The sequence below is a fragment of the Ranitomeya variabilis genome, chromosome 5, assembly GCF_051348905.1.
Source record: "Ranitomeya variabilis isolate aRanVar5 chromosome 5, aRanVar5.hap1, whole genome shotgun sequence".
In the NCBI taxonomy this organism is placed as follows: Eukaryota; Metazoa; Chordata; class Amphibia; order Anura; family Dendrobatidae; genus Ranitomeya; species Ranitomeya variabilis.
The window spans coordinates 674,063,934-674,117,259 of record NC_135236.1 but is presented as its reverse complement, the minus strand read 5'-3'; the positions used below and the strand labels follow the sequence as shown (position 1 = coordinate 674,117,259).

At 46.4% G+C, this 53,326-nt stretch overlaps 2 protein-coding genes across 4 annotated transcripts; both read left to right on the top strand.

Annotated features, from left to right (window-relative positions):
* Window positions 1–5,349: 5,349 nt before the first annotated feature.
* LOC143776976 (rho crystallin-like) lies at window positions 5,350–14,674 on the top strand. 2 transcript variants are annotated; one of them, XM_077266857.1, is made up of 10 exons: window positions 5,350–5,497; window positions 6,606–6,773; window positions 8,107–8,223; window positions 8,335–8,412; window positions 9,251–9,373; window positions 11,857–11,966; window positions 12,034–12,199; window positions 12,771–12,842; window positions 14,386–14,468; window positions 14,575–14,674. In XM_077266857.1, exons 1-10 carry the CDS (start codon window positions 5,411–5,413, stop codon window positions 14,615–14,617), a joined length of 1,047 nt encoding a protein of 348 aa, XP_077122972.1. In that variant the 5' UTR covers window positions 5,350–5,410; the 3' UTR covers window positions 14,618–14,674. The 2 variants fall into 2 exon arrangements, with proteins under 2 accessions (XP_077122972.1, XP_077122973.1); XM_077266858.1 differs by lacking the exon at window positions 12,771–12,842 and having other exon boundaries at window positions 5,351–5,497.
* Window positions 14,675–33,498: 18,824 nt separating this feature from the next.
* On the top strand, window positions 33,499–52,292 carry LOC143776975 (rho crystallin-like). Of its 2 annotated transcripts, XM_077266855.1 has the most exons (9): window positions 33,499–33,646; window positions 39,804–39,971; window positions 40,613–40,729; window positions 40,841–40,918; window positions 48,882–49,004; window positions 49,673–49,782; window positions 49,850–50,015; window positions 51,902–51,984; window positions 52,126–52,292. In XM_077266855.1, the coding sequence occupies exons 1-9, from the start codon at window positions 33,560–33,562 to the stop codon at window positions 52,166–52,168; spliced, it is 975 nt and encodes a 324-aa protein (XP_077122970.1). In that variant the 5' UTR covers window positions 33,499–33,559; the 3' UTR covers window positions 52,169–52,292. The 2 variants fall into 2 exon arrangements, with proteins under 2 accessions (XP_077122970.1, XP_077122971.1); XM_077266856.1 differs by lacking the exon at window positions 51,902–51,984.
* The last annotated feature ends 1,034 nt before the right edge of the window (window positions 52,293–53,326 follow it).

The window sequence follows — 53,326 nt, the reverse complement described above, 5'->3', positions numbered from 1 at the left end:
CTCCATACAGTATTATGGGCACCACATAGTCCTCCATACAGTATTATATGTACCACATAGTCCTCCATACAGTATTATGGGCACCACATAGTCCTCCATACAGTATTATATGTACCACATAGTCCAACATACAGTATTATGGGCACCACATAGTCCTCCATACAGTATTATATGTACCACATAGTCCTCCATACAGTATTATGGGCACCACATAGTCCTCCATACAGTATTATGGGCACCACATAGTCCTCCATACAGTATTATATGTACCACATAATCCTCCATACAGTATTATGGGCACCACATAGTCCACCATACAGTATTATGGGCACCACATAGTCCTCCATACAGTATTACGGGCACCACATAGACCTCCATACAGTATTATGTACCACATAATTCTCCATACAGTATTACGGGCACCACATAGACCTCCATACAGTATTATGTACCACATAGTCCTCCATACAGTATTATGGGCACCACATAGTCCTCCATACAGTATTATATGTACCACATAGTCCTCCATACAGTATTATGGGCACCACATAGTCCTCCATACAGTATTATGGGCACCACATAGTCCTCCATACAGTATTATATGTACCACATAATCCTCCATACAGTATTATGGGCACCACATAGTCCACCATACAGTATTATGGGCACCACATAGTCCTCCATACAGTATTACGGGCACCACATAGACCTCCATACAGTATTATGTACCACATAATTCTCCATACAGTATTACGGGCACAACATGGACCTCCATACAGTATTATGTACCACATAATCCTCCATACAGTATTATGGGCACCACATAGTCCTCCATACAGTATTATGGGCACCACATAGTCCTCCATACAGTATTACGGGCACCACATAGTCCTCCATACAGTATTATATGTACCACATAATCCTCCATACAGTATTATGGGCACCACATAGTCCACCATACAGTATTATGGGCACCACATAGTCCTCCATACAGTATTACGGGCACCACATAGTCCTCCATACAGTATTATATGTACCACATAATCCTCCATACAGTATTATGGGCACCACATAGTCCTCCATACAGTATTATGGGCACCACATAGTCCTCCATACAGTATTATATGTACCACATAATCCTCCATACAGTATTATGGGCACCACATAGTCCTCCATATTAAAAGAAAAAAAAGTTATATCAACTGCAATACAGAAGGTGTTGTCTACCTTATAGAGTGCACAGTTGAAGCGAGTGAGGAGACATCTTTCTGATGCCAGCAGTCAGACTACACACAATATATCTGCGGTATCCAAACATTGTAAAAACACACATGGGGGTAATACCTGTTCCCTTTCAGTTATAGGTATAGAAAAAGTGGTTAAACCATTCAGAGGTGGAGACATGAGAAGAAAACTATTAAATAGGGAGTCGTACCGGATATTCAAATTACAGACAAGGATTCCGCAAGGTCTGAACGTGCGACAAGTTCTCGTACTTCAGTACGATCTATAAGATGTCTTATTTATTTTATTTATTCCGTGTTTGATTTCTTATCAGTCTGGATGAGACTCTGTCTCATTCATGGTATTAATTATTTTATGTTTGCATTGTGTCTTTTCATGATTCATTGTTTTTATTTTATAGGGTACATGCATGTTGTTGAAGAGCTTCCACAAAGGGTTAAATTGTGATTTAATTAATGATTAGCTCTGACTTTTTCACCTCTTTGCCCCATGAAAAGTCTTTAAGCCTCCAGTCTGACAACTTATACTAACCATGACCCCCTGACGAAGGGCGCAGTCTGAAACGCGCGTCGGGGTTACGTGCCGCGCCAGTGCAGCTGTCCACCAGGTAAAGATGTATACCTTTGTATGACCCTTTTCCTTCGTTTGCTCCATCTCTTTACACATCTATGACATGTATGTGCACATATACATCATCTATAGGGACTAGATGTAATTATTTAGCATCAGTTGATGTATATATTGCGTTGGTTTGGTTTGTTCTGATATCTGACCATGATTAAGACCGGAGTGTCGAAACGCGTCGGTTGGTTGGTAGCTCTCTGGGATCTATATGTTGACCCCATTGTGCCTGTCTTTATGAATTTTTTTCCATTAAAGGCATAGTTTTTTATTTTTCGACGTTGAACTACCTTTTTTCCTTTATTCTTTGGAACTTGCAGGCGGATCCGTGCGTGGAACTAATTCTTGGAAAGAGACTGCAGTTGGTGAGCTGACGTCTCCTTTTGATATATTTTAAAGAGAACACCACTCTTTAATAAGGAAAATACCAGCGTCTGCTAAAATCCTCTGTGCTGCTGGAGGCTTCGCACTTGTCTCAACTCGTAAACTCAAAATCAGATTGTCACAAAGCCCTGTCCTCACACGGGCAAAAGTCAAAATCAGCGCACGTCTCTCCTGAAATCCTCTGTGCTGCAGGGAGAAATGAATATTTCTGCTCAATCTGCGCCCTCCATTCGCCTCCTCCTGATTCTAGTAGTTAGTGCAGTGAGATCAGCACGTGTCTTATCTCTGGTCACATAAAAGGAAACTACAAGACAAGGATAAAGGATTTCAGACCTTGACTCGTAAATCAGCAAAATATAAGTGTGGAAGAGACATGAGTGATTCCGCACCAGTGAGATTAGGTCTGTATACGGGGTGTATATGTACAGGAGAGAACCCCCACTATACTACCGTCCTCACAGCACACACCACCATCTCATACAGGACCTCACTAATCTAATCCGAAAAACACACTTTATTATACTCCAGAGCTGCACTCACAATTCTGCTGGTGGAATCACTGTGAAGCAGAAGAGTGAGTGCAGCTCTGGGGTATAATACAGGATGTAACTCAGGATCAGTAATGTAATGTATGTACACAGTGATTGCACCAGCAGAATAGTGAGTGCAGCTCTGGGGTATAATACAGGAGGTAACTCAGGATCAGTAATGTAATGTATGTACACAGTGACTGCACCAGCACAATAGTGAGTGCAGCTCTGGAGTATAATACAGGATGTAGCTCAGGATCAGTAATGTAATGTATGTACACAGTGACTGCACCAGCAGAATAGTGAGTGCAGCTCTGGGGTATAATACAGGATGTAACTCAGGATCAGTAATGTAATGTATGTACACAGTGACTGCACCAGCAGAATAGTGAGTGCAGCTCTGGAGTATAATACAGGATGTAATTCAGGATCAGTAATGTAATGTATGTACACAGTGACTGCACCAGCAGAATAGTGAGTGCAGCTCTGGAGTATAGTACAGGATGTAACTCAGGATCAGTAATGTAATGTATGTACACAGTGACTGCATCAGCAGAATAGTGAGTGCAGCTCTGGAGTATCCCTTTATATAGAGAGATACACCTAGTGGTGGCTGCAGACAGAATCGTATCATGTATCTATGAATACAGGGAGCTCCCCCTAGTGGTGACTGCAGACAGGCTCTTGTCATGTATCTCTGTATACAGGGAGCTCCCCCTAGTGGTGGCTGCAGACAGGATCTTATCATGTATCTCTGTATACAGGGAGCTCCCCCTAGTGGTGACTGCAGACAGGCTCTTGTCATGTATCTCTGTATACAGGGAGCTCCCCCTAGTGGTGGCTGCAGACAGGATCTTATCATGTATCTCTGTATACAGGGAGCTCCCCCTAGTGGTGGCTGCAGACAGGCTCTTGTCATGTATCTCTGTATACAGGGAGCTCCCCCTAGTGGTGGCTGCAGACAGGATCTTATTATGTATCTGTGTATACAGGGAGCTCCCCTTAGTGGTGGCTGCAGACAGGATCTTATCATGTATCTCTGTTTACAGGGAACTCCCCCTAGTGGTGGCTGCAGACAGGATCTTATCATGTATCTCTGTTTACAGGGAGCTCCCCCTAGTGGTGGTTGCAGACAGGATCTTATCATGTATCTCTGTATACAGGGAGCTCCCCCTAGTGGTGGCTGCAGACAGGATCTTATCATGTATCTCTGTTTACAGGGAGCTCCCCCTAGTGGTGGCTGCAGACAGGATCTTATCATGTATCTCTGTATACAGGGAGCTCCCCCTAGTGGTGGCTGCAGACAGGATCTTATCATGTATCTCTGTATACAGGGAACTCCCCCTAGTGGTGGCTGCAGACAGGATCTTATCATGTATCTCTGTTTACAGGGAGCTCCCCCTAGTGGTGGTTGCAGACAAGATCTTATCATGTATCTCTGTATACAGGGAGCTCCCCCTAGTGGTGGCTGCAGACAGGATCTTATCATGTATCTCTGTTTACAGGGAGCTCCCCCTAGTGGTGGCTGCAGACAGGATCTTATCATGTATCTCTGTATACAGGGAGCTCCCCCTAGTGCTGGCTGCAGACAGGATCTTATTATGTATCTCTGTATACAGGGAGCTCCCCCTAGTGGTGGCTGCAGACAGGATCTTATCATGTATCTCTGTATACAGGGAGCTCCCCCTAGTGGTGGCTGCAGACAGGATCTTATCATGTGTCTCTGTATACAGGGAGCTCCCCCTAGTGGTGGCTGCAGACAGAATCTTATCATGTATCTCTGTATACAGGGAGCTCCCCCTAGTGGTGGCTGCAGACAGGATCTTATCATGTATCTCTGTATACAGGGAGCTCCCCCTAGTGGTGGCTGCAGACAGGATCTTATCATGTATCTCTGTATACAGGGAGCTCCCCCTAGTGGTGGCTGCAGACAGGATCTTATCATGTATCTCTGTATACAGGGAGCTCCCCCTAGTGGTGGCTGCAGACAGGATCTTATCATGTATCTCTGTATACAGGGAGCTCCCCCTAGTGCTGGCTGCAGACAGGATCTTATCATGTATCTCTGTATACAGGGAGCTCCCCCTAGTGGTGGCTGCAGACAGGATCTTATCATGTATCTCTGTATACAGGGAGCTCCCCCTAGTGGTGGCTGCAGACAGGATCTTATCATGTATCTCTGTATACAGGGAGCTCCCCCTAGTGGTGGCTGCAGACAGAATCTTATCATGTATCTCTGTATACAGGGAGCTCCCCCTAGTGGTGGCTGCAGACAGGATCTTATCATGTATCTCTGTATACAGGGAGCTCCCCCTAGTGGTGGTTGTAGGTAAATACAATTGTAATTATATTATGAAGCTGTAGGTATGACATTGATAATTTGTATGTTATTGAATCAGTCTGATTGGCGGGTGGATAATACGAGTCTTATTCCGGCTCTGATGCTCATTTTATGGCGCCTGCATTCTCCTCTTTTCCTATGTACTTCTTGTTGATTTTGCAGCTTCAGTACATTTTTTTCTCGGTCAGGCAGGGTCCAGAGTATCATATATAATCCCCTCCCACAGCTGACAGTGCTCACAGCCGTTCCTATATATCCAGGTGAGGCGAGGCTTCCCGTCACTGACAGCATGGCCCTGACACAGGACACCCGCGTCCCCCTGAACGATGGGAACACCATGCCTATCATGGGACTGGGCACCTACGCCTCCCCTGATGTAAGTCACTGTGTGTCTGATCGTAGGGGGCAGCTGTATGTGTGTTACGGTTTGGCAGCATATTTTATGGAAAAACAAAATAAATTTAAGGTACCGTTACACTAAATGACTTACCAACGATCACAATCAGCGATACGACCTGGCCGTGATCGTTGGTAAGTCGTTGTGTGGTCGCTGGGGAGCTGTCACACAGACCGCTCTCTCCAGCGACCAACGATCAGGGGAACGACTTCGGCATCGTTGAAACTGTCTTCAACGATGCCGAAGTCCCCCTGCAGCACCCGGGTAACCAGGGTAAACATCGGGTTACTAAGTGCAGGGCCGCGCTTAGTAACCCGATATTTACCCTGGTTACCATTGTAAAAGTAAAAAAAAACACTACATACTCACCTTCTGATGTCTGTCACGTCCCCCGCCGGCGGCTTCCCTGCACTGAATGTGTCAGCGCCGGCAGCAGCGGTGACGTCACCGCTGTGCTCTGCTTTACGGCCGGCCGGCGCTGACACATTCACTGCAGGTTAGCCGCCGGCGGGGGACGTGACAGACATCAGAAGGTAAGTATGTAGTGTTTTTTTTTACTTTTACAATGGTAACCAGGGTAAATATTGGGTTACCAAGCGCGGCCCTGCACTTAGTAACCCGATATTTACCCTGGTTACAAGTGAACACATCGCTGAATCAGCGTCACACACGCCGATCCAGCGATGACAGCGGGTGATCAGCGACAGAATAAAGTTCTGGACTTCTAGCTCCGACCAGCGATATCACAGCGGGATCCAGATCGCTGCTGCGTGTCAAACACAACGAGATCGCTATCCAGGACGCTGCAACGTCACGGTTCGCTGTCGTTCTCGCTGCAAAGTCGCTTAGAGTGAAGGTACCTTTAAGGGGAAGTTAATAAAAGCAATCTGATCTCATATGTATCAGAAGGTGACAAGTCTGGGATCTCATATATTTAGATATTTGTTTTCTGAGTCTTTGTTTATTTCTTTATCTTTTTACTTATTTTATATGATTTTATTGTCCAATTTTTATTTAGTTATTTATTTATTTTTTTTATCTTTTTTTCTCTTCATTTTATTTTTTCATGTTTTTATGTTTTGTTTAGGTCCCAAAAATTCTCGGAGAAGAGGCAACAAAAACGGCCATCGATCTTGGCTACCGGCACATTGACTGCGCTTACATCTACGGAAATGAAGTTCAGATCGGGAACGCCATCCGCGCCAAGATATCTGACGGCGTCGTCAGGAGGGAGGACGTGTTCTATACGGGGAAGGTGAAGGGAAGAGCTGATGCCTCTCTATATGAATGGGGCTTTCTATACTTTCTGCATTGATTTCTGTATTGAATTATTTGCTTTATTCAATTTCTTTATTGAATTATTTAATTTAAGTTTTTTTAGTAAATTATTTTCACTTTTTTTAGTAAATTATTTTCACTTTTTTTTTTCTTTTTTCCAATAAATTATCTCTACTTTTTGTTTTATTCTTTTATTCATGAAATCGCTCATTTATCTTTTATCTTGTATCAACTTATCATTGGTCTTGGAATTAAATCCCTCATTCATTGACTTTTACTTTTACCATTTTTACGTGAACTTTTTTTGTCTTTTATTTTCTCTGTTTTTCTTTGTTCCAATTCAAGTAATCGTTCATTCATATTTCAATTAAATCATTTATTTGAATGAATTATTTTTGCATTCTATTTGTTCATATTTATTTTTCAATTTTAGTCATACATATAACTATACGCTAATGTATTGATTCATTCATTCATTTACTCATTCATTTATTCTTTCGGTTATTCATTCAGCAATTTACTATTTTTCCTTCGTTTTTATTTAATTCACCATTCATTTTTAAAGTCACGTATTCATTCATTAATTCGTTCATTTACTCATTCATTCATGCCTTCATTCATGATGTCTTTTCCTATTTTTTTTTTTTATTTTCGTTTATTTTTAATTTTATTTTACATTATTGTTTTATTCTATTTTTATCTTTACTTTATTCTTTAGCTTTACTTTAGTATTTTATATATATATATATATATATATATATATATATATATATATATATATATATATACACACATATATTACCGTACTTTATTTTTTACTTTATTTTTTTACTATGCTCAAATATTCATATCAATCAATCATTTATGTAATTCACTCTTTCATTCCTAGTCTTTTCCTTTTTCCTTTTTTACCTTATTTTTTATTTATTTTTATTATTTTTCCTTTTACTTTATTTTTTATTTTATTTGTTTTTTTTTGTTTTTTTAATTTTTTACTTTCACTTCATTTTTAGTATGCATTTTATTTTTGTTTGATGTTATTTTTTACTTTTTTTGTTACTGTGCTCAAATATTCATGTAATAAATCATTCGGCTTTTAATTCAATTATTCATTCGATCATTCATGCATTTATACGTTCGTTTATTTATTACAGAATTATTTAGACTTTTTTTGAATTTCTGTATTTTTTAATATTTATTTTATGCATTTATGTTGCATTTTTCGTCTTTAATTCATTAGTGTTTTTTATTCTTATATTAATGTAATAAATTAATAAGAATTATTATTATTATAAATTTTTTTTTTTTAGCTCTGGTGTACTTTTTTTGCTCCAGAACTAGTCCGCAAGGGTCTAGAAAAATCTCTACAAGATCTCCAGCTGGATTACCTGGACCTGTTTCTCATGCACTGGCCTTTCTCTCTGAAGGTAGGGGACAAATTCCCATTTATTGACAGAATTGATAACACTGACACCTACAGGTTATAAGTGGAAAAACAGGTAAGATCAAGGAAATGATTGGACGTTTCTGCTCTTCAGCCCACAGGAGCCGAGGAACCCAGCAACCCGGATAATCCTTTTGTCTATGATGACGTGGACTTCTGGGCTACTTGGGAGGTTCGTTAATGATTGAAGCCTTTTATATCACTTATTATTTAGAACAGCGCCACCGGTGCCTGTATGGTTGAGTCGGGTATTGCAGTATAATATGATTCCGACATATGGTGAAAGAGCTCATAAGTGAGTTACTACGTGTGAGGAGAAATGTCAAGGGTCGCTTACGTTAAATTGATCAATTATTAAAGCTGAAGCACAAAGCGTTTGATATACATGAGAAGATAACAAGTAAGATTCCTTATTAACTCTTAGATTATCAAAGTTCTCTGCTCACTAGAGCTCCTAAGATAAGAGTGAGAGGGAGGGACAAACAAACAAAAGGTGCTCCTGCTTTCTAGTAAGTGTTTCATCTCACTTCAGCTGGATTCACAGCTACACTGCTCAGTACTGATGTATACCGCTGTGTGTGTGTGCTAGATAGACACAGGACAGCAGATATATCTTATGCCTGCATGTGTGCTGTATGCAACAATATAATATATATTTTTTCAACTGGCTAACCTAGTACCAAACCCCTTTTTTTTCTTTTTGCTGTATGTGAGAGACATCACAGCAGTTAGTCTCCACCCACCAGCTCAGAGACAACTGAAAACTGGAGATGGAGCCTTCAGAGATGAAAACTGATGAAAAATAGTGAAAAACAGTGATACTCCTGATGTATACACCCATGACAGCTTATTCTGAACAGTCGCTGTATATGTATAGATATGTATAGATGTATTATTGTTACTTAGATGTAGGACGGTCCTGCCCTGTGTGGCCACATATTGATATAGTAAAGAAAGGAGCCACCACATGACGGCCAGACAAACACCAATGAACGCTAATCTGACTGCAGGTCCTGGAGTCGTGCAAGGAGGCCGGTCTGGTGAAGTCCATCGGGGTCTCCAACTTCAACAGGAGGCAACTGGAACGTCTCCTGAGCAAACCAGGACTGAAGTACAAGCCGGTCTGTAACCAGGTAAGACGCGGAGAAGGAGAAGGACACTGACACTCGGGGTACAGAATACTGACACTTGTAGTACAAGATTATGACACTCAAGGTACAGGATAATGACACTGACACTTGGAGAACAGTTTGATGGTGTAAGGGGCAGAGCCAGGGCCGTAGTTATGACCGAAGATTGCAGAATATCTGTGCCCTGGCACATAACCGGGACGAACCATATCATACGGTTCCTCAGCATCCTCCCTGTCCAGCTTTGCTATGGTTTGGCATACCCTCGTCTGTTTGTTTGGCACCAGACTTAAGTGCATCAGCCCATGAAGTCAGCTGCCACGTGGTGATCGACCTGACCGGCTGCACTGTCTCTTTGCGGTGTCACAGCATCCTCCTTATTCACACTCACTGCGTTTTGGGGACCCCTCATCCGTTTCGCACCAGCTCTGAGGGCATCGGCACATGCGATGAGCTGCCACATTCTGGTGCCACCTGTATATGCGCCTTGTTCTTTGCTTGTTCCCAGACTACGTTCCCACTCTGCTGTGGCCCGATGCTGGAGATAAGCCCCTGATGTCGGTGGCCGCAGCTTATCTTCGATTTTTGGGGTGACAGGTTCCCTTTAAAGGGGTAGACTTTACATCCCCTTACAATGGCACTGACACTCGGGGTACAGGATAATGGCACTGACACTCGGGGTACAGGATAATGACGCTGACACTGGGGGTACAGACCAGTGACAGATACATATACACATATATCCTGTGTACACATGTGCTCTGCTCTGTACACATTTGTCGCCTTTTATGTATTTTTGCACTTAGAACGTTTTATAACTTTCCAGTTAATGATTAACGATAATAATTACTTATAAGTGACCACACTGTTTGTTCTGTACAATATATTTTCTTCTTAAAGGGACAGCACTGAGAGCCTCCATGTACCCACAACCAATTCTTTACCATACTTTATACAATTACTATCTGTTATCAAAGTTCTCAGCATACTGCATCTCCCACATTTATACAAAGAAGAATGAAAAAAAGAGAGTCACAAACACAAAATGAGAAAGTGATGCGGCTTTCTAGTAGGTGTTTTATTTCACCTATGTGCTGGATTCACAGCTACACTGCTCAGTACTGCTACATAATGACCTCCATACATGTGCTATATAGAGAGGGGAGCAGGAATCCCTCATATCTGCATTTGCTGTTTTTAGGGACACATGGGACTAATGATTGGGACCAATCTATATATATAATCGTCTTAGGGTCACTTCCGTCTGTTTGTCTGTCTGTAACGGAAATCCCGCATCGCTGATTGGTCACGGCCGGCAATTGGCACAGTCCGGCCGCGAATTCACCTTTCCTACTCTCCGTCAGTGCCCCCTCCATACTCCCCTCCAGTCAGCACTCACACAGGGTTAATGGCTGCGTTACACCTCGTTAAGCCAAGGTGTAAAGCACTCCGTTAACGCTGCTATTAACCCTGTGTGACCAACTTTTTACTATTGATGCTGCCTATGCAGCATCAATATACTACATGACTGTGCAGTAAATGTGGCTGTGCAATATACGTGGCTGGGAAATATACTATGTGGCCTGTGCTATATACTACGTGGGCTGTGCTATACACTGTGTGGGCTGTGCTTTATACTATGTGGCTGTGTTGTATACCATGTGGGCTGTGCTATAAACTATGTGGATTTGAAATATACTACGTGGCTATGCTATATACTACGTGGCTGTGCTATATACTACGTGGGCTGTGTTATATGCTATGTGGGCTGTTATATACTACGTGGTCGTGTTATATGCTACGTGGCTGTGCTATATACTATGTGGCCTGTGTTATATACTTTGTGGCTGTGTTATATAGTACGTGGGCTGTGATATAAACTACGTGGATTTGAAATATACTACTTGGCTGTGCTATATACTACGTGGCTGTGCTATATACTACGTGGGCTGTGTTATATGCTATGTGGGCTGTTATATACTACGTGGCTGTGTTATATGCTACGTGGCTGTGCTATATGCTACGTAGGCTGTGCTATATACTGCGTGGGCTGTGTTTTATACTTCATGGCCTATGTTATATGCTACGTGGGCTGTGTTATATACTACATGGCTGTGCTATATACTATGTGGCTGTGCTATATTTCTCTGCTGTATCTGTGCATCATGAATCGTGGTATGTGTTAAAGAGGGGGGCCCACTGAGACTCTTTCGCCCGGGGCCCTCAAAAACCTGGAGCAGGCCCTGGCTTCACTGATTGGTCATGCCTGGCCGGCCGCGAGCAATCAGCGACAGGCGCAGTCCGGCCGCGAATTGGCGTGGAATTTGAACAACGCTTCGCTAATTGGTCGCGGCCGGTCGAATCCTGTGTATAAATTGCATTATTCTGAAATCTTCATAAATAAACTACATACATATTCTAGAATACTCGATGCGTTAGAATCGGGCCACCATCTAGTACTTATAATATTGTCCTATGGATAACAGGTGGAGTGTCACGTATATTTGAGTCAGAGTAAGCTGTTGGCGTATTGTAAATCCAAGGATATTGTTTTGGTGGCGTACAGCGTGCTGGGGTCCCACCGATACAAGAACTGGTAAGTGTCACGACATATATATTGTTATTTATCTGTGCACAATTACTGACATTAATGACATTTATAGGGTAGACCCGAGCGCTCCTGTGCTGCTTGAAGACCCAGTCCTGGTCAAGGTGGCAGCAAAGTACAACCATTCTCCAGTAGAGGTCGCTATGCGCTACATCCTCCAGAAGGGCATTGTGGTATTGACCAAAAGTTTCACTGCAGCCCACCTGAAGCAAAACCTTGGGGTAACTACCACATGCTATGTTCTCATTATCCTGCAATATTGACAGGATACACTTAAAAAATGTATTATGAAGAAAAAAACATTTTGGTGTTTGTTTTATTTCATAGCTTTTTTATGTGACTAAATCTAAAGAAAAATACTGAAATATTCCACTTTTTACATAACCTATGAGGCACACACACAAAGCTGACCTGTACTATTATTACAGGTCATGTGGTTCAATTTTCAGCTTTGCTGTGTAGATTGGAACAGGGGTAGCAGAGTCATCTCATTATCTTTAAAAACCAAAGTTATCAGAGTTTATTTCATTTTCAGTAGAGGATGGAAAAATCAAATTCATCTCTATCAGAGGTCAGGTGTTATGCCTGTGTAGCACTCACTTGGGAAAACAAGTAATATAGTAGAAAACTACAACTGACCCTTCCGGCTCCTGTACAGACTAGAGATCCTGACCCCACAGTCCCTAGTGGTTCATTCAAGAGCAGAAATAGCCCTAACCACAGACAAGACGATATCAACTCGGACCTAAACTGCCTAAAAGTTCATCAAGTTGCTTCTTATTCCTCCTAAAGAATCAGAGTGCAGAGCAGAGTGTGAATTACCCACAAGAGGGAAAGTGTGCTGAACAAAGGAAAGATCCCAGAGTGAGTAAAGTAAATATCGAAATACTAAATAAAGAATAAAGAAGGTATTGTTAGCAAGAAAAGCAAAGAAACAGCAAAGTGATAAGCCTCTGCTGGAAACACACCAGCAGGGGGACAGAATATTAAGCTGCACCCAAAAGGTGATAGGCAGGCAAATGAAAACGCCTGTGTTAAGCTAGACAGACTGCAACCAGAAGAGCAGAACCAATAAACCAAGAGAAAGGGTGCGTCTCCTGTGGCTCGAAGCAGAGAGAAACAGACCACAGAACACAAGCTCAAGGGATGAAATCCAGCAGAATGACAAGAGTAGATCAAGACTTCTGATAATTGTTAGATGTGGCAGTCAGCACAGTTGTCTTATTATTATTAGAGGGTGGGGTCAGTAGAGTCATCTCATTATTATTAGAGGGTGGGGTCACTAGAGTCATCTCATTATTATTAGAGGGTGGGGTCGCCAGAGTCATTTCATTATTATTAGAGGGTGGGGTCAGCAGAGTCATCTCATTATTATTAGAGGGTGGGGTCAGCAGAGTCATCTCATTATTATTAGAGGGTGGGGTCAGTAGAGTCATCTCATTATTATTAGAGGGTGGGGTCGCCAGAGTCATCTTATTATTATTAGAGGGTGGGGTCGCCAGAGTCATCTCATTATTATTAGAGGGTGGGGTCGCCAGAGTCATCTCATTATTATTAGAGGGTGGGGTCACTAGAGTCATCTCATTATTATTAGAGGGTGGGGTCGCCAGAGTAATTTCATTATTATTAGAGGGTGGGGTCAGCAGAGTCATCTCATTATTATTAGAGGGTGGGGTCACTAGAGTCATCTCATTATTATTAGAGGGTGGGGTCGCCAGAGTCATTTCATTATTATTAGAGGGTGGGGTCAGTAGAGTCATCTCATTATTATTAGAGGGTGGGGTCACTAGAGTCATCTCATTATTATTAGTGGGTGGGGTCACCAGAGTCATTTCATTATTATTAGAGGGTGGGGTCAGTACAATCATCTCATTATTATTAGAGGATGGGGTCAGCAGAGTCCTCTTGTTATTAGAGGGTGGGGTCAACAAAGTCATCTCATTATCATTAGAGGACAGAGTCATCTCATTATTATTAGAGGGTGGTGTCAGCAGAGTCATCTCATGATCAGTAGAGGACAGGGTCAGTAGAGTCATTTCTTTATTATTAGAGGGTGGTGTCAGCGGAGTCATCTCATGATCAGTAGAGGACAGAGTCAGCAGAGTCATCTTATTATTATTAGAGGGTGGGGTCAGCAGAGTCATCTCATGGTCTTTAGGGGACAGGGTCAGCAGAGTCATCTAATCATCTTTAAAGTGCAAGGTCAACAAAGTCCTTATCATGACAGGGTAGGGTCACTAGAGTCATCTTACCTTTCCCAACAGAACAACGGGCCCTATTTTTCCTGGAGACGCTATCAATCTATGGACACTTTTCCGTCCATTATCTCCCATTCATAGCAGCTGCCATAAAGCACCTTCCCCCGCCGTCCCGCCTGTACAATAACCGGACGTCTTCTCTTTATCAGGTTTTCGATTTTGAACTGACGTCTGAAGAGATGAAAGCTCTAGAAGAGCTGGATAAAAACCTACGTTATGGAGCGTTTATAGTGTAAGTTCTGGAGAACAGGACATATATTCCATAACAGATGATTTTTATAATGACAATTTATTGTTTTTTTTATTATTTATATATTTTATGTTCTTTTTTTCTCCAGAATGAAAGATCACCCTGAATATCCCTTCCACGACGAGTACTGAATAGCGAGAGTCTGGTTATAACAGCAGTTTTCAATAAAACCAATTCTATATATTAAAGGCAAAGTCATAACATCTTATCATGTGACCAATAAATTTAAAAAAAAAAACGCTCTCTCTTTTCTATTTTAGTTTTCTGGCATCACACCAAAAGAATATGGAACACAGAACCAAAGATTTCATTTATTATTATTATTAATAATCATCATCATCATCATCATCATTTTTTATTCATTTTACACAAATTTTACCCTGGTCTTTAAAGAGACTCTGTGACCTCAAAAATGCACCTTACACTGCACAATTACACTGCACAAAAAAAATAAAGTGAAACTAAAATCCCACTTCTTAGATATCACTGCATGAAATATTCCAGTTGTAAATCTTTATTCATTGCATAATGGAATGTGTTGAGAACAATAAAACCTAAAAATGATCAACGTAAATTACAACTAATATCCCATGGAGGTCTGGATTTGGAATGATGATCAAAATCAAAGTGGAAAATCAAATTACAGGCTGATCCAACTTCAGTGGAAATGCCTCATGACAAGGAAATGATGCTCAGTAGTGTGTGTGGCCTCCACGTGCCTGTATGACCTCCCTACAACGCCTGGGCATGCTCCTGATGAGGCTGCGGATGGTCTCCTGAGGGATCTCCTCCCAGACCTGGAATAAACCATCCGCCAACTCCTGAACAGTCTGTGGTGCAACGTGACGTTTGTGGATGGAGCGAGACATTATGTCCCAGATGTGTTCAATCGGATTCAGGTCCGGGGAACGGGCGGGCCAGTCCATAGCTTCAATGCCTTCATCTTCCAGGAACTGCTGACACACTCCAGACACATGAGGTCTGGCATTGTCGTCCATCAGGAGGAACCCAGGGCCAACCGCACCAGCATATGGTCTCACAAGGGGTCTGAGGATCTCATCTCGGCACCTAATGGCAGTCAGGCTACCTCTTGTGAGCACATGGAGGGCTGTGCGGCCCTCCAAAGAAATGCCACCCCACACCATTACTGACCCACTGCTAAACTGGTCATGCTGAAGGATGTTGCAGCAGATGGCTCTCCATGGTGTCTCCAGACTCTGTCACGTCTGTCACATGTGCTCAGTGTGAACCTGCTTTCATCTGTGAAGAGCACAGGGCGCCAGTGGGGAATTTGCCAATCCTGATGTTCTGTGGCACATGCCAAGCGTCCTGCACGGTGTTGGGCTGTGAGCACAACCCCCATCTGTGGACGTCGGGCCATCAGACCATCCTCATGGAGTCGGTTTCTAACCGTTTGTGCAAACACATGCACATTTGTGGCCTGCTGGAGGTCATTTTGCAGGGCTCTGGCAGTGCTCCTCCTGTTCCTCCTTGCACAAAGGCGGAGGTAGCGGTCCTGCTGCTGGGTTGTTGCCCTCTTACGGCCACCTCCACGTCTCCTGGTGTACTGGCCTGTCTCCTGGTACAGAGCCACTGACAGACACCACAAACCTTCTTGCCACAGCTCACATTGATGTTCCATCCTGGATGAGCTGAACTACCTGAGCCACTTGTGTGGGTTGTAGAGTCCGTCTCATGCTACTACGAGTGTGAAAGCACAACCAACATTCAAAAGTGACCAAAACATCAGCCAGAAAGCATTTGTACTGAGATGTGGTCTGTGGTCCCCACCTGCAGAACCGCTCCTTTATTGAGGGTGTCTTGATAATTGCCAATTTCCATCTGTTGTCTATTCCATTTGCACAGCAGCATGTGAAATTGATTGTCAATCAGTGCTGCTTCCTAAGTGGGCAGTTTGATTTCACAGAAGTTTGATTTACTTGGAGTTATATTCTGTTGTTTAAGTGTTCCCTTTATTTTTTTGAGCAGTGGTATATAGGGGACGTGACCTCCACTGGAGTATAAAACAGGATGTAACTCAGGATCAGTAATGTAATGTATGTACACAGTGACTGCACCAGCAGAATAGCGAGTGCAGCTCTGGAGTATCCCTGTATACAGGAGGCTCCTCCTAGAGGTGGCTGCAGACAGGATCTTATCATGTACAGTACAGACCAAAAGTTTGGACACACCTTCTCAGTTAAAGATTTTTCTGTATTTTCATGACTATGAAAATTGTACATTCACACTGAAGGCATCAAAACTATGAATTAACACATGTGGAATTATATACTTAACAAAAAAGTGTGAAACAACTGAAATTATGTCTTATATTCTAGGTTCTTCAAAGTAGCCACCTTTTGCTTAGATTACTGATTTGCACACTCTTGGCATTCTCTTGATGAGCTTCAAGAGGTAGTCACCGGGAATGGTTTTCCAACAATCTTGAAGGAGTTCCCAGAGATGCTTAGCACTTGTTGGCCCTTTTGCCTTCACTCTGCGGTCCAGCTCACCCCAAACCATCTTGATTGGGTTCAGGCCTGGTGACTGTGGAGGCCAGGTCATCTGGCGTAGCACCCCATTACTCTCCTTCTTGGTCAAATAGCCCTTACACAGCCTGGAGGTGTGTTTGAGGTCATTGTCCTGTTGAAAAATAAATGATGGTCCAACTAAACACAAACCGGATGGAATAGCATGCCGCTGCAAGATGCTGTGGTAGCCATGCTGGTTCAGTATGCCTTCAATTTTGAATAAATCCCCAACAGTGTCACCAGCAAAGCCCCCCCACACCATCACACCTCCTCCTCCATGCTTCACGGTGGGAACCAGGCATGTAGAGTCCATCCATTCACCTTTCCTGCGTCGCACAAAGACACGGTGGTTGGAACCAAAGATCTCAAATTTGGACTCATCAGACCAAAGCACAGATTTCCACTGGTCTAATGTCCATTCCTTGTGTTCTTTAGCCCAAACAAGTCTCTTCTGCTTGTTGCCTGTCCTTAGCAGTGGTTTCCTAGCAGCTATTTTACCATGAAGGCCTGCTGCACAAAGTCTCCTCTTAACAGTTGTTGTAGAGATGTGTCTGCTGCTAGAACTCTGTGTGACATTGACCTGGTCTATAATCTGAGCTGCTGTTAACCTACGATTTCTGAGGCTGGTGACTCGGATAAACTTATCCTCAGAAGCAGAGGTGACTCTTGGTCTTCCTTTCCTGGGGTGGTCCTCATGTGAGCCAGTTTCTTTGTAGAGCTTTATGGTTTTTGCCACTGCACTTGGGGACAATTTCAAAGTTCTCCCAATTTTTTGCACTGACTGACCTTCATTTCTTAAAGTAATGATGGCCACTCGTTTTTCTTTACTTAGCTGCTTTTTTCTTGCCATAATACAAACTCTAACAGTCTATTCAGTAGGACTATCAGCTGTGTATCCACCAGACTTCTGCACAACACAACTGATGGTCCCAACCCCATTTATAAGGCAAGAAATCCCACTTATTAAACCTGACAGGGCACATCTGTGAAGTGAAAACCATTCCCGGTGACTACCTCTTGAAGCTCATCAAGAGAATGCCAAGAGTGTGCAAGGTAAGGAGGCTTATTTGCCGTGCAATGCTCCTCTGGGAATTTAAATATGCAAATTGCCTCTTCTGAGAAAAAGAGGACTTAACTCTATAGCGCAGTATAGGATATACTTGGCACACTCGTAGGGGTCTGATGCAAAAAAGTGTTTATTTTATACATACAGTATTTACACCATTCAAACGGTCGGTCTTTCGCCACCATCCAGCTCCTGTGACCTGCGGTGGATACCGCGTCCTTCTCTCTATCGCCTTCCTCCAGGCTCGATCGGCTGGTCTTGAGCCCTCTATTCAGGATTTCCTGTTATCCTATTTATTTGATGCAATAGTATTTTCAAGGGTCTATGCTTTATACCCTCCTAGCTCTCTATAGAGCACACTGATGAAGGTCCTTGGTAGACCGAAACGTTTGAATGGTGTAAATACTGTATGTATAAAATAAACACTTTTTTGCATCAGACCCCTACGAGTGTGCCAAGTATATCCTATACTACAATTCAAGGTCTGGGCACCTACTTCTTGGGCACCTCCACCCTCGGGCTGTGCTCTTCATCTACTTTACCGCACTTAACTCTATAGCGCATCTGTTGGAAGTAGCGATCCTACAAGTCACAATCAACCCTTTAACGAGGAGGAGCATTGCACGGCGATTGAGCCTCCTTACCTTGACAAGCCAGCTGGTATGTCACTCTCCACAAGGAGAAATGTTACCCCTTAGACCCCAGTCCAGAGCCTCTCACCTAGCCAAATCAGTTCTCATGCTTCGCGCTGACGAGGGCCAACAGCCCGAAACACCATGTCTGCGAATTGAGATACTGATTTGGCTTTTATCCTAAGTCATATTGCACGACTCGTTAGAGGTTTGATTGTGACTTGTAGGATCGCTACTTCCATCAGGTGGCGCTATAGAGTTAAGTCCTCTTTATCTCAGAAGAGGCACTTTGCATAAGAGTGTGCAAAGCAGTCATCAAAGCAAAAGGTGGCTACTTTGAAGAACCTAGAATATAAGACATAAATTCAGTTGTTTCACGCTTTTTTGTTGAGTATATAATTCCACATGTGTTAATTCATAGTTTTGATGCCTTCATTGTGAATGTACAATTTTCATAGTCATGAAAATACAGAAAAATCTTTAAATGAGAAGGTGCGTCCAAACTTTTGGTCTGTACTCTATCTCTGTATACAGGGAGCTCCCCCTAGTGGTGGCTGCAGGCCGGATCTTATCATGTATCTCTGTATACAGGGAGCTCCCCCTAGTGGTGACTGCAGACAGGATCTTATCATGTATCTCTGTATACAGGGAGATCCCCCTAGTGGTGGCTGCAGACAGGATCTTATCATGTATCTCTGTATACAGGGAGCTCCCCCTAGTGGTGACTGCAGACAGGATCTTATCATGTATCTCTGTATACAGGGAGCTCCCCCTAGTGGTCACTACAGACAGGATCTGATCATGTATCTCTGTATACAGGGAGCTCCCCCTAGTGGTGGCTGCAGACAGGATCTTATCATGTATCTCTGTATACAGGGAGCTCCCCCTAGTGGTGACTGCAGACAGGATCTTATCATGTATCTCTGTATACAGGGAGCTCCCCCTAGTGGTGGCTGCAGGCAGGATCTTATCATGTATCTCTGTATACAGGGAGCTCCCCCTAGTGGTGGCTGCAGACAGGATCTTATCATGTATCTCTGTATACAGGGAGCTCCCCCTAGCGGTGACTGCAGACAGGATCTTATCATGTATCTCTGTATACAGGGAGCTCCCCCTAGTGGTGGCTGCAGACAGGATCTTATCATGTATCTCTGTATACAGGGAGCTCCCCCTAGTGGTGGCTGCAGACAGGATCTTATCATGTATCTCTGTATACAGAGAGCTCCCCCTAGTGGTGGATGCAGACAGGATCTTATCATGTATCTCTGTATACAGGGAGCTCCCCCTAGTGGTGGATGCAGACAGGATCTTATCATGTATCTCTGTATACAGGTAGCTCCCCCTAGTGGTGGCTGCAGACAGGATCTTATCATGTATCTCTGTATACAGGGAGCTCCCCCTAGTGGTGGATGCAGACAGGATCTTATCATGTATCTCTGTATACAGGGAGCTCCCCCTAGTGATGGCTGCAGACAGGATCTTATCATGTATCTCTGTATACAGGGAGCTCCCCCTAGTGGTGACTGCAGACAGGATCTTATCATGTATCTCTGTATACAGGGAGCTCCCCCTAGTGGTGACTACAGACAGGATCTTATCATGTATCTCTGTATACAGGTAGCTCCCCCTAGTGGTGGATGCAGACAGGATCTTATCATGTATCTCTGTATACAGGGAGATCCCCCTAGTGGTGGCTGCAGACAGGATCTTATCATGTATCTCTGTATACAGGGAGCTCCCCCTACTGGTGACTGCAGACAGGATCTTATCATGTATCTCTGTATACAGGGAGCTCCCCCTAGTGGTGGCTGCTGACAGGATCTTATGATGTATCTCTGTATACAGGGAGCTCCCCCTAGTGGTGGCTGCAGACAGGATCTTATCATGTATCTCTGTATACAGGGAGCTCCCCCTAGTGGTGGCTGCAGACAGGATCTTATCATGTATCTCTGTATACAGGGAGCTCCCCCTAGTGGAGGCTGCAGACAGGATCTTATCATGTATCTCTGTATACAGGGAGCTCCCCCTAGTGGTGACTGCAGACAGGATCTTATCATGTATCTCTGTATACAGGGAGCTCCCCCTACTGGTGACTGCAGACAGGATCTTATTATGTATCTCTGTATACATGGAGCTCCCCCTAGTGGTGACTGCAGACAGGATATTATCATGTATCTCTGTATACAGGGAGCTCCCCCTAGTGGTGGCTGCAGACAGGATCTTATCATGTATCTCTGTATACAGGGAGCTCCCCCTAGTGGTGGCTGCTGACAGGATCTTATGATGTATCTCTGTATACAGGGAGCTCCCCCTAGTGGTGACTGCAGACAGGATCTTATCATGTATCTCGGTATACAGGGAGCTCCCCCTAGTGGTGGCTGCAGACAGGAGCTTATCATGTATAATAATAATTTTCTTTATTTATATAGCGCCAACATATTCCACAGCGCTTTACAGTTTAACAGTTTCAAACACAACAGTCCTAAGTAACAACGTTAACAATACAATAATAAAGCAAAATAAGACGATCCTGCTCGTGAGAGCTTACAATCTACAATGAGGTGGGGAGATACAAATTACAGGTGTGTATTTACAATGATGTATTTACAATGATGGTCCAGCCATCTTCAGGGAGTGCGGGATAGATGGAGATAGTGAATGGGCTACACACACACAAACATAAAATGTCCTTGATTAGTTAATGTGGTAGGCCGCTCTAAACAAATGTGTTTTGAGCGAGCGCCTAAAACTATGCAGGCCGATAGACAGAAATGAGGGAGGAGATGTAAGGGGGTGCCGCACTGTGCACAGCTTTGTGGGTGAAAACAAGGACTTTGAATTGTATCCTGTAATGAATGGGCAGCCAGTGTAACGACTGGCGAAGAGCGGACAAGTCCGAGTAACGATTAGCCAGATGGACGACCCTGGCTGCTGCATTAAGGATAGACTGGAGAGGGGAAAGTTGAGTGAGGGGAAGGCCAATTAATAGAGTGTTGCAGTAGTCCAGGCGGGAGTGGATCAGGGCGACAGTGAGGGTTTTTGTTGTTTCTATAGTGAGAAAAAGGTGGATTCTAGAGATGTTCTTTAGGTGTAAGTGCAGCGCCCCAGAGTCCTGGTCATTGCAGTAATGTCGCTCTGCCACTAAGGGGAGTGATGTTACGTCTGATTGCACTAAAGAAGTTCACCTGACCAGGTATCACACACACACTCCACACTCCGGCCACCAGGGGGGGTGGCTCTATCTATTAGGCCACTCCTCACACTTGGGTAAAACTGGGGGTTGGACAGGAAGTTAGGAAGAAAGTAGCTGGGAAGAGCTTGAGAGAGGACCTGTCAGGGGTGGGATCCTGGCAGAGCCCTAGGAAAGGATAGAACGTTACGGAGCCGTGCCTGTGCTTGATAGCGGCAGACTCCTAAGAAAGGACAAGAAGCGAGGGGTGTTGTGAAGGAGTGAGAAACGGGAATACAGCAAAAAGGCGATAGAACCAGAAGGAGTCGTGCCTCAAGATCAGCAACATCCTTCTGAGGCGCGTAGCCGGTGGCCGGAACACCGAGAAAGTAAGAGACTTTAAGCATTACTTCAAACCACGGCAGGACAGTCAATTAAAGGTTGGCTGTCTCACCTAAATCACCTAAGCAGACAACGGAGGCAACTGTGGGAGAGGGGCGACTCTAGGGTCCCGGAAGAACTCCAGGCCTACCCGTCATACGGGTGCGTCCTAGCCATATTATCTGGGGGACGGAGAGAAACGAACATCAGACACAGACACAACAGTTGTGAGGACTATCCTGTGGTGCTCAGCAGGGAAGTACTACAACACACAGGCGCTAGAAGGTAGACATTGATTTCCACCTGCAAAGGGAACTCTGGATGTGCCATCGGACCGGCCGGTCTCAGCCAGCCCTGTTAGCAGTGCTCTGGATTGTGGATTCTGAAGCCTACAGTAAAGAGGTAAAGAGACTGCAACCCTGTGTCCTCGTTATTTCATCGCACCATGCACCACTACATCCTTTATTGGATGCCCCTTAGCAGGGTCACGGACCGGGTCTAGCCTCCGTGACAACCCCAGAACTGAGACAGAGAGGCTCGTCACCGAGTACCCCACGGCCCTGCGTCTGGGGGCGCTCCAAACTTGGCGTCACGAACAGGATCTACTTAAGCCTGAAGAATCAGGTCATGTGTGCCTTGGAACTGTGTCTGAATTGTGCTTGAACTGTGATTTATTGCAAAGACTGTGCATTGCTATTACTGCCAAAACTTCCCGCCACAATCCGCCATCGCCCATCACCCACGAAGCTATGGCTCCTCCCTCCATGCGCGGAGCTGGCCAAAAAGGAGCGCGGAACAAGAAAACGTGGTAAAGTGCCGATCCCGGAAGAGGAACCCCGACCTCCAGCAGGTTAGCAAGAGGGAGGGACGGCCATGTCTGAGTCGGGAGGAGCGGAGGTGGCGGTCGCAGCCGTAGACACAGAGGCAGCTCCGGTCCCCGCGGTAGACGTAGCCGCGGGCCTTATACCACCACCGGTTGCCGCAGAGCCTGCCGCCCCCATCAGCCAGCCAGAGACTGCCGCAACTACAACGGCCATAATGCCCTTCTCCATGCCGTACTTTCCTGGGGCGGCCTGGCTCCCGGGATACTCTGGAGAATCACATACATTAACTGACTTTAAAGAGGGGATCTGCAGCCTGCTCGAGTTCTATCCCTTGACAGAGCCTCAGAAAGTTCATATGATAACAGGCCAACTCTTTGGGGCGGCTCTGCGAAAAGTGAAGTCCTGGCCCGCCACGGATAAGGGTACCGCACAGCAGGTTTTTGCAAAACTTAAAGCCACCTTTGACACCCGCACCACTACTGAAATAAAGTTGACTTTCTATGGGTGCAAACAGAGGCCGCAGGATAGCTTACGGGACTATGCCCTTAATATCCAGGAGGCGCTGCGGGCCATCAAGCAGAGTGACCCCGGCAGCATGCAGGATGAGGATAAACTCCTGAAAGAGCGGTTCATTGAGGGGCTCCTGTGCAGTCACCAACGGGGCCAACTGCACTTCCTGGCCATGCAGAATCCAGACCTGACTTTTGCGCAATTCAAGGATAAAGCCATCCAGGCGCTGCAAGAGCGACAGCCCAGCCGTGCGGTGCCTCCCAGGTGTCAAGCCCTTACGTACCACCAGGAGGTGGCGCCAGATGCCCCAGTTGCCGCCGAGGCCGATGCCCAGATCATGGAGGATGACTCCCCTGCAGGACTCTGCTTCCAGATGCAGGAGCTGACCAAGAGCGTTGCTGCCTTAGCCCGGACCGTGCAGTCCCTACAGGAGGCCCCCAAGGAGAAGATCCAGCTGGCCCCCAGACCGGAGGATGTCCCCTGGATGCGACAGAGGAGGACTCCGCCGGCCAGAGGCAGGGATGACGATCGTTTTCATTGGGACGGACGACCTATCTGCCGCCGCTGCCACCAGGTGGGCCACCTTCCAAGGTACTGTCATTTAAACGAGCAACCCCTGGGGCAGAGGGCCAACCCCCAGGAGTAGGACGATCAGGCCCGCAGCATTGGAGAGCCAAATACATTGGAGGGCGACCAGTCCTCCCAATTGTGATCGACGGTATCCCCATGAACGCTTTGCTGGACACCGGTTCCCAGGTGACGACTATGCCTTACATCCTTTATAAACGTTATTGGGAGGACACCGATATTACTCGTGGCCCTGATGATGATTTCACCATAATAGCCAGTAATGGTCAGCATTGCCACAAGTGGGGTATAAAGAGGTCACCATCAAAGTGGGGCGGGTGGAATTGAAGGCCCAAGGGATTGTAATTGTTGATACTGACCGCCGTGAATGTAATCCCATGATGACCATCGGTACCAATGTTATAGAAAATTGTCTTGCAGAAGTTATTGTCTTGTTACAACATGTAGCAGAAACAGCTGGCTACAGTGAGCAACGTGCCCTGCAAAAAGAAATCAGAGCTCTGATGCAGAGACAGCAGGTAGAGCTGACTGGTGGTGAAATTGGTCGTGTCACAGTGAGTGATTCAAACCCCATTGCGATACCCCCCAGGAGCGAAATGTTAATATGGTGTCGGGCAGCCATAGGCCTCAGGGGTAAAGACTATCAGGCCCTGGTAGAACCAGTATACTCAGACAATAGGCCTACTCTCCTAACAGCCAGGGGGGTGGTTGACGTCTGCAAGGGGAGGGTGCCAGTACGTGTCCTTAACTGTGGGGAGGAGGAGGTCCATCTCACCAAATATGCCACGCTCGCCAAACTGTTTACTGTCAATAATAGTGTGATACAAACACCTGGACCCTTGGTCCCATCCAACCCGGCGGAGGACAACGGTTCTGCAGGGCACCCGAAAGATTGGTGTCGGGAATTGCATGTGGGCACTGACTCTACCCCATCCCACCAGAAACAGGGGGCCTACAGGGTGGTTCATGAGTACGAGCGAGTATTTAGCAAACACCCCCTAGATTTTGGGCAGGTGAAAGGGATCCAACATCATATCCCCACAGGAGATCATCGACCCATAAAAGAGAGATACCGTCCTGTACCCCCAGCTCATTATCAGTGTGCCAAAGACATGTTGCGAGAAATGAAGGAGGCTGGGGTAGTGAGAGACAGTTGTAGCCCCTGGGCAGCTCCATTAGTCCTCGTTAAGAAGAAAGACGGCACAATGAGGATGTGTGTTGATTATAGGCAGTTGAATCGCATTACACATAAGGATGCATACCCACTGCCCAGGATAGAGGAGTCCCTGGCTGCCCTAAAGTCTGCTAACTACTTCTCTACCTTGGATCTCACCAGTGGGTACTGGGAGGTTCCCGTGGCGGAGGAGGACAAGGAGAAGACGGCCTTCACGACGCCGATGGGTCTCTGCGAATTCAACTACATGCCCTTCGGATTGTGCAATGCCCCGGGGACGTTCCAGAGGATGATGGAGTGCTGTTTGGGACACAAGAATTTTGAAACCGTACTGCTGTATCTGGACGATGTCATTGTCTTCTCTAAGACCTATGAAGACCATCTGAAGCACCTGGCCGAGGTGTTTGAAGCCTTGTCCAACATTGGCTTAAAGGTGAAACCTTCCAAATGCCATCTGCTGAAACCCAAAGTGCAGTACCTGGGCCATGTGGTGAGTGCTGAAGGAGTGGCCCCAGACCCCGACAAGGTTACGGTGATTCAGGACTGGCCGAAACCCAGCAACCTCCATGAAGTCCGGCAGTTCCTCGGGCTGGTAGGTTATTACCAGAGATTCATTAAAGACTTCACCAAGAAGGCCACTCCATTGCAAGACCTGTTGGTGGGCCAATCCAAGAAGACCAAGGGAAAGAATACCCCATTTGATTGGAACGAGGGGCTAGAAGGATCATTCACTTGTTTGAAGATGGTGCTGACGGAAGAAGAGGTACTGGCCTACCCTGAATATGATCAACCGTTTGTACTGTATACGGATGCCAGCAACGTAGGACTGGGAGCCGTGTTGTCCCAGGTCCAGAAAGGCAAGGAGAGGGTAATCGCTTACGCCAGCAGGAAGCTTCGTCCCACGGAAAGGAACCCTGACAACTACAGTTCCTTTAAGCTGGAATTCCTTGCCATCGTCTGGGCAGTGACGGAGAGGTTCAAGCACTACCTGGCCTCGGCGAAATTCACCGTCTTCACGGATAACAATCCGCTGACGCACTTGGACACAGCCAAGCTCGGGGCCTTGGAACAGCGGTGGATGGCCCGATTGTCCAATTACGACTTTACCATCAAGTACCGGGCAGGACGCAAGAATGCGAATGCTGATGCCTTGTCCCAGATGCCTAATTTGCCAGAAATGGAGGAGGACCTGGAGGCACTTGAAGAGGTAGAGCTGCCCGCTTTCCATCGTCCCAAAGCCACTCAGTGCTCCCATCGTGTGAAGAATCGGCACAAAACCAAACAGGATACCACGCTGAATCCCCTACCCCACCACGGATGGGCAGAGACCCAAGATGGTGACCTCGCGGTCCGTCGGGTGAAAGAGCTCCTGACGCAGGCAGGTTGGCATCCTGGCCCAGATGACCCACAAGAGACGCAACAGCTGTGGAAGGGGAGAAGCAAACTGTTCATTCACGATTGCAAGCTGTGCCAAAGAAGTGTCAACCCGCGCACTCATGAATTCATATGGCAGATAGTGGTCCCAAGGCAAGATGCGCCAATGGTTCTGGGGGCATACCACGATGGGACCGGACACTTCGGGTGGAGGAAGTTAGAGAGGCTACTCCGAGAGAGATTCTACTGGATTGGCATGAAGAGAGCCATCGAGAAGTGGTGTCGAGAGTGTGGCCCATGGAGCCTACGCAGGAAGGACCGTGACAGCCAACGGGCTCCTTTGCAGCCTATCATCACCAAACGGCCACTCGAACTGGTCGCACTAGACCATGTGAAGGTGACACCTAGCCGGTCAGGCTATATTTATGCTCTTACCATCGTGGATCACTACTCCAGATTCCTGGTGATTGTACCTGTCAAGGATCTAACGGCCAGGACGGCCGCCAAAACCTTCCAGCAGTACTTCTGCAGGCCCCATGGGTATCCGGAGAAGGTACTGACCGATCAGGGACCAGCGTTTGAGGCGGAGGTGTTCCAGGAGTTCTGCAACCTGTACGGGTGTAAGAAGATCAGAACCACACCGTACCATCCACAAACCAACGGGATGTGTGAGAAGATGAACCAAATGGTGATCGTCTTACTGAAAACCTTGCCTGTGGAGGAGCGGAACTTGTGGCCAACAAAACTGCCTGACCTGGTAGACATGTACAACCACATCCCAGTAAATTCCACCAATTGCACTCCGGCGTACCTGATGCGAGGAAGGTCTAGCAAGTTACCTGTTGATCTAGACATGGGGGTCCTAACTCCCGAAGATACCTCGCCGGATGCAGATTGGGATACAGAAAGGCAGCAAAGGTACCGCAAAGTACAGGAATGCGTGGAAAGAAATCTCACTCAAGCCAGACAGAAACAAGACAGGGACTACAACCAGCATGACCCTGCGATTCCCTTGTCGCCCGGTGAGCAAGTACTCAAGCGGAAGAGGAGGCTACACAAGCTTGACGACCAATGGGAAGCGGAACCGTATACCATCCTGCCGTCCGATTTTGACAACACAAAGGTCTGCCTCATCAGCAAGGATGGAGGAGAAACCTCCACGGCAATATCCAGGGACCACCTCAAGATATGCCCTGATAAGTTAAGAGAGAGGGAAGCAGATCCAAGAACCTCTCCACCTGTCGAAGAGGAGAAGATGATACACACTGTTCTTGGCGATTTTCCCCAGTCGTGGACTCAAATAAACCAGGCTATCGTGGTGCCTGTCCTAACATTTCGTCAGCCGAATCCGCCTGAACTAAATGTTGTACCAGATCATCCTGACCCGCAATCACTGCAGACCCCACCAGAAGATGCCATGCCAAATGTGGGACCAGCGGGTCCTCCCTCTGCTATCGGCGAGCCTGCCGTACCCACTGTTGGTAGCAGCAGCCCTGAGAGCCCCAACATGCCGGTACTACCCAGACTCACTAGAAGCGTAGCTAGAAGGCAGTGCACTACACCAGCGGTAGCAAGCGTAGCGGGCCCTGTTAGGCCAATAGCAACCCCTGCGCTGCGGAGGTCTACACGTAGCACCAAGAATCAAACTCCACTTCGCTACAAAACTTGGAGGTATTAACGAAAGTTGCTATTTGGTTAAGAATGTTTGTGTAAATATCTGTGTTACAGGTTTAAAAATGGACAATGGGGTAGTGGACAGTGAATTGCTCCAAAACTTTCAAAGGGGACCCCTTTGTTTACCCGGGGTCCCCGTGGTTTCAACTATTGAACTGGGAGTCATGAACTGTGCATGGCCAAACTTTTGCAACGTTCAAGCGTCCTCACCTCCCATAAAGGGAAGCACTGTTATATGTTCACTTGTTCATAGCATTTGCTTGTTTATAGTGTTTCAAAATTTTGTGTGTTTTCTAATAACATGTAATGTTGTTTTTCTTTTCCCAGTCCGGGAGTACTGGATTTAACCGGGGGGGAATGCAGCGCCCCAGAGTCCTGGTCGTTTCAGTAATGTCGCTCTGCCACTAAGGGGAGTGATGTTACGTCTGATTGCACTAAAGAAGTTCACCTGACCAGGTATCACACACACACTCCACACTCCGGCCACCAGGGGGGGTGGCTCTATCTATTAGGCCACTCCTTACACTTGGGTAAAACTGGGGGTTGGACAGGAAGTTAGGAAGAAAGTAGCTGGGAAGAGCTGGAGAGAGGACCTGTCAGGGGTGGGAACCTGGCAGAGCCCTAGGAAAGGATAGATCGTTACAGAGCCGTGCCTGTGCTTGATAGCGGCAGACTCCTGAGAAAGGACAAGAAGCAAGGGGTGTTGTGAAGGAGTGAGAAACGGGAATACAGCAAAAAGGCGATAGAACCAGAAGGAGTCGTGCCTCAAGATCAGCAACATCCTTCTGAGGCGCGTAGCCGGTGGCCGGAACGCCGAGAAAGTAAGAGACTTTAAGCATTACTTCAAACCACGGCAGGACAGTCAATTATAGGTTGGCTGTCTCACCTAAATCACCTAAGCAGACAACGGAGGCAACTGTGGGAGAGGGGCGACTCTAGGGTCCCGGAAGAACTCCAGGCCTACCCGTCATACGGGCGCGTCCTAGCCATATTATCTGGGGGACGGAGAGAAACGAACATCAGACACAGACACAACAGTTGTGAGGACTATCCCGTGGTGCTCAGCAGGGAAGTACTATAACACACAGGGTGCTCGAAGATAGACACTGATTTCCACCTGCAAAGGGAACTCTGGATGTGCCTTCGGACCGGCCGGTCTCAGCCAGCCCTGTTAGCAGTGCTCTGGATTGTGGATCCTGAAGCCTATAGTAAAGAGGTAAAGAGACTGCAACCCTGTGTCCTCGTTATTTCATCGCACCACGCACCACTACATCCTTTATTGGACGCCCCTTAGCAGGGTCACGGACTGGGTCTAGCCACCGCGACAACCCCAGAACTGAGACAGAGAGGCTCGATACCGAGTACCCCGCGGCCCTGCGTCTGGGGGCGCTCCAAACGTGGCACGAGCGGGCAAGAGATTGTATATGGGATGTGAAGGAGAGATCGGAGTCAAACATAACACCCAGACAGCGCGCCTGCTGCCGGACTGTTATTATGGTGACACCCATGGAGAGGGAAATGTCAGATTTAGGGAGGTTAGTAGATGGTGGGAGCAGAAGAAGTTCAGTTTTGGAGAGGTTGAGTTTCAGATAGAGAGCGGACATGATGTCAGAGACTGCGGACAGACAGTCAGTGGCGTTCTGTAGTACAGCGGGGGTAAGGTCAGGGAATGACGTGTATAGTTGTGTGTCATCAGCATAAAGATGGTACTGAAAGCCAAATCTGCTGATGGTCTGTCCAATTGGAGCTGTATAGAGGGAGAAGAGAAGGGGGCCAAGGACTGAGCCCTGAGGTACCCCGACAGTGAGAGGAAGAGGAGATGAAGTGGAGCCAGAGAACAAAACACTGAAGGAGCGTTCAGAAAGGTAGGAGGAGAACCAGGAGAGAGCAGTGTCCTTGATGCCTAGTGACTGGAGCCTAGAGAGTAGGAGAGGGTGGTCAACAGTGTCGAAAGCTGCAGAAAGATCGAGGAGAATGAGCAGAGAGTGGTCACCATTACATTTTGCTGTCAGAAGGTCATTGGTCACCTTGATGAGTGCAGTTTCTGCCGAATGTAGGGGGCGGAAACCGGACTGTGAAGGGTCTAGGAGGGAATGAGTGGAGAGGTAACGGGTAAGGCGGGAGTATCACGACGCTTATCTTCGTGACGCTTAGCTTCTGGGACGCTTGCGTGCACCCCCACATGCGTGCACCCCTAAGGATGTTTCTAAATTTATAGTCCAGACTGCTGGGTCAGAAGAGATGGATTGTGGGAACTGGTTGAGGATAATTTAGCAGCTGGGGTCAGCACACCAGGGGTGTTTTTTTTTTTTTTTTTTAAGCCTGGTAACATTTATTTTAACACCTTCCACCAGATAAGATCTACACTGATCCCAGTCATGGATATGCAACAGTGAGTTTTAAGTATAATGCACCAAATGAATTATACCAATGAATTAGCAAACACATTAAATTATGTTTCTAGATGGTAAAGCAGCAGATGACAGACAGCAGACAGCAAGCAGAGGTGGGAAGTTATATCAATAGAATATATTGCAGCAGATGAGACAGCAAGCAGAGGTGGGAACTTATACCATTAGATACCATGTATCTCTGTATACAGGTAGCTCCCTCTAGTGGTGGCTGCAGACAGGATCTTATCATGTATCTCTGTATACAGGGAGCTCCCCCTAGTGGTGACTGCAGACAGGATCTTATCATGTATCTCTGTATACAGAGAGCTCCCCCTAGTGGTGGCTGCAGACAGGATCTTATCATGTATATCTGTATACAGGGAGCTCCCCCTAGTGGTGGCTGCAGACAGGATCTTATCATGTATCTCTGTATACAGGGAGCTCCCCCTAGTGGTGGCTGCAGACAGGATCTTATCATGTATCTCTGTATACAGGGAGCTCCCCCTAGTGGTGACTGCAGAGAGGATCTTATCATGTATCTCTGTATACAGGGAGCTCCCCCTAGTGGTGACTGCAGACAGGATCTTATCATGTATCTCTGTATACAGAGAGCTCCCCATAGTGGTGGATGCAGACAGGATCTTATCATGTATCTCTGTATACAGGGAGCTCCCCCTAGTGGTGGCTGCAGACAGGATCTTATCATGTATCTCTGTATACAGGGAGCTCCCCCTAGTGGTGACTGCAGACAGGACCTTATCATGTATCTCTGTATACAGGGAGCTCCCCCTAGTGGTGGCTGCAGACAGGATCTTATCATGTATCTCTGTATACCGGGAGCTCCCCCTAGTGGTGGCTGCAGACAGGATCTTATCATGTATCTCTGTATACAGGGAGCTCCCCCTAGGGGTGGCTGCAGACAGGATCTTATCATGTATCTCTGTATACAGGGAGCTCCCCTTAGTGGTGACTACAGACAGGATCTTATCATGTATCTCTGTATACAGGGAGCTCCCCCTAGTGGTGACTGCAGAGAGGATCTTATCATGTATCTCTGTATACAGGGAGCTCCCCCTAGTGGTGGCTGCAGACAGGATCTTATCATGTATCTCTGTATACAGGGAGCTCCCCCTAGTGGTGACTGCAGACAGGATCTTATCATGTATCTCTGTATACAGGGAGCTCCCCCTAGTGGTGGCTGCAGACAGGATCTTATCATGTATCTCTGTATACAGGGAGCTCCCCCTAGTGGTGACTGCAGACAGGATCTTATCATGTATCTCTGTATACAGAGAGCTCCCCCTAGTGGTGGCTGCAGACAGGATCTTATCATGTATCTCTGTATACAGGGAGCTCCCCCTAGTGGTGACTGCAGAGAGGATCTTATCATGTATCTCTGTATACAGGGAGCTCCCCCTAGTGGTGGCTGCAGTCAGAATCATATCATGTATCTCTGTATACAGGGAGCTCCCCCTAGTGGTGGATGCAGACAGGATCTTATCATGTATCTCTGTATACAGGGAGCTCCCCCTAGTGGTGACTGCAGACAGGATCTTATGTATCTCTGTATACAGGGAGCTCCCCCTAGTGGTGACTGCAGAGAGGATCTTATCATGTATCTCTGTATACAGGGAGCTCCCCCTAGTGGTGGCTGCAGACAGGATCTTATCTTGTATCTCTGTATACAGGGAGCTCCCCCTAGTGGTGGCTGTAGACAGGATCTTATCATGTATCTCTTTATACAGGGAGCTCCCCCTAGTGGTGGCTGCAGACAGGATCTTATCATGTATCTCTGTATACAGGGAGCTCCCCCTAGTGGTGACTGCAGAGAGGATCTTATCATGTATCTCTGTATACAGGGAGCTCCCCCTAATGGTGACTGCAGACAGGATCTTATCATGTATCTCTGTATACAGGGAGCTCCCCCTAGTGGTGACTGCAGAGAGGATCTTATCATGTATCTCTGTATACAGGGAGCTCCCCCTAGTGGTGACTGCAGACATAATGTTATCATGTATCTCTGTATACAGGGAGCTCCCCCTAGTGGTGGCTGCAGACAGGATCTTATCATGTATCTCTTTATACAGGGAGCTCCCCCTAGTGGTGACTGCAGACAGGATCTTATCATGTATCTCTGTATATAGGGAGCTCCCCCTAGTGGTGACTGCAGACATAATGTTATCATGTATCTCTGTATACAGGGAGCTCCCCCTAGTGGTGACTGCAGACATAATCTTATCATGTATCTCTTTATACAGGGAGCTCCCCCTAGTGGTGGCTGCAGACAGGATCTTATCATGTATCTCTGTATACAGGGAGCTCCCCCTAGTGGTGGCTGCAGACAGGATCTTATCATGTATCTCTGTATACAGGGAGCTCCCCCTAGTGGTGGCTGCAGACAGGATCTTATCATGTATCTCTGTATACAGGGAGCTCCCCCTAGTGGTGGCTGTAGGTAAATACAATTGTAATTATATTATGAAGCTGTAGGTATGACATTGATAATTTGTATGTTATTGAATTAGTCTGATTGGCGGGTGGATAATACGAGTCTTATTCCGGCTCTGATGCTCATTTTATGGCGCCTGCATTCTCCTCTTTTCCTATGTACTTCTTGTTGATTTTGCAGCTTCAGTACATTTTTTTTCTCGGTCAGGCAGGGTTCAGAGTATCATATATAATCCCCTCCCACAGCTGACAGTGCTCACAGCCGTTCCTTTATATCCAGGTGAGGCGAGGCTTTCCGTCACTGACAGCATGGCCCTGACACAGGACACCCGCGTCCCCCTGAACGATGGGAACACCATGCCTATCATAGGACTGGGCACCTACGCCTCCCCTGATGTAAGTCACAGTGTGTCTGATCGTAGGGGGGCAGCTGTATGTGTGCAGCGATATGGCAGCATAGTTCATGCAAAATAAAAAATAAATAAAGGGAAGTTAAATAAAAGCAATCTGATATGCATGCAGAAGCGTAGCTGGGTTTTTGGCTCAGGGCGGCGAAGCTTCTGAGTGGCCCCTAACAGGTAACCTTGAATACAGCTCGATGACGCGCCCTAATAGTGGAGGAGAACCTCAGCAGATGACCGCGCTGTTACTGATCATAATCTCTATATAAAGACCAACACTGATATTACCGCCATATGGTCAGTGGTAGATACCAGCCATACAGAACATATAACAGATCACAGCACAGTTACAGATAATCACTTACCGCTGATGTTCTCTCTAATGGAATCGTTCACTTTTCACGTCTTTTCCATCTGGCTCAGACCGACATGACAACTTCTTCCAGCCAGGACTCGTCTGCAGAGAATACAACAAAGACACATTTCACTTCTCATATTCCAGCCCTATCACAATCTATCTCCAACCTGCACAAACTCCTCATCCTGCTGATACCCCAATACTGAGCCGCTGCTGCCGTATGTGACCCTATTACTGCCCCTGATACCCCAATACTGAGCCGCTGCTGCTGTATGTGTCCCTATTACTGCCCATGATACCCCAATACTGAGCCGCTGCTGCCGTATGTGACCCTATTACTGCCCATGATACCCCAATACTGAGCCGCTGCTGCCGTATGTGTCCCTATTACTGCACCTGATACCCCAATACTGAGCCTCTGCTGCCGTATGTGTCCCTATTACTGCACCTGATACCCCAATACTGAGCCTCTGCTGCCGTATGTGTCCCTATTACTGCACCTGATACCCCAATACTGAGCCTCTGCTGCCGTATGTGTCCCTATTACTGCACTTGATACCCCAATACTGAGCCGCTGCTGCCGTATGTGTCCCTATTACTACACCTGATACCCCAATACTGAGCCTCTGCTGCCGTATGTGTCCCTATTACTGCACCTGATACCCCAATACTGAGCCGCTGCTGCCGTATGTGTCCCTATTACTGCCCCTGATACCCCAATACTGAGCCGCTGCTGCCGTATGTGTCCCTATTACTGCCCCTGATACCCCAATACTGAGCCACTGCTGCCGTATGTGTCCCTATTACTGCCACTCATACCCCAATACTGAGCCGCTGCTGCCATATGTGACCCTATTACTACACCTGATACCCCAATACTGAGCCGCTGCTGCCATATGTGACCCTATTACTGCCCCTGATACCCCAATACTGAGCCGCTGCTGCCGTATGTGTCCCTATTACTGCACCTGATACCCCAATACTGAGCCGCTGCTGCCATATGTGACCCTATTACTGCCCCTGATACCCCAATACTGAGCCGCTGCTGCCGTATGTGACCCTATTACTGCACCTGATACCCCAATACTGAGCCGCTGCTGCCATATGTGACCCTATTACTGCCCCTGATACCCCAATACTGAGCCGCTGCTGCCGTATGTGTCCCTATTACTGCACCTGATACCCCAATACTGAGCCGCTGCTGCCATATGTGACCCTATTACTGCCCCTGATACCCCAATACTGAGCCGCTGCTGCCGTATGTGTCCCTATTACTGCCACTCATACCCCAATACTGAGCCGCTGCTGCCGTATGTGTCCCTATTACTGCCCCTGATACCCCAATACTGAGCCGCTGCTGCCATATGTGACCCTATTACTGCCCCTGATACCCCAATACTGAGCCGCTGCTGCCGTATGTGTCCCTATTACTGCCACTCATACCCCAATACTGAGCCTCTGCTGCCGTATGTGTCCCTATTACTGCACCTGATACCCCAATACTGAGCCGCTGCTGCCGTATGTGTCCCTATTACTGCACCTGATACCTCAATACTGAGCCGCTGTTGCCGTATGTGTCCTTATTACTGCACCTGATACCCAATACTGAGCCGCTGCTGCCGTATGTGTCCCTATTACTGCCCCTGATACCCCAATACTGAGCCGCTGCTGCTGTATGTGTCCTTATTACTGCACCTGATACCCCAATACTGAGCCTCTGCCGTATGTGTCCCTATTACTGCACCTGATACCCCAATACTGAGCCACTGCTGCCGTATGTGTCCCTATTACTGCCCGATACCCCAATACTGAGCCGCTGCTGCCGTATGTGTCCCTATTACTACACCTGATACCCCAATACTGAGCCGCTGCTGCCGTATGTGTCCCTATTACTGCACCTGATACCCCAATACTGAGCCACTGCTGCCGTATGTGTCCCTATTACTGCCCCTGATACCCCAATACTGAGCCTCTGCTGCCGTATGTGTCCCTATTACTGCACCTGATACCCCAATACTGAGCCTCTGCTGCCATATGTGTCCCTATTACTGCCACTCATACCCCAATACTGAGCCGCTGCTGCCGTATGTGTCCCTATTACTGCCCCTGATACCCCAATACTGAGCCTCTGCTGCCGTATGTGTCCCTATTACTGCACCTGATACCCCAATACTGAGCCGCTGCTGCCGTATGTGTCCGTATTACTGCCCCTGATACCCCAATACTGAACCGCTGCTGCCGTATGTGTCCCTATTACTGCACCTGATGCCCCAATACTGAGCCACTGCTGCCGTATGTGCCCCTATTACTGCACCTGATACCCCAATACTGAGCCGCTGCTGCCGTATGTGTCCCTATTACTGCACCTGATGCCCCAATACTGAGCCACTGCTGCCGTATGTGTCCCTATTACTGCACCTGATACCCCAATACTGAGCCTCTGCCGTATGTGTCCCTATTACTGCACCTGATACCCCAATACTGAGCCGCTGCTGCCGTATGTGACCCTATTATTGCACCTGATACCCCAATACTGAGCCTCTGCTGCCGTATGTGTCCCTATTACTGCACCTGATACCCCAATACTGAGCCGCTGCTGCCGTATGTGACCCTATTACTGCACCTGATACCCCAATACTGAGCCGCTGCTGCCGTATGTGTCCCTATTACTGTACCTGATACCCCAATACTGAGCCGCTGCTGCCATATGTGACCCTATTACTGCCCCTGATACCCCAATACTGAGCCGCTGCTGCCGTATGTGACCCTATTACTGCACCTGATACCCCAATACTGAGCCGCTGCTGCCATATGTGACCCTATTACTGCCCCTGATACCCCAATACTGAGCCGCTGCTGCCGTATGTGTCCCTATTACTGCCCCTGATACCCCAATACTGAGCCTCTGCCGTATGTGTCCCTATTACTGCACCTGATACCCCAATACTGAGCCGCTGCTGCCGTATGTGACCCTATTACTGCCCCTGATACCCCAATACTGAGCCGCTGCTGCTGTATGTGTCCTTATTACTGCCCCTGATACCCCAATACTGAGCCGCTGCTGCCGTATGTGTCCCTATTACTGCACCTGATACCCCAATACTGAACCGCTGCTGCCGTATGTGTCCCTATTACTACACCTGATACCCCAATACTGAGCCTCTGCTGCCGTATGTGTCCCTATTAATGCCCCTTATACCCCAATACTGAGCCTCTGCTGCCATATGTGTCCCTATTACTGCCCCTTATATCCCAATACTGAGCCTCTGCTGCCGTATGTGTCCCTATTACTGCGCCTGCTGTGTGATTCTCTGTGCCTTCTAAATTCTAAAGCACCCCTCTATAATATAGTAATACTGGGTGCAAGCGCCCTAGAAAACAGTGCCCATATTTTGCCCCCTAGAAAGTAATATTGCCCTGTGTGCCCCTTTGATAGTCACAGTAACCTGAGTTCCCCTATGACAATAAGTGCCCACTTTACATTTAATAATTCACTGGCCAACAGTGAAAATGTTTCTGAAATGAAAATAGCTGGTTTGTAATAATTTTAGCATCCTAAAAACGAATATGTTACTTAAAAATCATTATTAGCTCTTGTTGCTGAGATACAGGTCATTTAAGATTATTATGCAGGAAAATAGGGAAATTTTGAATTTTCAACAAATGTGTATTGGTAAACCTGATTACAGACCTGTTGAACCAATGTCAGCCATTTTATAAATTGTGTCTGCATAGTTTGTACTAATTGAAGTCTCTTTCTCTTGTTGCAGTAATTTTGTGGAGAGAATTTACACTTTGAAAATGCCTCGTAAATGTGCAAATATTGTTAACAATTTTTGTTACGTGTGTGGTTATGTGACATTTGCCAACCAAAGAAGACCAATTACTCCACTTGTGAAGACTGCTTACCATCATTACTTTGCTTATACGTGGCACTTAAATACGTGGCACTTATACGTGGCACTTAAATACGTGGCACTTATATACGTGGCATTTTGAGACCTATAATTTTTCCACATTTTGGTCCACAGAGTCATGTGAGGTCTTGTTTTTTGCGGGACGAGTTGACGTTTTTATTGGTAACATTTTCGGACACGTGACCATTTTTTATCACTTTTTATTCCGTTTTTTGTGAGGCAGAATAACCAAAAACCAGCTATTCATGAATTTCTTTATACCGTTCTGCGTTTGGTAAAATTGATAAAGCAGTTTTATTCGTCGGGTCAGTACGATTACAGCGATACCTCATTTATATCATTTTTTAATGTTTTGGCGCTTTTATACGATAAAAACTATTTTATAGAAAAAATAATTATTTTGGCATCGCTTTATTCTGAGGACTATAACTTTTTTATTTTTTTGCTGATGATGCTGTATGGCGGCTTGTTTTTTGCGGGACAAGATGACGTTTTCAGCGGTACCATGGTTATTTATATCCATCTTTTTGATCGCGTGTTATTCCACTTTTTGTTCGGCGGTATGGTAATAAAGCGTTGTTTTTTGCCTCGTTTTTTTTTTTTTTTTCTTACGGTGTTTACTGAAGGGGTTAACTAGTGGGACAGTTTTATAGGTTGGGTCGTTACGGACGCGGCGATACTAAATATGTGTACTGTACTGTGCAATTTATACTCTTGTAATGAATTCTTCTCGCTACCTACAGCACATACTTCCATGGCGTGTATCTAAAAAACGAGAGCTAATTAAACAATTCTGTGGGTATATTTGAGTTTCTCGACCCAAAATTAGTAATATTTGCCTATTTTCATCAAAGAAACATAAAAAAAGTTGTTTTTTGTTGGCCTGTGTAATGACTCGAGTCTCCCCTGTACAGCTCCCCTATACACAGTATGATGCTCTCTTATACACAGTATACTGACCCCTTAGTAGCCCCCAAACTGTTTGATGGCCCCTTCACTGTAATCCCCACACTGTACGATGGCCCACTAGATGGTCGCCATATAGTATAATGCACCAGATAGTCCTCAATATAGTATAATGCACTCCCCATAGGCAGACTCTATATCACGAGGCAGCACCCATAGGCAGACCCTGTAGTATAAGACAGTACCCCTATAGGCAGACCCTGTAAGTATAAGACAGTACTCCCATAGGCAGACCCTGTTGTATAAGACAATACCCCCATAGGCAGACCCTGTAGTATAAGGCAGCACCCCATAGGCAGATCCTGTAGTGTAAGGCAGCACCCCCATAAGCAGACACTGTAGTATAAGACATTACCCCTATAGGCAGACCCTGTAAGTATAAGACAGTACTCCCATAGGCAGACCCTGTTGTATAAGACAATACCCCCATCGGCAGGCCCTGTAGTATAAGGCAGCACCCCATAGGCAGATCCTGTAGTATAAGACAGTACCCCTATAGGCAGACCCTGTAAGTATAAGACAGCACCCCCATAGGCAGACCCTGTAGTATAAGACAGCACCCCCATAGGCAGACTCTGTAGTATAAATGCCGATACAGCTGACCTTGCGGTGACGGGCGGGGGGCCCACTGCTGGCACTGGGTGCCCCCACCTGCTCAGATCGATTCTCCCTGCCCTGCCGCAATTACAGTTATGGTAGCGTAGCTCCGGGTAGGCCCCCTCAGAGCACCGGGCCCGGGGCACCCGCACCCTCTGCCCTCCCCGGTAGCTTCGCTACTGTATGTATTAGAAGGTGACATATTTGTTTTCTGAGTTGTTGTTTATCTTTTTAGTTATTTTTATTTATTTTTTTACTTTTTCTTAATTTGTTTTATTTCATTTAAGTTTTTCATGCTTTTTCTTCTTCTTTAGGTCCCAAAAATTCTCGGAGAAGAAGCCACAAAAACGGCCATCGATCTTGGCTACCGGCACATTGACTGCGCTTACATCTACGGAAATGAAGTTCAGATCGGGAACGCCATCCGGGCCAAAATATCTGACGGCGTCGTCAGGAGGGAGGACGTGTTCTATACGGGGAAGGTGAAGGGAAGAGCTGATGCCTCTCTATATGAATGGGGCTTTCTATACTTTCTGCATTGATTTCTATATTGAATTATTTGCTCATTCAAGAACTCATGAGTCATTCATACATTAATAAATGTATATATTAAATAATTGGGGTTTTTTGGTAAATTATTTTCGCTTTTCTTTACTTTTTTTTACTTTTTTTAGTAAATTATTCTCATTTCTCATTTATCTTTATATTCAGCTACTTATTTTTCCTTTTTACTATTTAATTCTCTATTCATTTTTAAAATCATGTATTCATTCATTCTTTCATTTATTCATTCATTCACTCCTTCGTTCATAGTCTTTTCCTTTAATTTTTTCACTTTATTTTTTACTTTTACGTTTTTTAATTTTTATTTTATTTGTATTTTTTTACTTTATTTTTTAATTTTCACTTTATTTTTTATTTATTTTTGATTCTTGCTTCTACTTTATTTTTTATTTTATTTTTATTCAGTTTTATTTGTAATTTCTGCATTTTTTAATATTTATTTATTTTATGTATTTACGTTGTAATTTTTTGTCTTTAATTCATTTGTGTTTTTTATCCGTGTATGCATGTAATAAATTATTAAGAATTAATTTATTTATTTACTTCTTTTTTTTTTTAGCTCTGGTGTACATATTTTTCACCTGAACTTGTCCGCAAGGGTCTAGAAAAATCTCTGCAAGATCTCCAGTTGGATTACCTGGACCTGTTTATCATGCACTGGCCTTTCTCTCTGAAGGTAGGGGACAAATTCCCATTTATTGACAGACTTGATAATAGTGACACCTACAGGTTGTACGAGGAAAAACAGGTAAGATTAAGGAAATGATCGGGGGTTTCTGCTCTTCAGCCCACAGGAGCCGAGGAACCCAGCAACCCGGATAAACCTTTCATCTATGATGACGTCGACTTCTTGGCTACTTGGGAGGTTCGTTATTGATTGAAGCCTTTATATCACTTAATATTTACAACATCACCACCCCTAACTGTATGGTTGTGTCGGGTATTGCAGTACAATATGATTGAAATCTCTTCTGTCTGCATGTATGCTGTTCATGAGAGACATCAAAGCAGTTAGTTTCCACCCACCAGCTCAGAGACAACTTAGAAGTAGCCCGTGGAATGGTGAGTAAAAAGAGTGGGGGAGTGTAGGGAGGTGGACAAGGCTAACGGTCCCTCCTGCGTTTCTGGGCTGGAACAGTCAGGACTGTCACCATTATTCCGGGGGGAAGAGTTTTCTGACCAGAGCAGGCCAGGACACCTGACTGGTGGGGGCGGGTCCGAGATAAATAGCTTTGTACGCGGGAAGACAGGGCTTTTGGTGGAGAACCAGCGTGTGTGCACAGAGACGGTTGACTCCCTCTCGACTTACCCACGCCAGCTGTCACGCCATCATACCCGGTTAGCAAATCTGTCCTGACTGACGACACACAGCCCAAAGAGACTTCCGACCGGTACGGAGTGCATAGCATCGTTCCACTGACCACCGCGGAGGCACCGCTCAGCCATATCCCTGCCCACAGAGAACCAGCCTGCTCCTGTGGCTGCGACCGCTGGACTGTGTACTTCTTCTGCGGCCTTGTCTACTGAACTGTTTGCTTCATCCGCTGTGCCATGGACCTACACCTCTACAACATCTCATGACCGGACCAGGAGACCACGTGCCGAAGGACCCAGAGGATTCACCACCGCAAGAAGACAGTGCATCGCCTTTCTGCGGGACCGGATTGGAGACATCTCATGCCACCTGTGGTGCCACCGAGGTATCTTCCAGCCACCTTCCATCAAGGCCCAGAGACTGATAAGTTAAACTGTTGTTATCTTTTTTATAGTACCCCCCTGCTTGACCTACTATTGTTTTACATAAATAAATACCTGTTAACCCTTGCCCTGCCTCCTCTGTGTCACTGCATCCTACGCACCTGCTAGCATCCTACACTTGGCGTAGTCAGCAAGATGCAGTCCAATAGCATGCAGGCGCAGATCAAGCAGTTGGGGGTGGCCCCAGGACCAGCATTTCACTGGAGGCCATGCTAAGTAATTTGCCAAAATTCACGGGGAGCAACACTATGCTGTGGAGCTGGACTGAACGCATTAGAGGCACGATGAGAATGCACCCCATGACCCCTGTGCTGGATGCTGAGGTGGCTATCATGGCACTGGATGGGGAATCCAGGGATTCAGTGATGTTGCGGACCCCCAGAGACCGAGATACCTTCAATAAGGTGTTGCAGATCTTGGAGGAGACACTCAGAGACCCCACAGAAGTAGGGGAACTGAGGACATGTCTGTTTTAGCAGAACACAGAGGGAGGGGGAGACCGTAACCCAATATATGAATGCATAACAGGAGTTACACACTGCTATTGTTAGAAAGGATGGTATGGGGGTAGGTCCCACAGGCATAATGTTACGAGACCTGTTAGTGACTGGTTTACGAGACGTGCTGACAAAACAAGCCCTGCGAGAGCGTTTGCGAGTAAACCCCGAATGACTTTCCCTGAGGTAGGGAATGAGGCACGCATGTGTGAACAGGAGCAGGGGGTGACAGTTCCGGTGGGGAAGGTCCAGAGTGTGGGGGTGTCTGTAAACGCCATTGCTGAACCCCAATGAGTGGAAGAACTCAGGAAAGAACTTGTGAGCGTGAAGGAAGAACTGGCCGACATAAAGAAGAAAGCAGAGGCTACTAACAACCCACCAGAGGTCAGGGAAGGCCCGGAACCTCACTGTTGAGTGCACCCACTGAGGAAGAGTGACGGCTCGCCGCCCATTAAACTAGAGGGCTACGAGCTGTGGGGACGCCGCCCGGAGCCAGAACAGCTGAGGAAGAGTAGTGGAAGTCCCGCAAGTTTAATGTCAACATGCCCCCTGGTATGGGCAGAGATGGATGGATGTGCAGTGCAATGCCTGGTGGACACGGGCTCGCAGGTGACAATGATGCCAGAAGCTTACTTCTGGTGACATTTTCCCAGAGTGAAATGGCCTGAATGGGGTCCTGTGACAAAGTTAATGGCGGCCAACCAACTGCCCATCCTGGTCGCTGGGGTGGTATGGATGCAAGTATCTATCTGTGGGAAAGAGCTGGGATGGAAAGGCGTGGTATTGACACAGGGAGAAGTGAGTAATGGACCCACCGTCACCTTGGGGATGAATGTGCTGAAGAAGTTCGGAAGCCTTTTCATCAGGTAGCCCTCTAACGAGATTCTAAAACAGTGGGGCCCGTATACCCCCAAAGAAGAATTTTTCAACAACTAGCACGAGTGGCCCAAGTCCAAGAGTCTAGCTGTGTGGGAGGACTGTTGGGAAAAGTAATTGTCCTTGCCTCCACCAAACGTTTTCTTCCACCAGGACAAACGGTACTGTCTCTGCCTATTCATGCCTGTGGAGGGGGTTGAGGTCCATTGAACCATCTTCTTCAGAACAACTACCTACGGAACTCGTAGTGGCGCATATGTTAGCCATTGTACGAGAAGGGACTGTTCCTGTACGGTGCATTAATTTAGGAGGCCAGGACATTACCGTTGTTCCCAGAAGTGTGGTGGCCCGAGTAATGAATCCACCTGAAGTAATAATATCCCCCCAAACAGTACAACTGGAAATAGAACCTGAGGGCCTCTGGACTCTGTCCATTTCAGTGCCAGAACCTCATTACATCGAAGAGGGCTGACCCATACTGGAACAAATGCGGGCTGAGTTGACCGAACTCACACACACCCATGTGCAACAGGTAGAAGCTCTGTTGGGGAGGTATGAAGATGTTTTTGCCCTCCTCGAAGATGATTTTGGTTGCACCATGGCCATTATACATGAAATACCAACTGGGAGCACCGCGCCCATAAGAGAGCGTTACAGACAAATTCCCCCACAGTTATACCAGGAAGTAGGGTTGAGCGAAACGGGTCGGCCATTTTCAGAAGTCGCCGACTTTTGGCAAAGTCGGGTTTCATGAAACCCAACCCGACCCCTGTGTGGGGTCGGCCATGAGGTCGGCGATCTTCTGAATCTGGTATCGGAATTCCGATACCGAGTTCCGATATGTTTGCGATATCAGAAATCGGTATCGGAATCCACATTTAAGTGTAAAATAAAGAATTAAAATAAAAAATATTGATATACTCACCTCTCCGGAGGCCCCTGGACATCGCCGCTGGTAACCGGCAGCCTTCTTTGCTTAAAATGAGCGCGTTTACGGCCTTAGATGACGTCACGGCTTCTGATTGGTCGCGGCCGCTCATGTGACCGCCACGCGACCAATCACAAGCCGTGATGTAATTCTCAGGTCCTAAATTCCTAATTCTAGGAATTTAGGACCTGAGAATTACGTCACGGCTTGTGATTGGTCGCGTGGCGGTCACATGGGCGGCTGCAACCAATCACAAGCCGTGACGTCATCTAAGGTCCTGAACGCGCTCATTCTTAAGAAGGAAGGCTGCCGGAAAGAAGCAGGGCGCGTCCGAGGGTGAGTATATACCTAATAGGAATATACTCACCCTCGGCTTCTTTCCGGCAGCCTTCCTTCCTAAGAATGAGCGCGTTCAGGGCCTTAGATGACGTCACGGCTTGTGATTGGTCGCGGCCGCCCATGTGACCGCCACGCGACCAATCACAAGCCGTGACGTAATTCTCAGGTCCTAAATTCCTAGAATTAGGAATTTAGGACCTGAGAATTACGTCACGGCTTGTGATTGGTCGCGTGGCGGTCACATGAGCGGCACGCGACCAATCAGAAGCCGTGACGTCATGGAAGGCCCTGAACGCGCTCATTTTAAGCAAAGAAGGCTGCCGGTTACCAGCGGTGATGTCCAGGGGCCTCCGGACGGGTGAGTATATCAATATTTTTTATTTTAATTCTTTATTTTACACATTAATATGGATCCCAGGGCCTGAAGGAGAGTTTCCTCTCCTTCAGACCCTGGGAACCATAGTATCCCATTGCACTGCATTGGGTTTCATGTTTCGGCCGACCCCAACCCCGACTTTTTTATAGGATCGGCCGATTTCGCTCGACCCGACTTTTGAGAAAGTCGGGTTTCGTGAAACCCGACCCGATCCTATAAAAATAAAAGTCGCTCAACCCTACCAGGAAGTAAAGAGCATGTTGAACCAGATGTGGCAGGCCAGCGTAATTAGGGAAAGCCAGAGTCCGTGGGCTGCCCCAATTGTGTTAGTGCGGAAGAAAGACAGCACCTTGCGTTTTTGTGTGGATTACCGAAAGTTCAACGCCTGTGCTGTGGGAGACTCATACCCATTACCCCGGATTGAAGAGTCCCTATCTGCTCTGGGAAAAGCCAGGTTCTTCTCTACATTGGACCTCGCCAGTGGCTACTGGCAAGTACCCATGTCTGAACAAGATCGAGCAAAGCCCGCCTTTATTCTTCCCATGGGCTTTTACGAGTTCAATCGAATGACGTTCGGCTTAGCCAACGCTCCCGGAACTTTTCAACTTCTCATGGAGAGGTGCCTGGGGGATTTGAATTTTGAATCCACGCTCAGCTACCTGGACGACATTATAGTCTATGCGGCTTCATTTGACGAACACCTGCAGCGCTTAAAAAAAGCTAAAGGTGAAGCCTCAAAAATGCCATTTATTTCGCACGCAGGTTAAATACTTGGGCCATGTCGTTTCCACTGAAGGAGTGGAGCCCTCTAGAGAAAAGGTCGCTGTGATTCAAGACTGGCCCACTCCAGAGACCGTACAGGATGTCCGGGCATTCCTGGGACTGACCGGATATTACAGGCACTTCGTGAAGAACTTTGCTCGATGGGCAAAGTCTTTACTGGAGCTGTTGAAAAAGGTACCTTGGGGTGCCAAGAATTGAAGATCTGCTGAAAGGAGTTCCAGGAAGAGGCCTTTCAGGACCTCAAGAGAGCACCCACAGAAGCTCCTGTCTTGGCTTATGCGGATTTCTCACAACCGTTCATTCTCTACACCGACGGAAGACTGCTGAGACTTGGGGCTGTGTTGTCACAGATGCAGGACGGAAGAAAAAGGGTGATCGCTTACGCGAGCCGTTCCCTTCACAATTCCGAGCGCAATCCGAACAATTACAGTTCTTTCAAGTTGAAGCTGCTGGTGTTGGTGTGGGCTATGACGGAGAAATTAGCTGAATATTTATCTGGCTCTGAAGTGTTGGTGCGCACTGATAACAACCCCCTGACACACCTGGAAAATGCGAGACTGGGGGCTCTGGAGCAGCGATGGGTGGCCAGAATGGCAAAGTGTTGCTATAAGATTGCCTATAAAATGGGGCAGAAAATACTCATGCCGATGCCCTGTCCAGAAGGAGGAGTGCCAAACCAGAGCTGGACAGGGATGAAGAACTGGAAGATGACAAAATCCCTAAATTGCTGAGACCCGCCAGGGCGGTGGTGGCAACGCAAGAGCAGATACACACCTCAGCCCAGGAAGGCGCACTGGGACGTACCCAGGATGAGTGGGTTCAGCTTCAACAAGAAGATAGTGAACTAGGCTTGTTAAGACGGTAAGTGACTTCTCAGAGACTCCCCAGCTCGACAGAAAGAGGTACTTTGTCTCCTGAGCTGTTACGGATCCTTGTGGGAACAACTTCGGATGAAGAATGGTTTACTGTATCGGAAAGCACAATTGCGGACTGAGCCGAGCATGACCTGGCATGTACTAGACTCAACAGCTTTGTTATCTGAAATTGCCATTGCTGCGCACAAGCAAGGGGACCGCTTTGGTCCAGAAAAGACCTTCCAATGGTTACAACGATTCATCACCCCCCAGCTGAAGACAAAAGTGGAAGAGGCCTGTAGAACGTGCCGAACATGTAAACTGGCTAAGCCACCAGAGCAAAGAGCTCCTGTCCAGTCCATTGTAACCTCCACCCCCTTGGAACTCTTGATGATAGACTATCTGACCATCCCAGCCCATCAGGGCTATGAGCATTGCCTGGTGATGGTGGACCACTTTACAAAATTTGCGTGGTGACTGCGACTCAGGATCAGACTGCAGAGTCCGCTGAATACGCAATCTGCAAGAACTTCATACAACTCTATGGATGTCCGAACAGGATTCACTCTGATCAGGGAGCCTGATTTTTGGGGAGAGTAATGGATGAGCTACATTGCATTTACCGGATCGACAAGTCCCGCACTACACTATACCACCCTCAAGGTAATGGCGCCTGTGAACGATTTAACCGCACGCTAATTCAAACTCTGGAAGAAGATCAAAAGGCCCGGTGGCCTGAATATGTTTCTGAACTGGTGTGGATATATAATAAATGAGTACATCGAACTACGAGATATACGCCTTACTTCCTCCTGTTTGGTCGAGATGGAAAGGGAATCTCTGAGTTGGCATTGGATCCAGAAGAGGACTACCCACGGACAGGGGTGTCCTCCTGGGTTCGGGAACATCGACATCAGCTGCAAACCTTACATCAGTTGGTCCAGACTAGATTACAGGAGCTAGAACATGCAGAGAAGATCCCATCTGGAGAAACAGAGTTTCAAGTAGGAGACCGTGTCTTAGTGCTGGAGAAGCGTCCTCAGGACAAGCTGGAAAATCCGTATCGGGTGCAGAGGAGAGTTAGTCCTGAGGGACCTGTGTATGAAGTCCAGCCTGAGGGAAAAGAGGATGCCCCCACTCGAACTCTTCACCAGAATATGCTCTGACTATATCTATCTAAAAACCGTGTCCGAGTAGAAAAGGAGTCTGAGACCCCCGAGACGATCCATACGCCAGTAGAAGAAGAGGACGAAGAAGGGGTGCAGAATTGAGCTCCAGGGGCTACAAGAGGTTAGAACCAGAGGATACAGGCTCACCCATGGCTCTTCCCCCACGGCTGGATTCTGCTCCACAAGTGAACTCCACTACTGCTCCTAATCTGTGGCGCTCCGAACGAACAACGGCTGGTAAGCCCCCCCAAACGCTATGATCAAGAACATTTTGTCTGACAACAAACCATACAGAAGAAGAGACAGTCACGCACTCCTCGAAGAGTCTCGCCCATAGAATGGTGAGCAAAAAGAGTGGGGGAGTGTAGGGAGGTCGACCAGGCTGACAGTCCCTCCTGCGTGTCTGGGCTGGAACTGTTGAGACTGTCATCATTATTCCAGGGGAAAGAGTTTTCTGACCGAAGCAGGTCAGGACACCAGACTGGTGGGGGCGGGTCCGAGATAAATAGCGGTGTGCGTGGGAAGATTCGGCTTTTGGCGCCGGGGAACCAGCGTGTGAGCACAGAGATGGTTGACTCCCTCTCGACTTACCCACGCCAGCTATCGGAGCCATCATACCCGGTTAGCAAATCCATCCTGACTGACGACACACAGCCCAGAGAGACCTCTGCACCGTACAGTGACCGGTGCAGAGTGCATCCACTGACCACCACGGAGGCACCTCTCAGCCATATCCCTGCGGTGCCCAATGAAAACCGGCCTGCTTCTGTGGCTGCGACCGCTGGACTGTGTACTTCTTTTGCGGTCTTTTCTACTGAATTGTTTGCTTCGTCTGCTGTGCCGTGGACTTACACCTCTACAACATCTCATGCCCGTACCAGGAGACCACGTGCCAAAGGACCCGGAGGATTCACCACCGCAAGGAGACAGTGCATCGCCTTTCTGCGGGACCGGATCGGAGACATCTCGCGCCGCCTGCAGCGCCACCGAGGGATCTTCCAGCCACCTTCCACCAATGCCCAGAGACTGATAAGTTAAACTGTTGTTACCTTTATTATAGTACCCCCCTGCTTGACCTACTATTGTTTTACATAAAAAAAAACCTGTTAACCCTTCCTCTGCCTCCTGTGTGTCACTACATCCTACGCACCTACTAGCATCCTACATGGCCACCAATTGAAATAGTAAAGAATGCTGCCTCCAAATGACGGCCCACACTCACACCAATGAACGCTAATCTGACTGCAGGTCCTGGAGTCGTGCAAGGAGGACGGTCTGGTGAAGTCCATTGGTGTCTCCAACTTCAACAGGAGGCAACTGGAACGTCTCCTGAGCAAACCAGGACTGAAGTACAAGCCGGTCTGTAACCAGGTAAGACGTAGAGAAGGACAATGACATTCGGGGTACAGGATAATGACACTGACACTGGGGATACAGACCAGTGACAGATACATATACACATATATCCTGTGTACACATGTGCTCTGCTCTTTACACATTCGTCGCCTTTTATGTATTTTTGCACTTAGAACGTTTTATAACTTTCCAGTTAATGATTAACGCTAATACTGTAATTACTTATAAGCGACCACACTGTTTGTTCTATTCAAAATCTTTTCATCTTAAAAGGAAAGCACTGAGAGCCTCCATGTACCCACAACCATAGCTGTGACTGATGTTAGCAGCCTCACACATTTTAAAGTGACAGTTAATTTTATTCTTTATCATGCAGTATATAATTACTGTTATCAAAGTTCTCAGCATACTGCTGCATCTCCCAGATTTAAACACAGAAGAGTGAAAAATAGAGAGTCACAAACCAAAATGAGAAAGTGATGTTGCTTTCTAGTAGGTGTTTTATTTCGCCTGTGTGCTGGTTTCACAGCTACACTGCTCAGTACGGCTACATAATGACCTCCATACATGTGCGATATATTTAGAGGGGAGCAGGAATCCCTCATATCTGCATTTACTGTTTATGGGACACATGGGACTGGTGATTAGGACCAATACTTACAATATTGTCCTATGGATGACAGGTGGAGTGTCACGTATATTTGAGTCAGAGTAAGCTGTTGGCGTATTGTAAATCCAAGGATATTGTCCTGGTGGCGTACAGCGTGCTGGGGTCCCACCGAGACAAGAACTGGTAAGTGTCACGGCGTACATATCATTATTTCTCTGTATACCATTACTGACATTGATGCCATTTATAGGGTAGACTTGAGCACTCCTGTGCTGCTTGAAGACCCAGTCCTGGCCCAGGTGGCAGCAAAATACAACCGTTCTCCAGCAGAGGTCGCTATGCGCTACATCCTCCAGAAGGGCATTGTGGTATTGGCCAAAAGTTTCACTGCAGAACGCCTGAAACAAAACCTTGGGGTAACTACCATATCCTATATACTTATTATCCTGCAATATTGCCTGGAAAGCTTTAAAAAATGTATATTGAAGAAAAAACATTTTGGTGTTTATTTTATTTAATGGTTTTTTATGTGACCAAATCTAAAGAAAAAAACTGAAATATTCCACTTTTTAACATAACCTATGAGGCACACACACAAAGCAGACCTGTACTGCTACTACAGGTCATGTGGTTCAATTTTCACCTTTGCTGTGTAGATTGGAACAGGGGCAGCAGAGTCATCTCAGTCATTATCTTTAAAGGTCAAAGCTATCAGAGTTTATTTCATTTTCATTAGAGGATGGAAAAATCATATTAATCTCTATCAGAGGTCAGGTGTTATGCCTGTGTAACACTCACTTGGGAAAACAAGTAACATACTAAAATACTGCAACGGACCCTTCCGGCTCCTGTACAGACTAGAGATCCTGACCCCACAGTCCCTAGTGGTTCATTCAAGAGCAGAGATAGCTCTAACCACAGGCAAGAAGATGGCAGCTTGGAACTAAACTGCCTAAAAGGTCATCAAGTTGCTTCACATTCCTCCTAAAGAATCAGAGTGCAGAGCAGAGTGTGAATTACCTACAAGAGGGAAAGTGTGCTGAACAAAGGAAAGATCCCAGAGTGAGTAAAGTAAATATCGAAGTACTAAATAAAGAATAAAGCAGGTATTGTTAAACAATGTACTGCCTCCTTCCTAGAGATAAAAAGAAGATAGGGGCAAAGTATAGCAAAGAAGCAGCAAAGCGATAACTGTTTTCTGGGAGCACACAGACTGGGTCCAAACATCCATAAAATGTCAGACCATCCAAATGAAACTATCACCAGCAGGGGGACAGAATATGAAGCTGCACCCAAAAGGTGATAGGCAGGCAAATGAATATGCCTGTTTTAAGCTACACAGGCTGCAGCCAGAAGAGCAGAAACAATACACCAAAAGAAAAGGTGTGTCTCATGTGGCTCAAAGCAGAAAGAAGCCGATTAGAGAACACAAGCTCCAGGGATGAAATCCAGCAGAATGACAATAGTAGATCAAGACTTCTGATAATTGTTAGATGTGGCAGTCAGCACAGATGTCTTATTATTATTAGAGGGTGGGGTCAGTAGAGTAATTTCATTATTATTAGAGGGTGGGGTCACCAGAGTCATTTCATTATTATTAGAGGGTAGGGTCAGCAGAGTCATCTCATTATCATTAGAGGACAGGTCAGTAGAGTCATCTCATGATTAGTAGAGGACAGTGTCAACAGAGTCATCTCGTTATTATTAGAGGGTGAGGTCTGCCGAGTCATCTTGTTATTATTAGAGGACAGGGTCAGCAGAGTCATCTCAATATTATAAGAGGGTGGGGTCAGTAGAGTCATCTCATGATCAGTAGAGGACAGAGTCATCTTGTAATTATTAGAGGGTGAGGTCTGCAGAGTCATATTATTAGAGGGTAGGGTCAGCAGAGTCATCTCGTTATCATTAGAGGGTGAGGTCTGCAGATTCATCTTGTTATTATTAGAGGACAGGGTCAGCAGAGTCCTCTCAATACTATGAGAGGGTGGGGTCAGCAGAGTCATCTCACTATTATTAGAGGGTGGGGTCAGCAGGGTCATCTCATGATGATTAGGGGATAGGGTCAGCAGAGTCATCTAATCATCTTTAAAGTGCAGGGTCAACAAAGTCCTTATCATGACAGGGTAGGGTCACTAGAGACATCTTACCTTTCCCAACAGAACAACGGGCCCTATTTTTCCTGGAGACGCTATCAATCTATGGACACTTTTCCGTCCATTATCTCCCATTCATAGCAGCTGCCATAAAGCACCTCCCCCCGCCGTCCCGCCTGTACACTAACCGGACATCTTCTCTTTATCAGGTTTTCGATTTTGAACTGACGTCTGAAGACATGAAAGCTCTAGAAGAGCTGGATAAAAACCTACGTTATGGAGTGTTTAAGGAGTAAGTTGTCCCTTAGAGAGTCCCAGAGAACAGGACAAATCTTCCATTGCAGACCTACAGCATGATGATTTTTTATAATGATGATTTATTGTTTTTTTATTATTCTTTATTTATTTATTTTATGTTCTTTTTTTTCTCCAGAATGAAAGATCACCCTGAATATCCCTTCCATGACGAGTACTGAGGAGCGAATGTCTGGTTATAACAGCAGATTTCAATAAAACCAATTCTATATATTGAAGGCAAAGTCATAACATCTTATCATGTGACCAATAAATTAAACAAAAAATAAATTTAAAAAAACGCTCTCTCTTTTCTATTTTCGTTTGTGGCATCACATGAAAAGAATATGGAACACAGAACCAAAGATTTCATTTATTATTAATAATAATAATCATTTTTATTCATTTTACACAAACTTTACTCTGGTCTTTAAAGAGACTCTGTAACCTCAAAAATGCACCTTACACTGCACAATTATATAGGGGAAGTGTAATCCACTAGTGAGTGCAGCTCTGAAGTATAATACAGGATGTAACTCAGGATCAGTAATGTAATGTATGTACACAGTGGCTGCACCAGCAGAATAGTGAGTGCAGCTCTGGGGTATAATACAGGATGTAACTCAGGATCAGTAATGTAATGTATGTACACAGTGACTGCACCAGCAGAATAGTGAGTGCAGCTCTGGAGTATAATACAGGATGTAGCTCAGGATCAGTAATGTATGTACACAGTGACTGCACCAGCAGAATAGTGAGTGCAGCTCTGGAGTATAATACAGGATGTAACTCAGGATCAGTAATGTAATGTATGTACACAGTGGCTGCACCAGCAGAATAGTGAGTGCAGCTCTGGGGTATAATACAGGATGTAACTCAGGATCAGTAATGTAATGTATGTACACAGTGACTGCACCAGCAGAATAGTGAGTGCAGCTCTGGAGTATAATACAGGATGTAACTCAGGATCAGTAATGTAATGTATGTACACAGTGACTGCACCAGCAGAATAGTGAGTGCAGCTCTGGAGTATAATACAGGATGTAACTCAGGATCAGTAATGTAATGTATGTACACAGTGACTGCACCAGCAGAATAGTGAGTGCAGCTCTGGAGTATAATACAGGATGTAACTCAGGATCAGTAATGTAATGTATGTACACAGTGGCTGCACCAGCAGAATAGTGAGTGCAGCTCTGGGGTATAATACAGGATGTAACTCAGGATCAGTAATGTAATGTATGTACACAGTGACTGCACCAGCAGAATAGTGAGTGCAGCTCTGGAGTATAATACAGGATGTAACTCAGGATCAGTAATGTAATGTATGTACACAGTGA

What these genes read in the sequence shown, in the direction of transcription:
- LOC143776976 (XM_077266857.1), top strand. Translation starts at nt 5,411, where the DNA reads ATGGCCCTGACACAGGACACCCGCGTCCCCCTGAACGATGGGAACACC. An exon ending in GCACCTACGCCTCCCCTGAT is followed by an intron (nt 5,498 to 6,605) that starts GTAAGTCACTGT and finishes TGTTTTGTTTAG; the next exon opens with GTCCCAAAAATTCTCGGAGA. An exon ending in TCCCACCGATACAAGAACTG is followed by an intron (nt 11,967 to 12,033) that starts GTAAGTGTCACG and finishes TGACATTTATAG; the next exon opens with GGTAGACCCGAGCGCTCCTG.
- LOC143776975 (XM_077266855.1), top strand. Translation starts at nt 33,560, where the DNA reads ATGGCCCTGACACAGGACACCCGCGTCCCCCTGAACGATGGGAACACC. An exon ending in GCACCTACGCCTCCCCTGAT is followed by an intron (nt 33,647 to 39,803) that starts GTAAGTCACAGT and finishes CTTCTTCTTTAG; the next exon opens with GTCCCAAAAATTCTCGGAGA. An exon ending in ACTTCTTGGCTACTTGGGAG is followed by an intron (nt 40,919 to 48,881) that starts GTTCGTTATTGA and finishes ATCTGACTGCAG; the next exon opens with GTCCTGGAGTCGTGCAAGGA.